Below are 68,819 nucleotides of genomic sequence, written 5' to 3' on the forward strand. Positions count from 1 at the left end.
GGCTACGTCTGGCTCGTGATGAAAGTATTATACACTCGGATCCTCTTCCATTAAACTATAATGCTCCGGGAAGGCTTTATGAGTGAATACGGTCTGTGTGTGTGTGTGTGTGTGTGTGTGTGTGTGTGTGTGTGTGTCTGTCTGTCTGTCTGTCTGTGTGTGTGTGTGTGTGTGTGTGTGTGTGTGTGTGTGTGTGTGTGTGTGTGTGAGGAGTGGAATTAATTTCCCTAGAGAAGATGTTCAAATGAGAATTTTGACACATTGTTGTAGACGGGATATACGAATGTAGCTGGAGGCATTAAGTTTAAGAGAGGATGTTGGAATATATTTGCACTGGCGGGTTTTATGTCCCTGTGACTGTAAAGTCTCTCTCTCTCTCTCTCTCTCTCTCTCTCTCTCTCTCTCTCTCTCTCTCTCTCTCTCTCTCTCTCTCTCTCTCTCTCTCTCTCTCTCATATCCCTGACATTCCCACACACACACACACACACATTCCTTCCCGGGTCTTTCCTCCATATCCTGGGACATTAGACGCCAGCCACCAGGAAATTCAAGGTTTCCAACAATCAATTTGCTTCTGCCAAGCAATATGTCTCCCACACGCATATATATATAAAGTCAACTCTAGAGAAAGATAGAAATAGAATCCCAGATATTTCTTCTTTTTTCTTCCCCCTGGAGTTGCTTATATTCACACGCGGGAGGAGAGGTCATGAGAACGGAGAGTGTGCTTAAGGTCTCGATCCTACGAAGTTTATTTCTCCGTCTCCCCTTGAGGGAGAACCTCATGCATCCATCCCTCACGTGGTTATCATCTTCTCATTGTCTGTTGCACAGTAGGAGAAGGAGGTGTTGACGTTACCTCTGCACGTCTGTAGGGTTAAGGGGAAGTTTTCTCTCGCTCTTGCAAAGTTGTTCCAAAAGTTTTTTTTTTACTCGAGGTGAATGTAAGGTAAGACATGGTGGTGTGGGGTGAGGGGCAGAGCGAGGTGGTAGTAGTAGTAGTGGTGGTGGTGGTGGTGGTGTGTGGTATGGAGTGTGGTGGGGGGTTTATATAGGAGACAAAGGAGTGAGGGGAAGTGGAAGGTCCACTGTGTACTCCACCCACACACCCACCTGCCTCTGCTACTCCACCCTCATCACGACCCTCAGCGGGGATGTTCCTCGTATTCTCTACTAATCTTTCTTTACGTGGTAAAGACGATACAGACGAGCAAGGATCGGAGCTACCTTGGAGGCGTATTCCTCCAGCGCGTGGGGCGGTATGCCACTCATCCATACAACCTTCTTCACCAGGAGCTGAGGAAAGTCGCGATTGACGTTCCAGATGGAGAAGATAGAACGGGGCTTAGGGTCGCTGCACACACGTTCAGTTTTACACTCAGGCCGGTAGTCCACAGTTAAACCTGAGTGCGTGTATGGAAAATTAACGGCGTAGTTTTATATGTACAGACCAAAATGTTGGCCTGTGTGGTATCTGTCAGTGACACACGGTCATGTTTAATTGTGTAGTTTTGTCCTGTATAGTTAAAACTGAGTGAGTAACTGAGGTCGCTGGATGGTGGATGAGAAAAAAAACTGGAATCATCCACAGCGGAGAAAGAAATGTTAAATTTCCAGAATTGTTTTTGGTTAAGTATTGGCAGTGGTGTAGCGCAGGCAGGCGCTGAAGTGAGGTGGCGAAATTTACATAAGGAATAATGTAATCACAAGCTGACATATGAATAAATAGGAGAGATTTATAGTTCAAGAAATTGGGGAAGAAATTTTACATTTGGTATTAATTCGTTCAATCCAAGGATCGATGCTTCAGATCGACATATACGGGGCTCACAAAGCCTTAACAGAGTTGCTCACTTTCCTCACTGGTGTCTTTCCGTCCCGCTTGTATACAAATTTGTTGAAAAGTGAATCTCACTTCAAGTGGTGACCCTTAACTCGTAGTAAATCGGTACAATCTATCGATCTATATCCAAAGTTACGAGTTATAGTTATATGTCTATTTATCTATTTATTGTATCACAAAACATCAGGTGTTTATGAGTCACTTCGAATGCGAAAATCCAAATCATGATTATGAGGTCTGGGTAAGCGAACAGCAGAGAGCAAATAGTAGAGGGTGAACAGCAGAGGCTGAACACCAAAAGTTCAACAACAGATATTCAACAGCAGAAGCTTAAAGGAGGTTCGACAACAACAGAGGCTCAACCGAGGCTGAGTAACAGCTGACTCTCAACAGGAGAGGATCAATAACTGTGATTCAAAGTTTAGCAAATTCTGTCCAAAATAAAGTTTGGGAAAAGTAGGCAAATGTGTTTTTAACGCACGCACACACACACACACACACACACACACACACACACACACACACGCAGGTTCCCTTGGTGTAATGGTTAGAGTCGTTGACCATGGTTTACGTACGGGTTCGCTCGGGTTCGAATCTTGGGCGCGACAGTTGGCCCACAGCCAACCCAGCTATTCATCCTCCACACGGGGATAGTCAATAAATGGGGACTTAGGCTAGGGTACGACAGTGTGTGTGTTTATACACATAAGAGTAAAGATATGGTATATATAGATAAGGTCAAGAGACGGGGCGACACCAGTGTAAAACTCTATTCCCGTTATACACAGACAGAAATCACACACACACACACACACACACACACACACACACACACACCATCATAAAACAGAGTCTTGAGACTGATGCAGACAGCGTGGCTGAAGACTATCTCACTCCTTTTTGATTAATATCTTCAGCTCTGAGAGGCAGGCACGGTAACCAACACCGGGTATTCATTCCCATATTCTTTTCTTAACGTCATTACACCATCTGTCATGAAAGCTGAAATAGATCGTATTTTCTAGTACTTTAGGAATGTACATCTATTTCTCAGTACTCAAGAAGCGTATCACTGCTCTCTAGTACTCCAGAAGTGAGCAAATGTTTTTGTACGCATTCCCCATTAAACCATAAGTGTTCAACAGTTTTCCACTACTTCAGAGATGTACATAAGTTCTCCATTACTCTTGAAGTGTACATCTTTTTTCTAGTACTTCAAAAAGTGTACATCTTTTTTCGAGTACTCCAAAAATTTGTACACCTGTTCTCCAGTACTCCAAGACGTATGTATATATCTATTAGTCCCAGGAGAGAAGGTATAAACATGGTGCTTTCCAACCTTTTCCTCCAATCCTCTCTTTGTGTCTTCATCTCTTTCATCCTCTTGTTCTCACTCTATCATCCTCTTCTTTCTCTCCGTCCTGGGCACCAGGAGCCAGTGTACAATACCCGTGGCGTCCATCTGGCGGTAATGCTCCAGTGTGGGAGGCTGTCAAAGGAGTTTTTTAATACTTCGTCTCCTAGGACATGGGCGCTCCTACTATGTCCATCTTTCTTATATGATACTTTAAGATTTTTTGGTATATATATATATATATATATATATATATATATATATATATATATATATATATATATATATTTGGTAAACATGTTTACCAAATGGCGTCGTAGCTTCGTCTCTTCGATGTATATCATTTGACTGTTATATTTCTCTCTTTTGTCTCCCCTGATGATGTGATTATTACACGAAAGTGCACTTGGGAACTTTTCGTGTATCATTTTCCCCGTGGACTCATAGGAATATACATATATATATATATATATATATATATTATCCCTGGGGATAGGGGAGAAAGAATACTTCCCACGTATTCCCTGCGTGTCGTAGAAGGCGACTAAAAGGGAAGGGAGCGGGGGGCTGGAAATCCTCCCCTCTCGTTTTTTTTTTTTATTTTTTTTTTTTTTTTTTTTTTTCCAAAAGAAGGAACAGAGAAGGGGGCCAGGTGAGGATATTCCCTCAAAGGCCCAGTCCTCTGTTCTTAGCGCTACCTCGCTAATGCGGGAAATGGCGAATAGTATGAAAAAAAAAAAAAAAAAAAAAAATATATATATATATATATATATATATATATATATATATATATATATATATATATATATATATATAAACGCCCTTACACATACATACACATACATATACATACATATACATATATACACATGTTCACATTCATCCTTGCTGCCGTCTGTTTAACGGACAGATGGGGGGGGGTGAGGGGGGGTGTCCGTTAATGACGACTGTCCGTTAAATCCGGATGTTATATCATGATGTACAGTATACCTCGTACACTGTACAGTAACAGTCATATCTTACGGTCAGGAAAATACACTTGACATGAACAACGTTAATTATTGTAAATAAAGTAATTCAAAGTATAATTACTTCCCGGTTGTGTTTGATGGATGAGTTTATGATGACATGATTAACACAGGATGACCAACTAGGTCTTTAATTTCCGAGTCTGAGGATCAATGATGCTCTCATGACCTCTCTTTACTAGTGGTTATCTCAATTATGTCTAGTTTTTGCGCAACACTCAAATTCACTCACTTTCTCTTCACAGGATTATCCTTAGGGGGTTCTGGTTGCTATGTTCTCTTTTCTTTGTGTGCTAATGATGCTAATGCAGAGAGAGAGAGAGAGAGAGAGAGAGAGAGAGCGAGAGAGAGAGAGAGAGAGAACACGTGTGAGTTAGTTCTAAAGAGACCAAAGCCTCAGAGAAGAGGATCAAGGTGAATCATGGTAAAGGGAGTTCTCTTCCAATGACTGTCTGAATTGTCATCGTCTCCCACAACTGGCCTTTTTTATGTTAATAAATTAATAAAATGTCTCAATAAGAATGGATTAAATCACACCTAAGGTTCCTCTAGTTCCTTGAAGATAGAAGATGAGAAGATAATGCGACTTGTTTCCCCTCGCTGTAGACGGGCATGCAGAGGTGCTGAAATAGGAAGTTGGGGAGCCATGCAGAGGTGCTGAAGTAGGAAGTTGGAAAGCCGTGCAGAGGTGCTGAAATAGGAAGTTGGGGAGCCATGCAGAGGTGCTGAAGTAGGGAGTTGGAAAGCCGTGCAGAGGTGCTGAAATAGGGAGTTGGAGAGCCATGCAGAGGTGCTGAAGTAGGAAGTTGGAAAGCCGTGCAGAGGTGCTGAAATAGGAAGTTGGGGAGTCATGCAGAGGTGCTGAAATAGGGAGTTGGAGAGCCATGCAGAGGTGCTGAAGTAGGAAGTTGGTTGTTTTCTCGTTTTTGTTTGTTCCGATAACCAGGTGGTCATAGTAACTGTAGAAAGTGAGTGAAATTCTGCCTTCAAGATTACTGCGTTTCTGAACCAATGGAAACTAAGAGAACTTGGGGTTCGAGGGTCTGATACTGGATGATATACAACAGAACAGCAGCAGGAGGTGAACAGAAAGGTGCAGAAGCTGGAGAAGACTAATGGCATACAGATTAGATGTTTGCTTTAGAGAATTTCTTTAAAAAAAAAAAAAATACTTAGAGAAGGAGAGGGATTCGGTGATGTCATTTAGGGATCAGAGCAAAGTTTGAATTTGGCTGATAGAAACAAAGGAAATTAAAAGCCAAACACAGTCATCTTCCATTCAAACGTTGGTACATTATACAGCTGCCTCTTGTTGATATATAATGAGTGAGTGTGACCACATTATATTAATTCAGTTGATCATATGTGACAGCGTGTTTCACAGACCCTCAAGCTCCCCTGAAACACACACACACTCTCTCTCTCTCTCTCTCTCTCTCTCTCTCTCTCTCTCTCTCTCTCTCTCTCTCTCTCTCTCTCTCCACCCCCAGTTTAAGAACCACTGCCGTAGACTTTCTGTTGTGTTAGTGATATTGAAAAGAATATCATCCTATGACTGACACATGAATGATGCTTCCTACATCATGACAACCAACACATGATACGTATAATGAGAAGAGAAAATAGATAATGTATGATAAGTTTTCTTTTTTGAGATTCATGTAAATCATTATTGATTGTTCATGCAAATTATCTCGTGAGAAATGACTCAACCTCTGCTGGCTCACTGAGGGGCGTTTTTCACCCCCTTGAGTAGTTTTGTAGCTCAGACCCTAAATTCTTTCTGGTCATTACAGGGACAGATCATGCAATTTCCCTGGACGCCGAAAACGTAGTTCCTGTGTGTATGTGTGTGTGTTGCCCCACAGTCGCACACGTACACTCGGCGTGTCTCCCTCCGTTATCTTGGTGTGTCCACCATGCACCAGGGACGCTTTATCTCGAACTTTATTTGATAGTTTTACATTTTGCTTGATTAAAAGAATGAGGAAACTGATTCTAAAGCAGATGGCGGCACCTGGGTCTTAATACGCAGCCCAGCAAAACTGCAACACATCAGCTCCAGACTTGCTGGAAGATGTCTGCCAGTGTTGTTTGTTTACGTGTAAATCGTTTTCACACTCATGGTCGGCAAGAAAATGTTCTCAGTCTTTAGATTATTTCTTAACATTTACTTTAAAGATCGTTCATCACTGCCCTTTATTAGTTTATTTCTTGTTTATTTTATGAATCTTGTTTGTTTAGGTATATTAACTTTCTAGAATATTGTCTGTATGTTTTCCAAATGTTCAATTCTTTCTGTGTTTCACACATACCATTACGATGGCATTTTTCATATCAAACCTTCGCTGTTTATTGATGATGTTACAAGACTTCTTCCCAGCGTTTTCTACGACGGTGGAGGTAACATCAAGGCTGTCCCATGGGAGGTGTGCCTGGGAGATCAGCGTTTCAAGCTTCCAAACAACAAAACTTTAGCAGTAAGTTTCTCGTTAGTTTCAGGAACATGTGTTTGGCGCATCCGAAAGTAATATTCGCTCGTGCTCATCAGTGCTGACTCTCTCAGTTAACCTGTGGAATATTAAGTATTTGGTGTTTTAAGCTGTGATAGGCCATGCCAGCCGACAGCTTGTGACATGGTTGAAGTTCCCCACAAGTGTCCATATCTGGCCACATGGTCCTCTCTGACGGGTCTAATAAGCCTGTCATTGGTGTTCATATGTAGGGGTCAAGTCTCTCATTGACGGGTCAGGGGTGTTCATATCGAAGGTCATGTCCCTTATTGACGGGTCAGGGGTGTTCATATCGAAGGTCATGTCCCTCATTGACGGGTCAGGGGTGTTCATATCGAAGGTCATGTCCCTTATTGACGGGTCAGGGGTGTTCATTCGAAGGTCATGTCCCTCATTGACGGGTCGAGGATGTCCATATCTAGGGGTCATGTCCCTCACTGACGTGCTTAACCTAACAGGAACCTGGTTTCCAGATGGTTTGTCTTAAGCAGAGAACTGATTCATGATGGTTTTAGGTCGACGCCAGTTTCCACCACCGACAGCCAGCTACTCTCGAAAACAAAATGACAGTGACATCGTCTCTAATTCACCAGTTTCATTTTTCATATCTTTTTTCTTTTTTACTATTGCCTTCATCCTTTCTCTGATCATCTTTCTTACAGAGTCTTTGATCGTATCCTTAATTCATCTCCTTTTTACTTATAGGATTGACTTTTGATAACTCAGAATCTAACCTTCCATAGCTCGACTTTACGACCCTCGTATGACATACGACCTTTGGTTATGATCTCTTGATGGTCGTAGGAGGTAAATCACTCATGGAGCGAGTTCACTGAGGGAGGTATAGCGGTCTTTTAACTCCCAACCGACCACTTGCTCTTTCAGCTGTTCCGAGGAAGTTCTGTGCGGTCCTCTGAGGCTGCTAAGGCACGTGAGCCAAATTGTTGTTCAGTTCGTCTTAAGTCCTGATATAGAGATTCTATTCTGGGCAACCTTCTCTGCTACATCTATAGGTCTATGAATATCTCCACGGTACTCTCGCCTCCTCCACTCTAATGTTCTAAGAGACGCCCACTAAACATTCTGAGTTGAACACAAAGATCTCGTACTGGTTCAGCAGACTTACTTTTGTCAAAAGATATTTGGTGAAATATGATAATGTTTCTCGGAGTCTGAAGGTACACCCAAGAGCACAAAGAAACACAAACACAGGCATCAAAAGACGTTTACATAGAGAAATGCTCTGTTGGCGTAGTCGGGTCAACGCTCATTGTGAAGAACAGTAAACCATTATGACTTTGCTTTAGTCTGAAATGATCAAAAAAACAACACATATCCAGGAACTCTACTCTCCAGGCAATTTGAGATTCCATTATATCGACGTGAGTTCAGGTTAGACGTTGGCGAAGAAGGGCAACTCTTGACGGTGAGCTGAGAGAATCTCTCAGTATAGAAATCTACGAATGAGGACAGTTCTTCTCGCTGTGAGCTGAGAGAACCTCTCTGTAGAGAAGTCTACGAATGAGGACAGCTCTTCGCTGTGAGCTGAGAGAACCTCTCACGTATAGAAGTCTACGAATGAGGACAGCTCTTCGCTGTGAGCTGAGAGAAGCTCTGCTCAGGTATCTAAGAAACATCGGGGCAAGTTTTCCTGAGGTACTTCAGAGGTCAATGAAGGTCTTGAAGTTCTGTAGGAGGAGTAGGAGTAGTAGGAGTAGGAGGAAGAGTCGACTGCTTATTGGCAATAATGAATGTTGGTAGAGTTCGATACCTGCTCCCCAGATCATCCCAGAGGAGGGACTTGAGAGAGACTTATGGGAAATATTAAATTAGCATAAAAAGTACTGTGTGTGTGTGTGTGTGTGTGTGTGTGTGTGTGTGTGTGTGTGTGTGTGTGTGTGTGTGTTGTTCTCTTTAAGCGGTTATATGTCTCATGTTTCGCTACCTTCGCTAACGCGGGAAATGGCGAATATATATGTATGTACGTATGAATCCCTCATGTTTGATAAGATGTGCCAATATTTGTCGCTGTGAGTACGAGTGGAATAACGGATGACCAACAATTAGATCGGAGGAGTTTTCTGTTGAAGTAACGCAAGTCCCAAGTACAGAAATATGCTAAAACTTTCCTTAACTTTGAATAGTTACAAAGCTACGGAAACACACATGCACGCATATGCGTATACACACAAACACATACGCATAAATAAGCACGCATATTTACGCACCACACACACACACACACACACACACACAGAAGGGTGCCATCAGGTCCATCCAGATCGAGGTCATCATGAACGTATTATAAGAACAGTTATAGAACACGTGTGACACGCGTACCAGCAGTGTGGCCAGTGTGTTGTCCTCGCGACACATCTCATTCTCTGAAACCCCTGAATTATGAATCGATCCTGAAGCTGCCTGGAGGCCATAGCGTAACTCGGATGAATGAGATACAAAGTTTACAGTCATACTACAGTCATCTTATTTGTGATATCGTAATGAATGTTGACATGAATCACAAAAGAGCATCAGATGATTGTGATCACCAATTCTTATGGCATTTGTACACCGAGTATGGTAGGATTTATAGACACGTTCGGATTAACCATGTCGGATTAACCATGTCGGATTAACCATGTCGGATTAATCATGTCGGATTGATCATGTCGGATTAACCATGTCGGATTAATCATGTCGGATTAATCATGTCGGATTGATCATGTCGGATTAATCATGTCGGATTGATCATGTCGGATTGATCATGTCGGATTGATCATGTCGAGTATAGAGACACTCTACCTTGTGGCGCAATGATCCACACGCCAAAGGGTCGGTAGGGAACTCTCTCTCTCTCTCTCTCTCTCTCTCTCTCTCTCTCTCTCTCTCTCTCTCTCTCTCTCTCTCTCTCTCTCTCTCTCGCTCCTCCTCCAGGATGTAACACTCGAGTATCGAGATTGCTTCCTGGAGTTTGATGCTCCTTATGTGTTGGCTCTCGGCAGGGAGATGGAGAATGATGAGTGGGGGAAGGGGCTGATGGGGGGTAAGATCTGAAGAGGGGGATGAGGTTAAGGATTGATAGAGAAGAGTAAGAGAGAGAGAGAGAGAGAGAGAGAGAGAGAGAGAGAGAGAGAGAGAGAGAGAGAGAAGGTGAGGCTCTCACAGTCCGTGATAGCGAGCGGAACGTTCTTCTGGGCATCTCCGACCCGCTAGGCCTACCTACCCTCACTTGTACTTTCGAAGGTCTGAGGCACTTGTTCTCCACGTGATCTCTTGTCGTCATTACCCTCTATCGTGATGCACACGACCCGGGTGGTGGTGTTCACGAACTTCGTAAAGCCATCCAGAAAGCCATCAATATACCCTGGGACAAAGTAGAATAGAAAATAGGCATCTTGGCATGATATCTTCGAAAGGGACTTCAGTACCTACTCAACATCTGCAGTTGCTGTGATAAGGAGAGGATGTTTTCCCCGAAGGTTTCACAGAGGCCAGAGTAACAATGATACTAAAACCAGGAATGTTAGAGACAGACCCAGGCAGTAACCGACCCATATCCCTCTTAAAACTACAGAGGAAACTTTTTCTGAAAGAACAATAAACCAAAGGTTAAAGAGGACACCTTGAAGAACAACAGCTTTTTATAACTCTTATCAGTGCGGCTTCCGGAGGGGCAAAAAGTACAACCTCAGCGATTGTGGCAAAAAAAAAAAATTCCTTATCTCCGAACGACACGGAACGAATGAATTGTCGTCATACAAGGAAACATAAGAAAAGCCTTCGAGAAAATGTGAACGAACGGCTACGTTATAAACAGCCATATCTGAGATCACAGGAAGACTTCTGTACAACTTTGTCAACCAATACACTGCAGAAATCACTAGTCACTCTGCGACGTCATCCAGATTCCCTCTAACAAGCGGGGTTCCCCAGGGCTGCCTGCGTCCTATCATGAACGAAGGTTATAACTCACACAGCTGACATTGCCCCACACCAGTTGGTGCCACGAACCGTCGACGCCACAACGATGGTAGCTTCGGTGAACTCACTTCCTGAACCTACCTTATTTTCTGCAGTCAGAGGGAAAGTAGATGAAACAAATTCGAAAAAGACTGGAAAATAGAACAAACATAAACAAAATTATTTTGTAACGTTTGGATGAATAAAACCCAAGGGTGAATCAGAGAGATTAACATTACTGCTAGCAAGAAGGAATACATAACCCTGGGTCATACACCATCATTAAGACACATCATAACAACAACAGATCCGTACAAGGTAAATCTCCCTTCATCTGTCTGTACAGATTCTGGCACCTTCCACAGAACCAAAACATACACCAAGTCAAGACCATGATAGAACCTTTCCTAACCTACTCACCTGCACCAACGTTCCTCACCTCCAGGTCACACATGCTGAAGTTACGGAGGATACAAAATAAGATTCTGTAATTCGTCACAGATGTAAACTACACTACATTGATAATACCGTCGAACTGCACGAGTGATTAAATATCAAACCAGTCAGTTCATAATAAGAGAAACAGCCCAAAAGTATGGCAGAGACTTGAAGACAACGATGATACAAAGTACAGACAAACCCGAGATCTGGACAACAGTACAGACATGGAATACCCTTGGTTCCCTTGAAGCCTCAAAGCACTCAGGGAGGCTCCAGTCATCCATCGATGTACACAAAGAATAATGTTTAGTTTAGCGTAGTGAATAAGGTACAAAAAGAAAAAACACACTTCCAGGATATCCCCCACATGCATCAAAATACTTGCACAACACAAGTGAACACACTTCGGTGTTCTCTTCCATTCCAAACCATCTCTTCCCCTGTCCCACCTCTTCTTCTCCTCCTCCGTTACCCACCCTATCAAAAAAAAAAAAGAGGAGAAAAACGAAAGAGACGGTAAAAGGAGGCGACCTACTCTGCCCTACAGGAAGCTGTGTTATGAATGACCCTCTCTCCATAGCTCCCGGACAGGAGACACCTTCGATCTCGTGGAATATTTGTCTCAAAATGTGCGACCCCTGTGGAAATCTGCTTCTCTCTCTCTCTCTCTCTCTCTCTCTCTCTCTCTCTCTCTCTCTCTCTCTCTCTCTCTCTCTCTCTCTCTCTCTCTCTCTCTCTCTCTCTCTCACACACACACACACACACACCAGCTATCTTTGCTCTTCTTGCTACAGCTGCTACGTTGTTGAACCGAGACTGCTTTTATTCTTAAGGTATCATCTCATTTGAGTAATTACTGCATAGTAATCATGCAAAGCAGCTGACAGCTTAACCATCTCTATTTTCATGAAATTGAGACCTGTGGACACAAGTTCGTCAAACTCTCTCACGCCTCACTTACGCATTAAAGTCTCATTTACTCATTAAATTCTCATTTACTCATTAAAATCACATCCATTCATTAAAGTCTCCCTCTCCCAAGACCTCCGGTTTCGTGAGTTGTAGAGAAATGTATATCATGATTCTGTAGTATTAGTTTCGTTCAGTTGTATTTTGTGTAAGAATGATCGAACTTGTTCAAATGCTACGTGTATGCTAAATCTATAGGCATTGTATATTCTATATTGAGTGCAAGTTCGAGGGAGGTGTATATATATCCCCAAGAACTGCTTCTGAACTGTGTCGAGAACTTATGATTTCTCTTTCCATCACAGGCCATAGATGAGAACCCTCTCGCCAGCCTATGGGATTAGGTTGGAATAAGATGACAGAGGACATGGTTAATGCAGACAGCGTAACGTAAATTTTAGAAATTGTATGATAGCAGAGAATGTTCAAGAGATGACGCCCTACGAGTGTAAGACTCGCTCTCTGTATGGTACAAATGGGTAGTTACATATGTGAACCTTTTGGAACGATGCAATTTCCTTAGTGAATCACCTCTCCACACACACACACAACTCTCATGTACCCCTTCAAAGAGCACATTTGTTACTCTTTATCTTAAAATGTTTCTTATGAGTAAAAAGAGGATACCAGTGGAAGAAATGCGTACAGCAACAGACCATTGGTTTCTCACGAGCGAAACATTAATGGCTATGTTATGATGTACATGATGTCATTTATGACAATCGAATGTTCTTCTGTTGATATATTTGATTGTATGGTCTCGTTGACGCCATAAACCAGTGAAGCAAGAAAACTGGTGTAGTTTACAGTGTCCACTGTTAGTTAAGACGTCACTGCCACACTCCTGGCCTCGAATGTCACTGCCACACTCCTGGCCTCGCATTTCACTGCCTCACTACTCGTGGCCTCGAATGTCGCTGCCACACTCCTGGCCTCGCATTTCACTGCCTCACTACTCGAGTCCTCGAACGTCACTGCCATGTTCTTGGGCCTCGAGTGGCACATGGTTCGAATTTACATTATTCTCAACGCCTGTGCGATGATGGTCTTGTGTCATATACACTTCAGTGACGCCCGTAACGAGCGATTATTCAATGAATATCTGTAGATACAAGCAAAACGAACGGTATAAATCAGTTGAACGTGAAAGAATGATCATACGACCCACTGGAAAGAAAACGGGGAGGAGACTACTGATCACTGAATTTTTGTCAGCTCTTTGTCACCTTTTGAGAATTATCACTGTATTCATATATTCTGCATTTGTACACACACACACACACACACACACACACACTGGATGAAAGACTACCTTATACATTCTGAGGCCAACACATACTGAAGGAAATGTTGAAATCTATATCCTTCTGACGGTGAATTAGGGAATATGATTTTCCTTGAGTCACCCTCTCATCATCGCTATAGATCCCCCTCCTCCATCTTCTCCCTTTCGTGATAGCCTGTGCGGGTTTCATGCAATTTATGTATTTTCTGTAATTTCTATGTTTTCGGTGTTTCTTCGTATATCCCCCAGCTGACCTAGCCCAGCAGCCTGGGGTTCCCCTGTTAGACACAGTGCCAATAATACTTATCCGGGTTTAAGCAGATCCCTTGCATTACCGAAATGGTCGCATTTTAGAAGCAGCGAATCAAGGGATATTGATTGGTTGGGATTAGCATATCGGAGGGGCTGGCGTCTTGTGGGCAATTATCTTCTAGTAATAACTAGGGGAGGGAGTGAGGCATTCCCTGGTGATGATGGTGGTGGTGGTAATTGGTGGAGGGAGTATAAGGCTGCTGGTGTTGGAGGAGGTATAAGCCTCCTGTTTGCAGAGGAAGGTTAAAGTATGCTGCTGGTGAAGGAAGTTTGATGCTGCTGTTGTTGGAGGAAATGTTGATGGAGGAAGAATAAAGCAACAAAATTGGTTATGTACCAGTCTGCTGTTGGGGGAGGAAGTATAAGACTGCTTTTGGAGGAGGAAGTGTAAGGCTACTGTTGGTGGAGGAAGTATAAGACTGCTGTTGGTGGAGGAAGTATAAGTTATTACCAGTGGCAGAGAAAGTATCAGGCCGCCGCTGGTGGAGAGAAGGAGGATTGGGGGAGGAAGTGTCAGGCTGTCAGTTGTATAGGGTGATGAAGGATCAGATTACAAGTGATGGAGGGAGGGGAGGGAAAGGGGAGTAGGCGTAGGTGTAGATGGGGTGAGGGGATGGAGCTCGGGCTACAGGAAGGGAAGGGTAGAAAAGAATGCCGCTTGAAGTGAGACATACAGTGAAAGAAACTGAGAGAGGATTTTCTGATCACAAGGAACAGTGTGTATATATATATATATATATATATATATATATATATATATATATATATATATATATATATATATATATTTTTTTTTTTCATACTATTCGCCATTTCCCGCGATAGCGAGGTAGCGTTAAGAACAGAGGACTGGGCCTTTGAGGGAATATCCTCACCTGGCCCTCTTCTCTGTTCCTTCTTTTGGAAAATTAAAAAAAAAAACGAGAGGGGAGGATTTCCAGCCCCCCGCTCCCTTCCCTTTTAGTCGCCTTCTACGACACGCAGGGACTACGTGGGAAGTATTCTTTCTCCCCTATCCCCAGGGAATATATATATATATATATATATATATATATATATATATATATATATATATATATATATATATATATACATATATATATACATATATATATATATATATATATATATATATATATATATATATATATATATATATATATGTGTGTGTGTGTGTGTGTGTGGCATTCAGAGATCCGGAGAAGGCATGTGATAGGGTTGATAGAGATGCTTTGTAGAAGGTATTAAGAATATATGGTGTGAGAGGTAAGCTGCTAGAAGCAGAGTTTTTATCAAGGATGTAAGGCATGTGTACAAGTAGTAAGAGAAGAGAGTGACTGGTTCCCTGTGAAGATCAGTCTGCTTCAGGGATGTGTAATGTATCCATGGTTGTTAAATTTGTTTATGGATGGGGTGGTTAGGGAGGTAAATGCAAGAGTTTTGGAGAGAGGGGCGAATGTGGAGTCTGTTGGGGATGAGAGGGCCTGGGAAGTGAGTCAGTTGTTGTTCGCCGATGATACAACTCTGGTGGCTGATTAGAGTGAGAAACTGCAGAAGTTGGTGACTGAGTCTGGAAAAGTGTGTGAAAGGAGAAAGTTGAGAGTAAATGTTAATGAAAACAAGATTCTTAGGTTCAGCAGGATTGAGGGACAAGTTAGGTGGGATGTAAGTTTGAATGGAGAAAAGTTAGAGGAAGTGAATTGCTTTATATATCTGTGAGTGGACTTTGCAACAAATGGAACCGTGGAAGCGGAAGTCATAAATAGGATAGGGGAGGGGACGAAGGTTCTGGGAGTGACGAAGAATGTGTGGAAAGAGAGAACGTTATCTAGGAGGGCAAAAATGGGTATGTTTGAAGGTATAGTTGTATCACCAATATTATATGGTTGCGAGGCATGATAGGGTTGTACGGCGGAGGGTGGATGTGTTGGAAATGAAATGTTCAAGGACAATATGTGGTGTGAGGTGGTTTGATCGAGTAAGTAATGAAAGGTAAGAGAGATGAGTAATGATAAAGAGTGTGGTTGAGAGAGCAAGAGGGTGTGTTGAAACTGTTTGGCCATATGAAGAGAATTAGTGAGGAAAAATTAACAAAGAGGACATATGTGTCAGAGGTGGAAGGAACAAGGAGAAGTGGGAGACCAAATTGGAGGTGGAAGGATGGAGTGAAAAAGATGTTGAGCGATCAGGACCTGAACATACAGGGAGATGAAAGGCGTGCAAGGAATGGAGTGAATCGGAGCTTTGTGGTATACTGGGGTCGACGTGCTGTCAATGGACTGAATCAGGGAAAGTGAAAAATCCAGAGTAAACCATGGAAAGGCTTGTGGGGCCTGGATGTGGAAAGTGAGCTGTGGTTTCAGTGCATTACACAGGACAGGTAGAGACTGAGTGTGAACGAATGTGGCCTTTCTTCGTCTGTTTCCTGGCGATACCTCGCTAACGCAGGGGGTGGCGATGCTGTTCCCTGTAGGGCGGGGTGGCCCCGGGAATGGATGATAGCGAGCAAGATGAATTATCATATATATATATATATATATATATATATATATATATATATATATTCTTTCTTTCAAACTATTCGCCATTTCCCGCATTAGCAAGGTAGCGTTAAGAACAGAGGACTGGGCCTCTGAAGGAATATCCTCACCTGGCCCCCTTCTGTGTTCCTTCTTTTGGAAAATTAAGCATATATGTGTATATGAGTGGATGGGTCTTTCTTCGTCTGCTTCCTGGCGCTATCTCGCTAACGCGGCAAACAATGATCGAGTATCATAATAGAAATAATATAATGATATCTTTAAAGAAAATTCCTTTTCTAATTCACTCCAAAACACTGAACATTCATCTCTCTTCTGATCCATCTTCCCAAAAAGAAATACTCTTTTCAATTTACTCCAGAATATTGAACATACGTTTTTCCTTTTTAATCAGTTTGAAAAAAAATATACGAACTACCAACCAGCGAGAGCACTGGACGGCCTGACAGCCTTACGACACTGCTGAGGTGTAATCAGGGAGGAATGTGCCAACATGACCTGAGTCATGGGCTCGGGTCACACGAGGTCGCCTGCTGTCAAGCGGTCAGGGGTCGCGACTGATTTCCTCGAGCGTAATTCATTCGCCAATGATGAACACTCCAGGTGATTGGGTTGTTAAGGCCTTCACTGAAGTCTGGGAGATGGTTTCACCTGACATGGAATGGTGACGATGAGTTGCTTTGGACGTATTCATCATCATGATGATGATGAGTCATCTCGGGAATATTCATGATGATGAATCATCTTGGGGAATATTCATGATGATGAATCATCTTGGGGAATATTCATCATGATGAGTCATCTTGGGAATATTCATCATGATGAGTCGCCTCGGGAATATTCATGATGAGTCGCCTCGGGAATATTCATGATGATGAATCATCTTGGGGAATATTCATCATGATGAGTCGCCTCGGGAATATTCATGATGAGTCGCCTCGGGAATATTCATGATGATGAATTACCTCGGGGATGCTCATCATAATGAACCACCACGGGAATATTCATCACAATGAATCATCTCGGGAATATTCATCATGATGAGTCACCTCGGGAATATCCATGATGAATCATCTAGGAAATATTCAGCATGAATCATCTTAGGGAGTATTCATCATGATGAATTACATCAGAGGTAATTCATCATGATGAATCATGATGAATTACCTCGGAAGTACTCAACATGATGAATCACTTCGAGATATTTACAAATATGAATCACCTCGGATGTATTAGTCTTACTGAGTCATCTCGGAAGGATTCATCTTGTTGAATCACCTCGGGTGTATTGATCTTAAAGATTCAACTTGGAAATATATATCATGATGAGTTACCTCGGGAATATTCATCGTAGAATTACCTCGGGAATATTCATCATGCTGAATCAAATCGGAATATTCATCATATTGAATAACCTTGGGAATATTCATCATACTGAATCAAATCGGAATATTCATCATATTGAATAACCTTGGAAATATTCATCATACTGAATCAAATCGGAATATTCATCATATTGAATAACCTTGGGAATATTCATCATACTGAATTAAATCGGAATATTCATCATATTGAATCACCTTGGAAATATTCATCATACTGAATCAAATCGGAATATTCATCATATTGAATCACCTTGGGAATATTCATCATACTGAATCAAATCGGAATATTCATCATATTGAATAACCTTGGGAATATTCATCATACTGAATCAAATCGGAATATTCATCATATTGAATAACCTTGGGAATATTCATCATATTGAATCAAATCGGAATATTCATCATATTGAATAACCTTGGGAATATTCATCATCCTGAATCACCTCGGGAATATTCATCATCCTGAATCACCTCGGGAATATTCATCATATAGAATCACTTCGGGAATATTCATCACGCTGAATCACCTCGGGAATATTCATACACTGGTGTGTGTCTGTTGATTATCAACAACCCAAGTGCCAAATCTTTTGAAGCGAAAAAGAAAAAATGGAATCCTTTTCGAAAACATCGTTCAAAGTCACATCAGCCACTGAGCACGTAGTGTAACCTGGATATAATACCTCGTTTCCGTGTTACGATGAAGAGAAATAAGATACACTGACAACCCAGGCCACCAGGAGCGCCCGTGAGCCCCTCTTCTCTCTTGGGCAATCAGACATAATGACACGGAGGAACACAGTGTTAATCCACCACGTCTCAACGACTCCCTTCCTCATATCTGTTGATATATATATATATATATATATATATATATATATATATATATATATATATATATATATATATATATATAACCCTGGGGATAGGGGAGAAAGAATACTTCCCATGTATTCCCTGCGTGTCGTAGAAGGCGACTAAAAGGGGAGGGAGCGGGGGGCTGGAAATCCTCCCCTCTCGTTTTTTTTTTTAATTTTCCAAAAGAAGGAACAGAGGGGGCCAGGTGAGGATATTCCAAAAAAGGCCCAGTCCTCTGTTCTTAACGCTACCTCGCTAACGCGGGAAATGGCGAACAGTTTAAAAGAAAGAAATATATATATATATATATATATATATATATATATATATATATATATATACATATATATCCCTGGGTATATGGGAGAAAGAATGCTTCCCACGTATTCCCTGCGTGTCGTAGAAGGCGACTAAAAGGGAAGAGAGCGGGGGGCTGGAAAATCCTCCACTCTCGTTTTTGATTTTCCAAAAGCAGAACAGAGAAGGGGGCCAAGTGAGGATAATCCCTCAAAGGCTCAATCCTCTGTTCTTAACGCTACCTCGCTGACGCGGGAAATGGCGAATAGAATGAAAAAAAAAAAGATATATATATAGAGATAGATAGATAGATTTAACTCCCCATGAGTAAGCACTTTCAGATACGCTAGGCTAAGTATATCAATCCTCCAGACATCACGAAACTCCTGTATTCCTAACTTGTACTCGTGAACGCTCTGCATCCACCTGCTTCATCTGACAATGTTTACTTATATTCCTACCAAGGTTTCCGTCTCCTCCAAGAACCTGTACTGAACTTGCAACTTGGATCAACATCACATCACTGGTTGGCCCGAACAGAAAATTATGTATATTCTTATCACATCAACAGAATCCATGTACAGTATACATACATACATAGAAAATGTCTTTTGACTCAAAGGGTCAGGCAGAGGGACTATTCCTATAACGTTTCTATTCATACGGTTTGTTGTCTATCGTCTTGACATTGAGAGAAACCTGGGTATTCTGGCTGGGTATGATACAGCGTTCAAGGGCTAAGGGAGGATAGAAGGGTTTGACAGTGTTCAGGGAGTAAAGCCCGGGGTTCAGTGAGAAGACAAGAGCGAAAGGAGTCACATTTCTAGCGTGGAATGAACTAGACTCTTTTGATTGGTTACAAGGAAGTAATTTCAAAACTGCTGTGGCGGCATATAGTGAAAACACACTGTGGAAGGTTGATGAATGTCATTACGTGTGGACCAGTTGAAAGACAGACAGACAGGTTAATACAATGATGAATTTTGCAGGCTGACGGAGTCATCTGGTCTACTTCATTGGTTACGAGGGTATGAATGTTTGTGAAACTTAGGAAAAGAAAACCTGCAAATGGCCTTAGTTACAATATACATTTTCTTAACTCACAGGGCCCGTGAATAACCACCATATATGACTCCTTGAGCTGATGATCAACTTTACTTTTAATCAGTTAATGCGCCTTTCTCTTTGTGGTCTGACAGTTGATTCTAATCAGTAACCACTGACAGTTCTCCTTCTCGATGAAGCAGTCGCTAGTTAACGGTACGCCGATCATTATGATGACCTAATGACCCAGTCATCCCTTGGGGTCACTAGAGGTCGCGTCAGCCCATGAATTAATCACTCTTCCGTTTCGTCCCTCAAGTGAGCGGAGTTAATTAGTTCACAGATAATCACTTGACTAAAAGTTACGAGAGCGCCTCCACCAACAGCCGAGTCTCCAGTTATTGATTTCATCGTAAATGATGCAGTTATGGGAAGCCTATCAAATGACTTTCTTTCCTTATACGGAAGGACTAAAGAGGGGAAGCTTAGGGACGGTGAACGACCAGCAGACTTGCTAACGAAATGCTCGGCTGCTGATCATGTTCTCACGTTTAAATGGGATGCTTTAGCAATTCTCCACTCGTATCGAAGAGAGTGGATGGTAAGAGGAACAACCACATGCAGCTCGGATTCAGCCGACATAGCTCGGGTTGTGAATACCTCGAGAATTCCTCATGTTATAATCTCATGAGCTGGCTGGTTCTTGAAGAGGTGTCTTATTTCCTCATGCCAGGCTCTCTCGAGTCATCCTTTCAGAGGACGAAATCTCTCCTTGGCTGAAGCTATGGTTTGTTACAATTGGTCAGGAGAGAACCAGTAACAATGCAGGATATATAAAGTTTGCCTGGAGGGGCTTAATAAAGAGGAAGACGTGGAAAGAATACAGACGAAGAAAGGACACATCCGCTCTCATCCATTCGCCAGCTGTCATGAGCAATGCATCAAAACCACAGCTACCTATCCACAACCGGGCCCCACAGACCATTTCCATGGGTTATTTCAGACGCAATACATGCCCTTGTTCAGCCAATGACAGCAAATCGACCCCGGTATACAACATCGTTGCAATTCACGTTATTCCTTGCACGCCTCTCACCCTCCTGTATGTTCAGGCCCCGATCACTCAAAATCTTTTTCACTCCCTTCCATTTCCAATTTAGTCTCCCGCTTCTCCTTGTTCCCTTCAACCTTGACACATACATCCTCTCTGTCAACCTTTTCTCACTCACTCTCTCCATATATCCAAACCATTTCAGCACACCTTTTTCTGCTCTTTCAACCACACTCTTTTTATTACCGCACATCTCTCTTACCCTTTCATTACTTACTTGATCAAACCACCTCACATCACTTAACGTCCTTAAACATCTTATTTCAAACGTATTCACTCTCCTCCGTACAACCCTATGTATAGCCCATGCCTCCCAACCATATGATATTGTTGGGACTACTATTCCTTCAAATATACCCATTTTGGCCCTATCAGATAACGTTCTTTCATTCCACACATTCTTCAGCCCTCCCGGAACTTTTGCCCTCTCCCCCACCCATGATTCCACACCGTCTATTCTTGAGAGCTTCCACAAGGCATCTCTATCAACCCTATCGTATGCTCTCTCCAGATCAATAAATGAGACATAAGTAGTTCTCACATACAGTCTTTAAAGCAAACACCTGATCCACACATCCTCTACCACTTTTGAAACCACACTGCTCTTCCCGTCTGATGCTCTGTACATTCCTTCACCTTCTCAATCAATAACCTCCCGTGCTAGCTTATCAGGTATACTCAGCACACTTATACTGCTGTAGTTTGAGCGCTCATCTTTATCCCCTTTGTCTTTATACAGTGGCACCATACATGCCTCCGCCAATCCTCAGGTACCTTCAACAACAATACCATCTACTCCAGTTGCTTTGCTATATTTCGTCTTACGCAGGGCTTTCACCACCTCTACTTTCTTCATCAAATCACACTCTTCGACTCTCACTTCGCATACCACCCCGACTCAAACACCATACATCTGCCACTCTATCATCAAATACATTAAACAGTCCTTCGCAATACTCATTCCATCTCCTCCTCACTTCATCACTACCTGTTAACACTTCTCCTTTTCCCCCTTTAACTGATGTTCCGACTTGTTCTCTTGTCTTTCACACATGATGTACCTCCTCCTGAATCATCTTATTCTAAGGTTTACTGATACTCTCATTTCAGCTTCCATTGGCCCTTTTTTTTCAAACCTTGCATCTTTCTCTTGACCTCCTTCTTCTTTATCTTATACGTCTCTGTCATATTCACTCCCTTCCTCTTAAGTACCCCTTATACGCCTTTCACTAGCAACTTTACTTCTTCATTCCACCACTCATTACCCTTTCTAATCTCCCCACCTCCCACCATTCGCATGCTACATACATCTTTAGTACATGCCATCACTGCTTCCCTAAAAGCATCCCATTCCTCACCCACTCCCCTAACTTCATTAGCTCTCACCTTTTGCCATTCTGCACCCAATCTCTCCTGGTATTCCTTCACACAAGTCTCTTTTCGGAACTCACTCACTCTCACCACTCTCTTCTTACCGACATTGTTCCTCTTTTTATGAGAACCTCTTCAAATCTTCACCCTCGCCTCCATGAAACAGTGATCAGACATAGCACCAGCTGCCCCCCTCAGCATGTATATATATATATATATATATATATATATATATATATATATATATATATATATATATATATAATAGCTCATCCTGCTTAGGGGTGAGGCAAAAAATGACACGCTTGCACCCAGCCGTGGCTGGAACGACTCTGATAAACTAGCTATGCACATCTCTGTAATTAAATTAATCTTTTTCTCCGCTCGACAAAAAAAGAAAAAAAAAATGGAAAAAAGAAAAGGAAAAAAAATATGCTAAATATAAATAATCAGTGGCGTGCACATATTGGTACTGGATGTCCTCGGTATTTTTTTTTTCCCCTTGTAAAATCAAATCAGTTAGAGGTTTTCAGCGGTGGTTTTTAAGGCCGGGGAAAAATTTGCATATTCATGAAAGCATATGAAGGATTAATTCTAATATCCCCGGTGCATCCTGGTTGGACCCAGCTATATAATGCGTACCTGTTCCACTAGTGTGCATATGTGTATGTGTATGTGTGTGTGTGTGTGTGTGTGTCTGTCTGTCTGTCTGTCTCTCTGTGACTGTATCTGTGCTCCTTGGCGACTGCAAGTATGAACGCTTGGGAACGCAAAATGCGTTTGACGACTGTTTTATGAGAGAGAGAGAGAGAGAGAGAGAGAGAGAGAGAGAGAGAGAGAGAGAGAGAGAGAGAGAGAGAGAGATGTAAACATGAATCACTACCATCTCCTCCCATACTGTAATGTATCCCAGTTTTCACCGAATGCGTTCACAGTGAGGGCACCACAGCCACGCCCCCTGCCGCGCGGCAAACAGATCTTATCTCCCTGCCAAATTAAACGGGACCCGGAATCACAGGACTCCCTTCCCCTTTCCAGAGGGGTCGGGCGGCCCGCCCCACGACACAGATGGAAATGGCGACTCCGGGGGCGGGAGGAGGAAGGTATCGCTCGGGTGAGCCGTGATATCAAAGGATCTCTCTCAATGACGTATTGTATGGGAGGATTTGTCCAGCCGTCGGTGACTGGTCCTGCCGTGGCCGCTGTCGATCATGGGAATTAATTATTCATGTATTCATGACGATTGTGACTTGCCCCGCACTTCGCATCTCACAAGAGTACGTCACCATATCATCTGCCTCAGATGCCTCTAGGTTCGATCCATTCCAGGTCACTTTCGCCTGCAAATTCTTCTCCTTCCGTTTTTTTTTTCTCTCTCATCCTCCTCTCTCTCTCTCTCTCTCTCTCTCTCTCTCTCTCTCTCTCTCTCTCTCTCTCTCTCTCTCCCTACATTTCTCTCCAATTTTGCCCATCCATCATTCCTCCATTCCCTGACATCCTACGCTCCCTGTCTCCCCTCCTCGCACCAGATTGTTTCTCTGCTGAAGGAACGAGACAATCATAGCTGCAGCAGCCTCTCAGCAGATCGAAGCACCAGTTCCCTCCTAGCTCTTACCTGATGTCTATCCCGAATTTTCGCTGACCACCATCGCTTCTCATTATCATGTGAAGCAATGTGACAGTATTTCCTAACTAGTTTATGTAAAGAGACCCGTCCTAACCATCCATCCTAACCATCCGTCCTAACCATCAGTAACACATTGTTGTCTGTACACGTCGAACAGTATCTGTGGCAGGTGGTGGGGGAAGAAGCTGAGGATCATCTATGAGTTACTTCGCTGCTGGCCAAGTAAACGAAGCCGAGGACATCACTCGGTCGCGGCTCCTCATTAGCCGATGGCTTAAAGCCTGAGAGTGGTGTTACCTGGTCCTGAGCTGGCTCTACTGAGGCTTGAATGATCCTGCAAGGACTTCGTCTCGTCCTACTGAGTCTCTGAATAATCCATCCGGCCCTCCAGGTCCTGAGGACCTATTGGGGGAGTCAGGTCCTCACATAGCGTATTAGGGCCTCTCCTGGTTCTGAATGGTGCCTCTGGCGTAAACCTGCCCTGATCAGCCCTACTAGTGCGCTAAGTGGATCAAGTAGAGTCACACGGTCCTACCTGGCTGGCCCTAATGGGCTTTAACTGGTCCTGAATGGCTTTCGATCTCCCTTGTGATCTCGTCTGGTCTTGGTGGGTTTTCAGTAACCAGTATGATCACTGCTAGACCGTAGTCGACCTTGGTACTATTCAACTTTGGCTGTGGACGGTGCTACGCTATTCTGACTAGCACTGGTTGGCCCTACTTTACTACCTTGACTAGCCCAAATAAGTCAGAGATGGGGCCAGTCTTTGACTAGCCCAGTTGGGGCGACCTGATGCCGAGTTACCTTGACTAGACCTGTCTAATGCTCCCAACATTTGGTTAATTCAGAATTACCCTAAATTATCCTTGCTGTTAGAAATTAGCGCTTATCCAGCTTAAGGGCAATTGCTTGTTTTAATAGCAGGTAATGATTGGGCCTAGATGGTACCATGTGATGCTAATACCAACCACCTAGTCACATCTACATGTCTATAGGGATCCCAGGTTGGTGCTACTCGACGTCAGATTTTCGAGACCTAGGTTGCTCTGACTGGTCTTGGCTGAGTGTGACAACCCTTTAACTAAATCATGTAACACTGACGATCCTGTCTTGGGCTTGACTTGGCTGGGGTTGGCTTGTTTTGACTAACTCCGGATTCTGACCATTCAAGTCAACCTGTTTTCCTTAAAGCTAAGTTTCTCTTGTCATAATAATTCTCTCATCGATGAGATTAATCTATGTCATGATATGTTTCCCTTTAATTTTGTGTAACTACTCACTAACCTCCGTACTTGATCTCTCTCTTTACCTCGTAACTCTGCTTCTTTTTCACCGCCTGTTTGATCAAGTTGCTATTCTACAAGTCTTACTTTTTCTTCTCTCACTGATAAGCTTTGCTCCTATTTCTCACGCATTTACTTATTAATTTCCTATCATAAAACTTGTTCTCTCTCTTATCACACACACACACACACACACACACACACACACACACACACGCCACCATCAACCACACCAAGAAGTCAGCTGGGTGTTCATGAGAGGCGACAGACCAACGGAACGAAGAATAGAGTATAGTCGGAAGACAGAACAAGGGAGGATTTAAGAGAGGTTTGAGGACAGAGCAGCTCCGCCTGTGTACCCCAGTAAAGTAACAGATGCTGAGCTGTGAGAATGTCAAACTGAAGATAATGTACGCAAAGGCAGATGGACTAATAAGAGATGGTAAGAAAGCTAAAGCTTGTGGATCGATTTCGGGAAAAACAAACCTCATATTGTTGGAACGAAGGAAACAAAGTATCGACTGAAGAGATAAGAATTAACCTGTTACGTTCGGAATACGTGATAACCAGGAAGGAAAGAGAATACGAAAGAGGCGGAGGAATGGGCCGTTTGATAAGGCACAACCTTAAGTGTTAGGAAGTATTAGGAATGACACATTCAGACATCATGTGTCATGGCCAGATAACCACAGAAAGGAATTGCTCAGTGGCGTGATGAATCTATTGTCGTCAACAGTGAAGTTCTTCAGTCGCTGGAAAGAACGAACCACCAGAGGCCACAAATGAAACTATACAAGAAACTTGCCAGGACTATGCAAAGAAGTAACCTCATACTATAAGAACTGTGGATGAAAATAATGAAGTGAGTGATGATACTCTCGATGTAGACAGGATACTTAAGTTTTGAATTGTGAAACAGAAGAGAAAATTAAGAAAATGAGACCCCTTATGTATAGAACTCCCTCCTCTCACCGTACAGCTAATACACATTCACCGAAGCACAGACATGTAAAACAGATATAAACATACAAAAAAAGGTCTTTCATACCCCCTGTAGCGTATTATATAAACCAAAACCTCACAAATACACATATAAAAAGGTCTTTTCCTACCCTGTAGAGTATGAATAAACCACAACCTCACAAATACGTACGTCAATATGATATTAACTAAAATCCCAAGCAGCTTATGGTGTTTAATTCTAGGTATAATGAGATAGGATTGAGTAAAGATATAGGTAAACTGGATATTGTGAGCCAGGGCTGTGTATAGCTACCGATACATTTCGGGTGGAGTGAGGCAGGCCTTTGTGCAGATACAGGTAAGCTTGGGGTACAACAGTGAGACAATCCTTGGTATAGAGTACAGATATGTTTTATTGGTTATAGTAGATCATCTTACATCAGGTATAAGAAGGAAGACATGTTCTTATATACACAATTCCCAGGATCTTCCGTGGTGTTCAGCTTTTTCTTTCTATACTTCTCTTGCTGCATATATTACAACAGCGTTCAAAACACAGTCGAGTTAGCTGGTATTATTCCAAGGGGATTATCAGCTTATTTTCGTTCTCTTTCTCAGTCTTGTCTCTATAATGTATTCAAGGCTTATTATTCTGATACTTATCGATATCGGTTATCCAGACGGGTAGATATTTTCAGCACTTACACCTGTTAATGGCTAGTCTTTCCTTAATATACAACCAACACTCTTTTGCAATCTTTTTCTTACCTAACCGCCTTTCCCAGCTCAAGGTAGCGTCAGGAACAAACAATGAGTGGCCTCACTTGCATTGAAGCCTGTCTCCGGCTATCAAGTATTATGCCTCGAAAACAGTCCCCCAACATCCACAGTCAGACTCGATAGACAATTCCATGGTTGATCTTCACCGGTTCATCTACCGTGGTTTATCTATCAGACAGCACGTTGCCCCTCACATACTACTTCGATAACAGTCATTCTGTACAAAGCGCACGTCTCTCGTTCCCCTAAATGTTCAGGTCCTGATATTCCAAATCCTCCTTCACTCCATCCAATTCCTTGATCCCCTTCCTCCCTTACCCTCCTCCCTCCACTTCTGACACATACATCCTCTTACTCAGCGTCTCCTTCGTACATCCTTACCAAATGACCGAACCATTTCAGCACATTCTGTTTAGACCTTTCAGTAAGACTAGGCTTACTACCACGCCACTCTCTGAAAATGTCATGTTGCACACGAATACCCAGGCTTACGCTACATTATCATCCTCAAGCATTCCATTAAACATGCCACGAAATATTTGAATTCTCTTAATTACTTTCCACCATGATGTCATGACACGACCCGCTCCTTCTGAACAATGCATATCTCCTATAATTACATAATTATTGTAATGAACTTACAGAATTGTGACCTCATTCTCAAGTCGCTTTCAAAAAAAAAATTACTGCAAACATTCTTCTTTTGGAGACCCAAATTACGGCCGTAAAGAGAATTCTTAGAAGAATATTCTATTTTCCTCTTTATAGGACAAACTGGATTGAGTTTGACAATGTACACTTCTTTATTACAGAAGCTCGCAACACACTCGTCTGTCTGTAGCAGCAACACACATAACTTGCTACCTACAACACTTCCATCCCTGGCCGCAACACACTCGTCTATCTTCAGCCATGACACATGCAACAGCCAAAGGTCGCAACACACTCGTCTGTCAATCACTGACTTCAGCCCCGATCACATCCCGCTACATACTCGACCGTCAAACTCCAGCGACACTACGCAACAACACTTTTCCATCAGTCGTGGGTATATATATATATATATATATATATATATATATATATATATATATATATATATATAACTTGTCACATCATCACATTATAATGTATGATGATATACAAACATGGCTGCTGACTCTCTGTATTCTAGTCAACGTAATATTTCCCAACAGTGTCACTGTGTCTTGATAACCAGAAACGAGGATGAAAGTTCATACGTTCGCCTAACTAATGTAAAAAAAAAATCGATATACACTTCCTATGTACATAAGTCGTCAGAATGTGCTTATTAGCCAGCCATTGCGTATCTGAGCAAATTCTGACTTAAAATCTCACTCCATTGAGGAGGAGGATGCATTGGCAGGGCACACATCATCACCCACCTGCACCCTCCACCTTGCTGGTTAGCACTGGTCTATCCTCCACAGTTTGTGTACAACGTCCACCTCAAACTTGCACTCTGTAACTCGATCTTCAGACGGGGAACATGAAGTCCAGTATGATGTACCAGATCATTAGCTACTTGAAGTTATGGTAACTCCAGGTGATACATGATAAAGAAATTGATATTTCCTTAATAGCTAGCTAGGCCACAGGTAAGAACACCTTTCACCTCACACGATAACACTCACCAGAAGAACCAATTAGAACCTCGCTTATCTCTCTCCAATCTTCTCTAAACACAATCCCAAGCTGTTGGTCGTACAAGAATAAGCACTTTTTGAACATATGAGAATAATGCTAAACACGCAAAGTTGTAATTAAGTTTTGATGAATATAAAGCTCAAACTTCCACGAGTTTCCACGCAAGTTACTCTGTCTGGTGGAATGATGGTTTATTAGGTTTGGAACAGTGTAAATAAATGCAAATGTGACACACTGACTCTTCGTTGAGGTTCAAGACCTGAAGTTCCTCAGATGTGGGTTAGTTGAGGTTACGAGGCACTCACTTTGTGTGTCTGTTTCACGTCTCTCTATGAGTGGATTCCTGCCACTCTGATCCAGGTCAAGGCGTCTTTGTGACCAGTTCTGAGGACACTGTAACCCAGAGGAGTCATCGTTTTATATTTGTCTCTGGCTCTCTTACTGAAACACTTAACAGTCACAACTCCGTGTCTAGTTCTAGTTCTGACGTTACCGAAACACTGCTTCATACCCACCTCCACTTCTGAGGTTGCTGAAACACTCTGCTTCATATTTTCTATCCAGTTCTGAGGTCATTGGGACACACTGCTTCATATTTTCTTCCAGTTCTGAAGTCACTGGGAGACACTGCTACATATTTTCTTCCAGCTCTGAAGTCACCGAAATACATTGCTTCGTATCCTCCCCCAGTTCTGAGGCCACGGAAACAAGCTGATTCATATCCTCCACCAGCTTTAAAGTTACTGAAACGCTGTTTCATATCCACCTCCAGCTCTGAGGTTCGTTGAAACCTCAATCAGAGTCACAGTCTCTCATCTTCCTCAACAGATGTAAACGTTCTTGTTGTCGCTGCTACACTTCGCTGTCTCATCGACACCAGCACTCCATACCGACTTCGCTGTCCGTCACAACACCATCTGGGATAACAGACCCACCATCCTGCCACCGCCGTCACAGTCCCCCGCGTCACATCATGTGCGTCACAGCAGCAGCAGGACAACAGCCAGCAGGAGCAGGAGCAGGAGCAAAGAAGATCGTGGGGAGGAACCTGCTGGGGAGAGAAGAGAGACACACACACGACCCATAAATTACTCCCTGATGAGCAACTGCTACGCAACGGTAAACAAGGACGAACCTGAGGTAACCCACCTCCTGCGTCACCCTGGAGGAACAGAAATGTCATTAAAGCCTCAGAGAGAGAGAGAGAGAGAGAGAGAGAGAGAGAGAGAGAGAGAGAGAGAGAGAGAGAGAGAGCGAAGCGTAGCTCTGAGACGGAGGGGAGGAGGACCTGACGTTCAGCCCCTTCAACTCCTATGGGTTCCTGGGATGGAGAAAAGTGCTATTAGAGGCTCACTATTGAAGCCATTTAAGGATTTATGTCCGTGAAAATGTGTTTGTGTGGTGGCTCTTATGGCTATATGATCCTTGCTAATACCACTAAAACCCGCAGGGGTTTAAACGAAGAGGACATGAATCAGATTCGCTGAAGACCCTAACTGTCTCGTTGTCCTCACTAAATTTACATACGAGACGTTTCTTACAACACAGCAAGAGTTAGTCAAGGTCTGTTTTTATAACGCCCCTTTCTAAAGAGATATGAAAACACTATTCTTGGTTTCGCAGATTCGTTTTCTTTTCTCTTCATCGGAAATTTATTACAAAACTTACACCCTGCTGTCTTTATGTGAGGTTATAAATAAACAAACTGTGTGGGTTATGAATAATACAGGGCACATTTTGCAATCTTCTCTCCGAGTACGGCAGAGATCCACGAGCCTTTCTTATATCTTACCCATACAGTTTATTTATAAGTTCATTACATGTCTTTGTTTAGCATACGTTAAGAAGACAAGATTATATTCTTTTTTTTTTCATTTGATGATGAGTGATTATAACCAGAGGAAGAAAAGTATTTGATAGGAAAGTCATTTTTCTATAAAAGTGTGTGTGTGTGTGTGTGTGTGTGTGAGAGAGAGAGAGAGAGAGAGAGAGAGAGAGAGAGAGAGAGAGAGAGAGAGAGAGAGAGAGAGATTTTTTAATCCACTAACAGCAGCACTTTTAACCTTTTTCTTCGCCTCTGAGATTTACATGGCACTTAGGAAGAGGCTGTAAATAATCCACCTCTATAGATACCGTACATCCCTCTTACGCTATGTAGCGGTCTACACACACACAGTTATGTAAGACTCTCGCTGACGAGAGGAAGTAGAGAATACAGAGAAACATCTGTTTTACGCGAGAACAATAGCCAAAATACACACACACACACACACACACACACACACACACACACACACACAAGCAAACACACATACTCACACACACACACAAGCAAACACACATACACACACACACACACACAAGCAAACACACATACACACACACACACACAAGCAAACACACATACACACACACACACACACAAGCAAACACACATACACACACACACACAAGCAAACACATACACACACACATGCGAACACACACACACTCACACACACACACACACACACACGCACACGTAATAGACAGGTGGGTAGACAGGAAGACAGACAGAGAGATATTTGGATGGATTCCCTTGATACACCGACCCACAGCATCAAAGTCGTCCTTCCTCACCCGAAGAGAACCAGCCGAACCCAGCTGGTTGTGGGTGGTCGGCGTGGATGAGGGTGAGGTTGGCTGTCTTGTGGTAGATGGTGGAGAGCCGGACGTCGCATCCCAACGTCAGGGCCCCACGCCTGAACGACGACGCCGTCACCACCGTCTCCAGCTCCTGAAGGTGAGGGGACACACGAAGGTGGTTGAAGTGATGGTAGGGAACCAGTGTATCGAGCTCCGCCTACGGGAGATGAACTATTTTGATAAGGCTGTAAGGTGTCGACACACCAGCGGTTCATTCATACTGCCTTCACAAACTGGAGTCTGAGTATTGTCGTGATGGTTCGTCACCGAACTCACGGGGACGCGAGACAATGCTTGTAGCATATTTGCAAAATTGGCCTACCGTTTTATGTGTCCCTCATATCCTACCATTATGTGTGACCTTGGTCTGCTCACATATACTGTGGTTTGGGTCACACATCCTGCAGTTTGGTCACACATCCTGTGGTTAGGTCACACATACATGGTCTGGTCACACATACGTGGTCTGGTCACACTTACATGGTATGGTCACACATGTGCTCTGGTCACACATGTGATGTTCTGATCACTCTTACTGTGTTTTGGTCACACGTACGTGGTATGGTCACACATGTGATGTTTTGATCATTCATACTGTGGCCTGGTCACATCATGAAGTGGTCTGGTCGCACATACATGTGCTTGGTCACATGCTACGGTTGTTTGGTCACATATACGATGGTCTGGTGGCATCGTGGACTGGTAACACATACGGTGGTTTAGTCACACATTATAGTCTTAAGCACATTATTATCACTGTTGCAAAAATGACCACATTTAACACGCATCTGCTCAGATACGATATCCCGTACACGTATCACTTCTTATCCCCATAGCTCATTTTTCTCATCATCATCCCTCCACATCTTTCTCTTCACCATCCCTCCTCTCTCTCTCTCTCTCTCTCTCTCTCTCTCTCTCTCTCTCTCTCTCTCTCTCGACGTGACCTCGCCCGTCACTCACCGAGACCTGGGTGCTGCGGCCGCGTTGGTCTGTCTGCAGGGAGCGGTGGACGTGCGCGTGTGGAGGCGGCTCCGCAGCGTTGAGGGTCCAGGCGATGTGGGCGGGTGGGTCGGACTGGCCCACCACACAGCGCGCCCCTACCACGTCCCCAGGCCTCACCCTGGGTCCCGTCAGCACGCTCTTCACCTCGGGACCCCACCTGGGCACCTCTGGAGGGCACAGAGGAGGAGTGCAAGGCGTGAGAAGTGCGAAGGCCAATTCAGCGAGGCTTAACAGTCAGCTGTACACCAGATGATATAGATGGAAGCTCAGAATTGTGCTTTTAGGTAAGAGAGAGAGAGAGAGAGAGAGAGAGAGAGAGACTCTAATCTCTCTCTCTCTCTCTCTCTCCCCCCGTCTGTCTACGTCGTCCACGACGCACTCACCGACCACAGTCATGTTGACGGCGTGGTCGTCCGTCTCGAAGTATGGTTTGTCGCCCATGACCTCACAACGGAAGGTGCCGGAGGTGGCTCGCGTCACGCCCGTCAGCCTCACCATGGGCCCCGAGCTGCCCACCTCCTGCAGGAAGACCACACCACTATGTCAGTACTACTGCAGAAGACGCTGAAGGCTGATTAGCGCCTGTATCCTCGGCAAATTCATAGTGCACCCCATGCTCATCGTGTGAGCGGTAGCGCAAATAGATTATAGATGTCACAATAGAACATAGTCACACCCCAGCAGGTTAATATAATCTATCAAAGTAACCAAGATAAAACAACTAGGGAAGTAATTAAACTATCCGTGGCAACAGTAATTACCGGCCCAAGTGCGATAATAGTATGGCGAAAAAGTCAGTTTTTAGGGTAGATGCTCAATTGTTTATTCGAACATTTTTTTATGCAATCTGTTACCATTGGTCTGGATCACAATGGCAGCACTACCTGCCCTCCAGTGGCAGAGAACCGTCAGTATAGATGGCCTGGACCATGTTATTATCAGTCTGGAGTTTCTGTATAAGCTCTAGACCACTGGTTTTGTCATGGTGTTGGAGGTGAGTAATTAGTTTCTCAGGTGGATACGTAGGAGTGATGAGGTCAAAGGTAACTACCTGCCAGGAGGTCAGGAAATACTGCCGCTGAAGATGACACTGTTAACCTCAATAAGCCTGGCCCCGAGTTACCCTGTTGTGTTTGGTTATCATTTGTGTGTTACGGGGGAGAGAGCGTGACATCTTAACCTTGTGTATATGTACCATGTCTTTATTCCTATGTATGTACATGCACACACACACACGCCCTAGCTTAGGTGAAGTGTGTGTGTGTGTGTGTGTGTGTGTCTGTGGCTGTGTAAGTGTGCAGGTCAGATGGTATACAAAGGAATGAAGAGGAATTCAAACAGCAACGCACCACTTTAAGTGGAGGAGATATGACAATCACTGATCAGCGTAGTAAGAGGAGTAATATGTAGTATGAGAAATTGAAAATTTGCATGTAGCTAAAGAGGTGCAAATAGTGTCAGTCGTGGAGTTGAAGCGAAATATATATCAAGTCTATTCTTAAACGTAACTATGGCAGTAGTTTCAACCACTGTAATTGGTAATTAATTCAGTATGGTAACAATCGTGTTGAAGAAAAAGTATTTCGCCTCGTTCGGGGTAAAACGTTTGCCTACGAGTTTGAGTCTATTACTACGAGTGAAATGTAGGTCGTTAGATCAAAGATATCGAAACCTTTGATGATTTTCAATGTCTGTATCAGATCACACCTTAACGCTCCTCATTTCTAAACTAAACGTATTTAATTCGTTTGATCGACTCTCATCCGATTTGTTTCTCAGCACGAAAGTCATCTTGGTAGCTCGTTTCTGCACTCTCTCTCCAATTCTGTTTATGTCTTTCCTCGAGTAGGATGACAATACTGAACACAATAGTCAAGACAGGGATGCATGAGTGACTTGTAGAGGGTAAGGGTAATTTCCCTTGGCTTTAAGTTCGATAGCCCTAGCTACAGATTCCAAGAATTGTGTTGTCCTTTTCAACTGCTTTTGTGCTCTGTTGACTTAGATTTCGAAGTTTAGATCACCAGAGATTATTACACCCAAGTCTTTTTCCTCATTTACCTTTTGCAGTTCAACAGAATTCACATTGTGGTTTGCATTTTCATAACTGACATCTTAAACTTTGTGTTTACTGATATCAAAATTCATTTGCCATCTATGAGCCCAGTCCCTCACTTTGTCTGTGTCCGTTTGAAGCTGCAGACGTTTCAATTTCTGTTGAAGATTTATTTCCCATCTCAGCATCCTTTGAGATTTTCGATACCTTACCGTGCAGCTCATTCATTATCATTATGATTAATACATATGAGAAAAAAAGAGCCGGTCCAAAGACTGATCCTTGTGGTACACCACTTGTTACGTTTAACCATCTGGGGCTTGACCAATAATCACAAACCTTTGTTCACGGTCAGTTAACTATTTTCCTAACCACCAAAATACAACCCCATTTATAGTAAGTGACTTGACTTAAGTTAGTTGCTTCGATGTGGATCTTTATAGAATGCTTTTTGAGAATCCAAGTAGATGACGTCAACTGCTTGACTATCATCATATACGTGGATTATACCATTAAAGAAATCAAGCAGATTACCATACTGAAAATCATTCTTTAACTGGTGGTCCTCTGATTGGTTGACAATCTTATCCTGAATGATGGTTTCCATAACCTTACCAACCACATACGTTAAGGTGATTGGAAGATAATTTTTGGTCAATGATTTATCACCTTTTGGAAAATGGGTGTTCAATTAAAAAGCTTCCGTTCCTCTGGAATTTTCCCTGAAGCAAGTGACTCATTGAAGACAGAAATCCAGGGTTTAGCTATCGTATTTTTATCCTGTTTCATCGTCTTCCGATAAAACTTATCTAAGCCTGATGTTTTGTTTATCTTTATTTCATTTAGTGCGGATACTGTATCTTCAATTCTTATATCCGTATGTTGCAAAATGTTTTCCTCCATTAGAATTGGAAATGGATTCGGGACATGAATTGTATCTTCAATTGTAAATACACGAGAGAAAATCATTTAAAATCTTGCCTTATCTTTGTTGTCATGAACAAAATCATCATCTTCTGTTATTAATAAACCACTTAACTGGACAATGATTCTTTTACTTTTAACATACCCATAAAGTTTGTGGTTTCTTTTGTTATTTTCAGCAATATACGCTTTATACTGACGTTCACTTTGCCATATAATTCACTTTAGTTTCTCTATAACAACTTAGATGATTTGCTCTATCAGGCTGGTTGTTTGTCTCTTTGAGGTTCTTATGTGCTGCTTTCTGAGACAACAGACACTTCTTTCTGTCCTCGTTCCACCATTTTGGCTTCGCACTTGAGAAAGACGGTCTACCACGCGTTGGCACAAATGTTCCCTCCACTGCTTTGAACGTTTTACTGAAGCTCACCAAGTTATGTCCATATCGCTTTCATTGATGATATCATCCCAAGTCTGCACATCAACAGCGTTGCGAAGATCTCTGTAGTCATTAAGTCTAAAATTTGGCATTTTTTCGCGACTCTTATGTTGACCAGCATTACAGACAATGTTGAAAGTTAACTCAAAAGTAATTCGCCAGTGATCACTTGTCCCACACTTTTCACCGACTTCACCATCGTTAACGACATCCTAATTTGTAAGCAGAACTAAATCCGATATATTTTCGTCGCGCTTGGATAATAGTACGTTAAAATCTCTTTCTAGGATTGAATCCTTTTCATTGCTTAATTTCTGCTGTCTGATCATATAGTCTTTCGTCTACCTCTGGTGTCTGTGCTGTAGGCCTATAAACTAATCCTCCTGTTATTTTCTTTCGAAATTTATCTTTGATTTTTACAAAAATTAAGTCGATTGAAGATACATACTCATGGTGGAAACTCAACCACATTAAAACGTATTTTCAGCGTTAGTTACACATGGAAGAAGGGAACACATTCACATGAATGTACGGCAGAAGGAACCCAGGAAGGAAGGAACATACTTACATGAACGTGTATGTACGGCAGAAGGAACCCAGGAAGGAAGGAACATACTCACATGAACGTGTATGTACGGCAGAAGGAACCCAGGAAGGAAGGAACATACTCACATGAACATGTATGTACGGCAGAAGGAACCCAGGGGAGTGAGGAACATACTCACATGAACGTGTATGTACGGCAGAAGGAACCCAGGGGAGTGAGGAAGATACTCACGTCGATGTGTATGTGAGGGAGCTGGTAGACCCGGACAGGCGGGTCCCTCTTGGGGATGTACTCGTAGAACTGGTTGACGCCCCGGTACCACTTGACCGAGTAGAGCGGGTCGGGTCGGTCGTGTGTGTGTTCGTAGTTACACACCAGCTGCACCGCCGACCCAGACACCACCACCGGCGGCACCAGCACCCCAGACACCCGCAGACCCCAACAGCCTGTAGGAGGACACCACGAACTGTCGGTCAGCTGAGTTGTAGGGGATCACAAGGGACAGTCAGCTTAGCTGTAGGGGGACACCAGGAACTGTCGGTCAGCTGAGCTGTAGGGGATCACAAGGGACAGTCAGCTTAGCTGTAGGAGGACACTACGAACTATCGGTCAGCTGAGCTGCAGATCACAAGGGACAGTCAGCTTAGCTGTAGGGGGACACCACGAACTGTCGGTCAGCTGAGCTGTAGATCACAAGGGACAGTCAGCTTAGCTGTAGGGGGACACCACGAACTGTCGGTCAGCTGAGCTGTAAGGGAAAACTTGGGACAATTAGCTCAGCCATAGGGGAACACAAGGAACACTCAGCTTTGCTGGAGTGGAACACTAGGAACAGCTAACTTAGCTGTAGAGAGACACCAGCAAGAGTCAGCTTAGCTGTGTGGGAACGCCAGGAACAGTCAGCTTAGCTGTGTGGAAACGCCAGGGACAGTCAGCTCCTTAGTTGTATAGGGTAGTTAAAGACAATCAGGCTCTTCAACTACAGAGCACACCAGGTACAATTAGGCTCCTCAGCGACGGTCGAGCCTCTTATATACCTACTGACGAAACGCCAGAAGGATGGAGGATCCCCGCCTACAGGATGAAGAACCACACAGACACACCAAGTTTACGACACCCAAGTAAATGGGATCTACTATGTCTTCGAACACTATAGGGAAAGTTAGCAACACAAGAAATATATTTAGATGGAAAGTTCTGAGGGAATTTATTTGGACCATCTATCTTTGAACATTTTTTTTTTTTCTTATCTCACCAATGTCCTCTATCTGTTCCCATGATATTGGCGATAAATCCCATATAATCACTAGTTACGAAGTAGATAATTCTTAGATTTCTTAGTGTAATTGTTCTTCACTAATATAGTGGTTTAAATATCGTTCATGTGCGACTTTTATATCATATGGATCTAGAGAGAACATGCCATCACAGTTCACATCCATTATACCTTGAAGTGAGAAAGCTGCTACACTCACCAACCCTGACTACCAGACTCATCCTTAGCCACCAGACTCGCCCTTACTCTCCTTACTCACCCTAGACTACCGTACTGACCACTGACCCTTACCTGTTTTGCTCACTCTATTAGACTACCACTCACCCTTGGCGAAGATTCCGAGAAGAAGCAGGAGTCGCGAGGCCACAGCCGACGCTTGACCCAGCCTCATCCTGCGACAGACAGCGACAGGACACCACCGTCCACGCCCTCTGGGTATCCTGCACACCCTTCAGGTACCGTCCACGCCCCCTGGGTATCCTGCAGATCCTGGCTTCAAGGCACCAACTAAGTTTCCTTCAGTACCTGTAGACCAGCGTTTGCGGCACCGACCACGCCTTCGTCTGCACACCTCCTGCAGAGCAGGGCTTGAGGCACCACCCACGCCTCCCTCACCTCCAGAGGCCCCAATCTTGAGGTACCGCCCACACCTCCGTCTGCAACGACTCCACGTTTCCCTTCTCCTTCTGCTGGAGTTTAGAGAGAAATATATGACCCCCCTGAGCATATCCAGAGTTTTTTTTTTTCTGTAGGGATGATATACTGTGGAGCGATATATGAACGACATCAACATTCAGATGATATTTCAGAACATGGTAGGAGAAAAAAAAAAGATGATGTATCTGAAAACATGAGAGGAATATAAAGATGAGGACTACCCGAGTAAGACTCCGTGACATCTTCCTCCCTATGAAATAACTTAAAAATTTTATAAAGAGACGCAGAGTGATCACCCAGCCAACGTCATGGCTGAGAAAGTTTGAGATGTATTAGTCATTCCTCATATGTTACGGATACATGAGATGATGTCACCTGACGCTGACATACGTAATAGAACAACAGATATTCAATGACCTTATCATAATAAAGATACTTTCCATATTTCTTTTCTTCTGTGTCTGTTTATCAAGTGGAGTTTCCTCACCTGATCCAACTCGAGATACCACAAATAACGCATCAGGACAGCAGTCTTCGGTAAAGCATGAAGGATCTGAACACATTCTCAGAGAACAGATCCCTTCACCACTTGACCTAGTCCATCAAGGGTTGATGAATAATATATACACATATATATATATAACGTGTGTGTGTGTGTGTCTTATTGTAACAGTATAACCTTTGCTTTACGTTATCTGATCCTTTTTCACAACCTGAAGCTCGCTGGATTGTCTCACTTGTTTTCTATCATTACAATTGACTCGTGCTAAGCCTCAGTAGCTTACGTGTACGTTTTCTGGGGTTCAATTGAGGCAGTTTGTACGTAGCAGACGTTAAAGACTTTGAGTGATGTGCAGCACCTTTACCTTCCCTATAACGCAACGCTGACAAGTCTACCAAAGGAAAATCTACGTATATCAGACATGTAACATTTTTACATACGCTTTATCGAAAATTATGTAAATCCTGACGTACGAAACATTCGCATAAATATCGCTTTTCAGTTAGCAGAATAAATTTTACTCTACATGCAATAAATTGGTTGTATATTAACACCATCCGTAAATTGGATGACCCTATTTGACCAAACTTTTTTTTCCCCCCGTGTCAGTTTAAACGAAAATGAAATATCCATATATGCCAGACAGAGGTGACAGAGGCTAACGTAAATGTATCGGTAAATGAATTTATTTTGTAAATATTGCGTACATTCTCTCTCTCTCTCTCTCTCTCTCTCTCTCTCTCTCTCTCTCTCTCTCTCTCTCTCTCTCTCTCTCTCCGATGAATCATGAATTTCAAATCTCACAGTGCGGGACGTGTTCAATGTTGTAACCACAACGTTGATGGTTGGGGCAACCAAATGAGTCTCTCAGGTGATGATCTCATAATACAAAGAACTGGCTGCACGTCTTCAACTCCCAATATATACCAAGTCTTGAGTCACAGATGGTAATGTCCGGCTGGCTATATAGACAGAAAACTTAGCCACTGAGAAAACTGGTCGTTGCTTAATTTGTGTTGTCAGTCATCGGTATTTTTGGTACAGGTTTGTGAAAGTTTTTGTGAAACGATTTAAAGGTGTGTGTGTGTTTATCATGTCTCTTTTTATGTGAATATTTTCATAAGGGCTATTCTGAATCTCATTTTTCATCTTTCATGATATTCATTATTTCGGAACTATTTCTTCTTTATAAGAGCGAGAACTACCAATATATATTTTTTTTAATGCTTCTGAATGTAATTAAGGACACATAAGGTCTAGGATCCTTCGGGATGTTGTATTGACTCTTTGGGATCTTTCAGTATATCTTATGGATTGTCTGGGATCCCTTGGGATGTACTGATATAGAGAAGTAGGTAATTCTTATTTCAACTTTTCACCTTTTCTCATTCGTCTGATTTTCGTGATATTCTGTATGAACTACTTCTGATAGAAGTGCTGACTTAAGCTGCAGAAGACCCACAAAAGGATTCCTGGGGTTGCATGATCAATTATATATATATATATATATATATATATATATATATATATATATATATATATATATATATATATATATATGACTAGAGTGCATAGAACGCACAATTTTCACAAAACACATAATGCCCTCCAACAGCAAGGATTCGAACTAGGACATTTTGCATGGTAGCTGGAAAAGCCAACCACTCGGCTATGATCGACCCTGACAGGGAAATGAAATGACTATTCGATTACTAGTAATCAAGTACCCCTCGTCTCACATCCATGAGCAACGTTGTATATCAACTGACTGTTATATTTCTTTCTTGTATTTCCCCTGATGATGTGGTTATAACACGAAAGTGCACTTGGGAACTTATCGTGTTTCGTTTCATTTCCTCGTAGACTTGCAGGAAAATATATATATATATATATATATATATATATATATATATATATATATATATATATATATATATATATATATACATATATATATATAATCGCCCCGTAAAATATCTAACCCCATTACACTTGGTGTTAGACAGGTTTAGCATTCAACCCGTACTTAATGAAAAGTTTCAGGTCTGAACATGGGCCAATAATTTATTCAACATTCTGATACGTTTTTTATTATTAAAACGATTTTGACCCGGCAGTAACCTTGTATGTTCAGTTGATTACTATCTATCGAACGTATGTATATATATATATATGTTTCACGGAAATACATTTCAGTATTCTTTTCATAGATGAACATAGATTTGAAAACGAATATTAACTTTCCATTCAGTTAGACACTTAATTCTAGAAGGTTGAAAGGCAAAGCTAACATGATGATTTTATGGTAACTTCCGTAATTCGTCTGACACTTTTGTCATGTCCCTAACATCAACGTCTCATGACCTGTCCATGAAAAGCAGACTCACGAGGTAATGTACTGTGACTATACAAGGGTTCCTCTTATCAACTCATGGCTTTTCCATGACTAATGTGGGTATACTGTGAATCTACCAAGATTCTACCATACCTCCGTGTTGGTCTACTAAGAATCTGCCCTTCCGCCCCAAAAACTAGTTTCATGTTTCAGTCCTTCATGTCTAAGTCCTCCCTTCGTTCGTGGAAGGCGATCCATCCATTGTTTTAAACCGTTACTATACCCACGTCATCCCTTGAAAGTGATCCTGCTATTGACTTCAATGCCCTAATCCTCTTCCTCGTCCCTTGAAAGTGATCCTGCTATTGACTTCAATGCTCTAATCCTCTTCTTCGTTTCTTGAAAACGATCCTGCTGTTGACTTCAGTCCTAATCCTCTTCTTCGTCCCTTGAAAACGATCTTGCTACTAACTTCAACCCTCTTTTTCATGACTGGAAAGCGATCTTGCCATTGACCCGACCGTGCTGTTTCATTCTTGGCAAAAACGTCACTAACTCATCAAAGGAACGACTTACAACAAGACAACATCATTCTGAACAGCACGACTATCCTACGAAGGTGATATTGTTTTGGACACTAACGCACTCTCTGCCTGGCTGGGGTGGGGACAGGTTTGCCTTTTACAGGGAAGTAATGGGAGGGAGGGAGTGAGGGAGATAGAGAAAGAGGGTGCATATTCATCATGGGCACAGCGTCCAGTCTCTGAGTGAGGCACGGAGGGTCGGCTGGCTCTGGTCGGTCTATGAATGAGGGATGCTCGACTTATTTGAAACGTGCAACATATCGGGTGACGTACGACAAAATCCCTCAGATGTATTTTGAATTCAGCGTTAAGGATTTTACGTCGAAATCTTTCACGTTATACGATGATAGAAATATGCCATTTACAGACATATTTCTATCATTTACACACTTTTTTTTATAAATGTGTCATTTACATATTTCCTTAATTGTTGTATGAATATTTGACAGAGGGGACGAAATTGTGGATTTGAATATTGTAAATATTACTTGGGATCACCATTTTAGCGCCTTCATCAACGCACATAAATCTAATGTTCTTACCATCAATGTGCGTCGTCCACTTTATGTAAGAAAAATGCAGGTGGAGAAGCTGCTTTTTCATGCATGCAACACAGCAGCTGCAACGAACATGGGTCTTCACCAGTTCTTTTATATGTTGCAATCTAGCGATAAAAAATCCGTGTACTGCCAACCGCCCCAGGACACCCTCGAGCCATAACCTCTCCCCAGTACTTCTGCCTCCCCTCTCCCCAGTACTTCTGCCTCTCCTCTCCCCAGTACTTCTGCCTCCCCTCTCCCCAGTACTTCTGCCTCCCCTCTCCCCAGTACTTCTGCCTCCCCTCTCCCCAGTACTTCTGCCTCCCCTCTCCCCAGTACTTCTGCCTCCCCTCTCCCCAGTACTTCTGCCTCCCCTCTCCCCAGTACTTCTGCCTCCCCTCTCCCCAGTACTTCTGCCTCCCCTCTCCCCAGTACTTCTGCCTCCCCTCTCCCCAGTACTTCTGCCTCCCCTCTCCCCAGTACTTCTGCCTCCCCTCTCCCCAGTACTTCTGCCTCCCCTCTCCCCAGTACTTCTGCCTCCCCTCTCCCCAGTACTTCTGCCTCCCCTCTCCCCCAGATGGAACAATTCCCCGACAAATCTCTCCCTTCCAGCCAGTGATTACCTTCTCCCGCGCCTCCCCTAGTGACTAGCTGAACCTCAATTTACTACTCTTGACGAACAGCTTTTGCCTCCTGGAAATAAAAAGGTAATAATGATATCCATCTCTCCTCCATGAACAACCTTCCTCCATCTTTGTTTCAACAACAACCTTCCTCCATCTTTATGAACAACCTTCCTCCATCTTTGTTTCAACAACAACCTTCCTCCATCTTTATGAACAACCTTCCTCCATCTTTGTTTCATCAACAACATTCCTCCATCTTTATGAACAACTTTCCTCCATCTTTGTTTCATCAACAACATTCCTCCATCTTTATGAACAACCTTCCTCCATCTTTGTTTCATCAACAACATTCCTCCATCTTTATGAACAACCTTCCTCCATCTTTGTTTCATCAACAACATTCCTCCAGCTATGCTTCGTAATACAACCTCCTCAACCTTTCCATCTAATTCTCATGCTATGACCTCCATTGTCTGTATCTTATGCTATAACCTTCTCCTGTGCCTCATGCTACATCTCTCTCTCTCTCTCTCTCTCTCTCTCTCTCTCTCTCTCTCTCTCTCTCTCTCTCTCTCTCTCTCTCTCTCATGCTACAGTCTCGTCCAACTATTCCTCATGCAAAAAAAAAAAAGAAAAAATCATGCTACAACCTCCTACGTCTCTCTCCCACTACAATCTTCGTGTATCTCCGACTGATGCACCAGCCCTGTAAGATTCTCTCTCTCTCTCTCTCTCTCTCTCTCTCTCTCTCTGGAGAAATCTCACAAGGAATCATGGTTGTGTCTCCGAGTAACAGTCTCTCTGGAGATCTAAAAGGTACTCTGGAAGAAATGAGAGACGTTGCACTTCCCTCTAATTCTTTCTGGAAGAGTTGGACTCGATGTGGACGAGATTTGAAGGAACTTTGATCATATTTCCCGAAGGAGATCACAGCGTTGGTATCTTGCCCATGAATCCGAGTTAGATACCATCCTAGATACCTTAAAAATGATGGGAGAACATGAAAAAAGAAAAACAAAGCTGAATAATGAAAGTTTTGAACAGACTGCAACCAAGGAAAGTCTAACACACACACACACATACACACACACACACACACACACACACACACACACACATACAGCACATATTCTTGATCCCAGCTGGTCACACGGGACATTGCATCTGGGCTGTGTATAAATGAGAAACAGAACCTTGCCCGGTATGGAACAAAACAACAACAACAAAAGAAGTTTATAGGTTCCTCAGAAACCCTTCCCTTCCTGTGTGTCTATTTCCAAAGGACGGAATAAAAGAAGGAGCCAACAGGGAGTGCATATCCTCTTCAATGGCTCAGACTGAGGTGTCTGATTGTGTGTGGATGTAACCAAGATGAGAAGATAGGAAAGAGCGGAGAGATAGTTAGTATGTTTGAGGAAATAAACATGGAAGTTCTGGTTCTTAAAGAAACAAAGCTCTGTGGTAAAGGGGAAGAATGGCTTGAAAATGTCTTAGGAGTAAAGTGAGGGATTAGCAAGAGGACAAGAGCTAAGGAAGGAGTAGCACTACCCTAAACGCAGGAGTTGTAAGTGTGTGAAAGAGTGTAAGGAAGTACATTCTAGACTGATGTGGGTGAAATATAAGTTAATGGAGAGAAATGAGTGATAAGTAGTACTTATGCACCTGATGAAAAGAAAGATCGTGAGAGACAAGTGCTTTCGGAGGAGCTGAGTGAGTGTCAACAGCTTTGATGTAAGAGACCGGGTATTAGTGATAGGTGACTCGACTACGAAGTTGAGTAATGTGGAAGTTGTGGGTATAATTGCGAAGTATGGGGTGTTCCGTATTATGAACGGAAATGGTGAAAAGCTTGCAGAGTTGTGCTGAAAAAGGACTGGTGATTGGGAATACCTGGTTTAAAAAGAGGGATATACACAAGTATACGTATATGAGCAGGAGAGATCGTCAGCGTGCGTTAATGAATTAGATATTGATTAACATACGTGTAATAAAGAGACTTTTGGATGGAGATGTGCAGATAGGAATAGCTGGAGGGATGTCTGATCATTATATGAATAAGTAATTGCACTTCAGGGGGAATACAGACAACTTTCTTTATTGAAACTTTACAATACACAAGATGTTACATGGAGGAAAATCAGCCTCAACAGATGTAAACTATTCACAGAGTTTCAGACCCCAACACCAAGACACAGGCTGGAACACCTTGTTACCGTCACCGTGTTATGCTGGTACGACGGCAGCAGGGTGTACAATCCTGCGTGCTGGTGCTGGGGTTTGAAACTCTATGAATTGTTTACACATGATGAGGTGGATTTCCTTCACGAAACATATTGTGTTAAGTTTCAATAAAGAATACTATATGAACTCCTGGTGAAGTGCGATTACCCCTTCATATTATCAACATTTCATAAATATATATACTTTAATACCCTGTTTGTTAATGCTAATGTGACAAGCTGCACAAGTACCGAGCAGCGCACACGATTTGGTGATAAGGAGAGCAGATAAGTAAAGCACCTGTGTTCTAAACAGGGAAGAATACTACCACAAGTTTAATTCCATCCTGGTTGACAGCACCAAATTTCGCCACACTAATTCCGATCCTGCTAAAGCTCTGAAAAAAAGAATGTGAACACATTTATCTCAGCTGCTAATACTGGGGCAGAACAACAACACATCTGCCTCATTACAGGAGCAGGAGAGCCAGGGTTACGTATATGGCAGTGTGAAGATATGTAAAACTGGCAATCCACTCCCCTTCCATAATTCCCCAGCTCACTACACCCGCAAACAGGTTAGCTAAACAGAACAACAGGATAATTTCTCCCTACACTCTTGCCATGTCCTCTTTAAGATCAAGTAACGAATCTATTGACATTCTCCATTAGCGCTTAACCAGATGGAGTCTTGGCATCACTAGATGTAGGAACTTTATTTCCTGATGTTTCAGTAGAACCAACTATTGAGATGATACTTAACAACCACCCATCAAGACCAGCACCAAAGACTCCCAGTACCAAAGCAGAAAGCCTCATGCGTCCTTATACCATTGAAGCTCCATTCCGCAGCACTGATGGTAAGCTGTATCATCAGGTTGAGGTAAGCTCAATGGGCTTTCCATGGGGCCCAACTCTCGCTCACTTCTACATGTGTCGTGTAGAAAACTGAGCTCTGTAAGACAGCGCCAACCTTACGACTACATGCTGCTGATATGTTGATGACCAATATGTCGTCATAAGGAACGAAGGACATCTCGAGGAACTACCGAAGGCTGTGGAGGAGGAGTCTGTCCTGAGATTCACTTTTGGAGTGTGTGTGTGGGGTCCACAAGATCCCCTTTCTCGATGTACACCTCCGGGTTCATGATGGGGAATACCAGACTAGTGTTCACAGTTAGTGTACCGATTTGGGCAGGTGTCTGAACGCTGTAAGTAAGTGCCCCGAGGGAACAAATCAAGCATTACTGAATCCTTCCTCAGTCGTGCTTTCAAGAACTGTTCATCATGGGACCTTCCACCTTCATTTTAACAAAGTCGAACAAATTTCATCAAATATAGGTTTTTCTCATAATCATTGGTCAAGAGACAAGTGTGTTCGTCCAAACTCGACTCGTTAACCACAGCCAACAACAACCTGCAACTATTCATCGAGTGTTGTACATTAAACACATGTCACCTGCTCATCGGACTGACGAACGTATCCTGGAGGAGGTAACAGACAGGAACATTACCTCAGTATCACCTGAAGATCGTCTCGGTATCAACATTCACTACATGGATATAAAACCAGTCATTACGTTACGTAAAACAACCTCACAAGAATATAACCCATTAAGTCAACCAATGTAGTTTACAAGTACTCCTGCCCTGTTGAAGCGTTGTAAACTTTAAAAGAACTTGAACTACATAGATATGACTACTACATCACTGAGCAGTCGATTAACACTTCATCTTCCAAACGGTGGCCCTTAAACTACATAGGCAGCGGCAACAGAAGATGACTCTCTTTCGTCAGCATCTTACTGAAGAAGACGATAATACTGAAGCATTGCCATGACCTTACAAGACTACAGATAACAGAAACCCTATCAATAAAAGATTATAATCCTTTCATATATCATCAGCGTACAAGGCAAGCTCATTCTAAATTTACTTCCACAAGACTTTCCCAGGTGCGGACACCTCAGGCAAACCCCTTGACCGTTGACCTAAAGAGTTTAACCCCCCTACCGATCACACTATCACGCATGAACTCCTAGGGAACACGGTCCAACAATCAACACATTACCTACGTCACCGCTCTCATTTATAACACTATAAGATGATTCATTCCTGTTTTGTTCTTTATATTGTGTTGTATCATCTATACTCATTATGAGTATAGATGATATGGGCAATGTTCGTGTGCCCGAAATATCTCGTGTATTTCCAGAATAAAGTGAAAATGGTTATAAGACATTTAATTCACACTTTTGAAGAAACAAACGTGTAGTGAGAAAAGTGGAAAAACCAACAGAAAGCAAATGAGTGTTAAATATGCAAACAACATTGTTTCAGAAAATATTATGCCTGCTAGCACGAATATATATATATATATATATATATATATATATATATATATATATATATATATATATATATATATATATAATCATTGGCAAGTAAATAAGTGGCTTATACCGTCGTATAACTAAATGCCTGCGATGGTCAAATACCAGAATCGTACAATCCAAGACTCTGGCGCCGTAACACGCAGCAACGAAGATATGAGTTTCGGATCAATAGTGATAGGCAACAGTAATACGGCAAGTTTGGCGGGAACTTTTATGGAGGTCTTCGCTGGCATCTCGATTGCTTCTGTGATTTCCAGAACTTTTATTACTCATGGCTAATGCAGCCGTCAGATGGCAGGGAATTATTTCCCGGGTGTATCTCCGGGTGAGGAAGATAGATAGATAGATAGAAAGATAGATAGATAGATAGACAGATAGATAGATAGATAGATAGATAGATAGAGAGAGAGAGAGAGAGAGAGAGAGAGAGAGAGAGAGAGAGAGAGAGAGAGAGAGAGAGACCCCGAGTTCGGGGAAGGATCCGTCGCCCACCCACAAAGGCCCATGCAAGACCCAGGACCTAAGGGAGGGGTCCCTCGACCATCACCCAGGTCTGCCAGGGTGTGGAACCTTGAGGTGGCATCAGCCCTCCGTCGTCACACGCAGGGTTGCCCTGGACAGAGAGACAGACAGACATAAGACATGTTAGTCTCTATCTTGGACTCTTTACTAACCCAAGTCTGGAAGACTTGATTCTTTCCTTCTCCACGTTCCTAAATTAGAGTTTACCAAAGGTATACAAATGGATTCACACAGCAGTAGATTACTGGGGGGTCCTTACGAGGTTGTTAGTGATAGTGGAGGAAATTAGTGTGGTAAGAATAGAAAAGCTTCGTAAATGACTTGAAGAGAAATTACCTGTAAACTTTGTGTCATCAAGGGAGCTCAAATAACGTCTGTCGTAAAGTTGTTGCGAAGGTATCTATTCTTGAACGTATGTATGGCGTTGTCTTCATCTGCTGTAGCTGGTAAACTACTCCATCTGTTAACGATCATTGGTGTAAAACAGTACTTGGCCTCCTACAAAGCTTAACGCTTGCTTGCCCGCCTGATTTATATCCATTACTGCAAGTGAGATCAGACGAATCTACCCTCATGTACCAGCTGAAATCGAGATTATCAGAGCTTTTTGATAATTTTGTAACACTTGTATTAAACAACCTCTTCAACTTCTTTTTTTCTAAGTCGTGCAACCGGTTCTCATGGGAAATGTTCCCCAGTCCCGGATATTTTTTTTCGGTATCTCGCCACGTATTTTCTCCATTATGTCTACGTCTTTAGTCAAGCAGGGTGAACAAAACTGCACATAATGTTCAAGCTGGGAGACGTAGATTCATTCCAAAACCCAATCCTTTGATTCCAAAGAATTTTGTTCGCCCTTTTCTAACTGCCTGTGTGCACTGCTTCTCTGTCCCTTCAGTCACCAGAGATCATTATGCCAATCTTTGTCCTCATTCACCCATGATTTATAGAGTAGCCTTCTTCTGTGTAGGGAGACCGCACTAGATCATTCCTAAAGGGCGTGTGATGCAGATATGGCTGAAAAACAAAAACTAAAAAGACAAAAAAAAAAAAAAAAGGAAGATGTTCTTTCCCTGACTGAGAATTAGTGCCTCCCCTGCAGCTCAGCTCTGCGATAAGTTCAATATTTCTTCCTCCAAGCTGACGTAAAGAGCAATTGCCCTGCACAACTTCCAGCGACTTTGGCCCATGATAATTTGGCCCGTGATGCTGGAGCAAGGGAAGACGAGGAGGGAGGTGGGTAGGTGGGTGGAGAGGATTAGGCCCCGTTATCATCTTGAAGCGAAGTTGGTCGTCTCTTTGGAGGAAGGGAAGTTAGTGCATGGCCGAGATACGGTCATCCGGACTACACAATGGAATGGTAGGGTCGCTCGGACGAATATGGTGTCTTGAATCATGGTGTATATGATAAGGTAACCATTGTATATACATATATATATATATATATATATATATATATATATATATATATATATATATATATATATATATATATATATATCATCCCTGGGGAAAAGGAGGAAGAATACTGTCCACGTATTCCCTGCGTGTCGTAGAATGCGACAAAGAAAGGCGAGAGCGGGTGGATGGAAGTCCTCCCTTCCTGTGTTTCTTACAAAAAAAGAAGGAACAGAACAAAGAGCCAAGTGAGGAATGTTCTCTTTATGGTTATAAAATCTGGTCTTGACGCTACCTCGCTCACGCAGAAAATTCGAGCAAGCATGAAATATATATATATACATGACAGCTAGAGACTGAGTGTGAACGAATGGGGCCTTTGGTGTCTTTTCCTAGTGCTACCTCGCACACATGAGGGGGTAGGGGGTTAGTATTATATATATATATATATATATATATATATATATATATATATATATATATATATATATATATATATATATACACCTAGAAAAATTCGTTGGGGGTAGAGAGTGGGGTTACTAGCGCAAAGCAAATTGTAGTTAACATTGGTGTTTCTAATCAAAATCACTGATCAAGTCAAGCGTGTTCCCTCTAAACTCGACTAGTTAATCACAACCATCAACATCGTGGAACTGTTCATCCGGTGTTCTAGTTGTCTGGAAAAGATAAAGCTACCTGTGCCTACCGGACTGAAAGAGACAACATACTACGGTCAGCCAATGTAGTTTACAAGTACTCCTGTCCAGGTAAAGGTTGTAAACTTCAAATCAATGTAAACTACACCGGTATGACTGCTACATTACCCAGTCGACGCTTAGCACTTCATCTTCACAACGGTGGCCCTAAACTACATATACAACAGCAACATAACATGAATCTCAGTCGTCAGCATCTGACTGAAAACATGATGATACTGAAACACTGACACGACCTTACACGACTGAAAACATGATGATACTGAAACACTGACACGACCTTACACGACTGAAAACATGATGATACTGAAACACTGACACGACCTTACACGACTGAAAACATGATGATATCAGAACATTAACACGACCTTACACGACTGAAAACATGATGATACTGAAACACTGACACGACCTTACACGACTGAAAACATGATGATATCAGAACATTAACACGACCCTACACGACTGAAAACATGATGATATCAGAACATTAACACGACCTTACACGACTGAAAACATGATGATACTGAAACATTGCCCCGACCTTACACGACTGAAAACATGATGATATCAGAACATTAACACGACCCTACACGACTATAGGTAACCAAAGACATGTACATAAGAGAATACAATCCCTTCATAGATCATCAGAAAACAAAAACCTATAACTATACACTTATTCTTTCCCTTACCCCGACTGACCCCACTCTGTCCTTCCATCGGTCTGGTCCAGGAAAGGCCACAGGCAAACCCACCCCCCTCCTCCTCCCCCCCTCCCCAACCCAAGCAGTTTGACCTCTACCGACCACAACGTCACACACCCTCCCCCCCACCCCTTCCCTACAACCAGTTTGACCTCTACCGACCACAACGAACGTCACACATGAACTCCAAGGTAACACTGGTCCACTAACCACCCAAAATCATCTACGTCATCGCGCTCGTTTGTTCCACTTCAAGATGAGATTCATTCCTGTTTTGTTCTTCCCCAGGGCGAGATAATCGATCAAGATGTGGTGGTGGACAGCCACTGTGGTAACGGTTATTAAAGTGAACGGTGACTCTAGTGAACTGTGCTAAATAACAAATGCACTGGTGATACTGTCTCTCATGAACAATGGCTGTGGCGGACAGTGGGTTATAGAAAGTGACTGTCGAACAGTGACCGTGATATATATATATATATATATATATATATATATATATATATATATATATATATATATATATATATATATATATTTATTTATTTATTTATTTATTATACTTTGCCGCTGTCTCCCGCGTTAGCGAGGTAGCGCAAGGAAACAGACAAAAGAATGGCCCAACCCACCTGCATACATATGTATATACATGCACGGCCACACACAGCACATATACATGCCTATTCATCTCAACGTATATATATATATATATATATATATATATATATATATATATATATATATATATATATATATATATATATACATATATATATATATATACACACACAGACATATATATATACACATGTACATAATTCATACTGTCTGCCCTTATCCATTCCCATCGCCACACAGCCACAAATGAAATGACAACCCCCTCCCCCCGCATGTGCGCGAGGTAGCGCTAGGAAAAGTCAACAAAGGCCACATTCATTCACACTCAGTCTCTAGCTGTCATTTATAATGCACCGAAACCACAGCTCCCTTTTCACATCCAGGTCCCACAAAACTTTCCATGGTTTACCCCAGATGCTTCACATGCCCTGGTTCAATCCATTGACATCATGTCGACCCCAGTATACCACATTGTTCCAATTCACTCAATTCCTTGCACACCTTTCACCCTCCTACATGTTCAGGCCCCAATCACTCAAAATCTTTTTCACTCAATCCTCCCACCTCCAATTTGGTCTCTCACTTCTCCTCGTTCTCTCCACCTCTGACACATATCCTCTTGGTAAATCTTTCCTCACTCATTCTCTCCATGAAAGCAAACCATTCCAAAACACCTTCTTCTGCTCTCTCAACCACACTCTTTTTATAACCACACATCTCTCTTACCCTTTCATTACTTACCTGATCAAACCACCTCACACCATATACAGTCCTCAAACATCTCATTTCCAGCACATCCACCCTCCTCTGCACAACTCTATTTATAGCCCACGCTTCGCAATCATATATATATATATATATATATATATATATATATATATATATATATATATATATATATATATTCCTGATGAGAGCTCATGGCTACACATGCCATATTTCTTCAAGTATAAAAATTCTTTCCACTTATCTAGTCCCACAGTAATCCTTGAATTAATCCCTGTTTTGCATATTTTCTGCATATTTGATAAAGTAATTTAGACATTACATACCAAAAATGTTTTTTATAATGTCATATAATTATTTTTTTTCTCTCAGCAAGCAGAATAACTTTGAAAATCTTTATTCATTTATTTGAGCGTGCAATGCAAATTGACTCTTGCCTTCGTAGGCAAGTTGCTAATCATTTCTTTTCAAACGAAGGAAAACAATACATTATCTTAATTGTCTCCTGTGCTGTATATGATATCTTAGACGATAGATTATATTGGAAATTGGCTAGCGAATATCTTAATATCATTTAGATGTTCTGATCGGTTAGTGCTCTGGACTACATCTTACCCAATCTCTAACGTATCAATTAACTGCACTAGTTTTCTTAATGTACTTATGTCTTAGATTGGCATCATGATATATAAGCAGTGTCTTTCAGAGAGTTAGAGACAATGGCACCAGAAGGAAATGATGATATGACTGCTAATTTTAAATCTTTGGCTTCATATCAAAAACAGGGATTTTCATATGGAATACACAGTTTCTGAATACACTGTTTGACTTAGATGAGGGAATTAGATTACGTGGTGGTGTCATGCTCTTTATTAAAGCTCATCTCAATCCTATTATGAAAAATGTTGGAGCCCTTGACAATTTCGACTTCTCATTTGTTGAAATTAACCGTCAGCTTTGTATGAAAATAACAACAGGAATAGTGTATACCATAAACCCCTCAGCACAGACATACACCCTGATGATCGATTTTATGATCAATGGCAGAAATATGAAATGACATAACAGGAAATTGTAATATACATGACTCACTCATGCATTTGAATCATCCATCACTGATACCCGATCTCTGGCATCAACACTGCTGACACACTCACTCAGCTGCTCCTATAACACTTGTTTCTCTGTATCTTTCTTTTCATGGTCGAGCGCATAAGCACTTATAATCACTCATGTCTCGTAATCCACTTTCATTTTCTTACCCCCACGTCTGGAACTCACTTCCTTACACTCTTTCACACACTCCCACAACTCCCGCTTCAGATGCAGTTATACCCCTTCCTTAGCTCCTGCCCTCACATCAATCACTAACTTTACCCTTATTAAATGAATATATGTATTTCCTATTCGTGATTACCCCAGGACCATTTTCTAAGATTCCTGGTGTTACCCAGGACTAATCTAAAAGCTCCTGCAGCTAAAGAGTACGCTACTTCCAGTGAAAAAGAAATGTAGACTCCTTTGGAGTGAGAAGCTCATTAACGAGAATATACCCTTAGCGATACAGCCTTACCAAAAGTAACTTTTCACTTGCTGTGTAACATTATCAAGCAGGCAGAGTTCGGTAACATACCTCACACACACACACACACACACACACACATACACACACACACACATATATATATATATATATATATATATATATATATATATATATATATATATATATATATGGAGGTGAAATCGTAATTCAGTAGTTCAGATAATTTCATTTAACAAAATTTTTCTATACATGCAACACTACATGTTTCACAGAGACAGTCCGCCTCATCAGGTGCAAACAGTTCATAAAGTTTTCAGATCCCAACACCACCACACAGGTTCCGTCTTGCTAGTACCATGCCGAAATAAAAAATACATTGGCCTGACCGTTAAAGGGAAAGTGGGTTGTGCCTTGTGGTTAAGAAGAGGTTATGTGAAGGAGGTAGGCCTGGGTAACGAGATGTGTGTTCAACTGCTTATCTTATGTTCTCGTTTTTTGATTATTCTTTCATATCAATTTGGTTGATAGTAGGTGATGGACTTTAAAGTTACGTGGGGACGAATCAAAGTCCTTAGTATTAGCGATTAAGATTGATTCAATGACGTTACGGGTAGCAGAATCGGAACAGGGGTACAATGTTTCCGGTAACACTTATTTTCCAATGGTGTCTTAGCTACGTCTTTTCCTTGTATATCTAATGAGTGTTCCAAGTCTTCTATCTTATTCTTGTATCTCCACTGACGATGTGATCATTACACGAAAGTACACTCGAGATCTTATCGTGTTTCATTCTCCTAGTATATATATATATATATATATATATATATATATATATATATATATATATATATATATATATATATATATAATATGTAATCTTATGAAATGATTGGTTCGCATAGATGAAGAGATATCCATGTTTATATGGCAAGCATACTCGGCCTTTCAAAGTCTTCATAAAAGAATCCAGTTCCCATGAGAACCTTTGTGTTACCCGTGGCCTCTGCTGCATCAATGGACCATCGTATCCCGCCTCAAGGATGTCTGGTTGACAGTCGAGGCAACGCTGAAGTGATCTTGGATATGTACCGAACACAATGATTGCAATACATAGAAAACATTTTTTTCTTTTTTCTTTCTTTTGAAAACTTACCAACATTTTGACAGACACTGACCACCAGAATGAAACACTTGGGTACTACGATTTAACGTATGTTGGCTTCTTGCAGTAGACTTTTAAGGTATATTAACCATAGTGTTATATTAGTATATATTGATACTCTATATCTTTACTGGAATCTTTATTAGTTTATTTCTGTTCATGTTTACCAATTATTGTTCAAGGTGTCTGGTATATGTATTTCTCTTCCAAAGTAGATTCATTATTTCGCTCGGGTTTTCTCCTACGTATCAAATCTCGACACTAAAATGTCGAGTGGAAAGTTCTTTTAATCCGCTACTGCAGGATTCCTGGCGGCTCCACCCTTAATCCTATTTAGTGCCGGAGCTTCATGGCGGATTACTCTTATCAATAAAGTTAAAGTATATAACAAATTACTTTTAACTTTCTTCCTACAGAGTTAGAGTTTTAAGAAGTTGAAACTGCACGAATTCATGATACTGGCTCGAGAGTTTACGTTATCTTTATCAGTAAATTATCTGTTGTAAATTGACGTCAGCCTTACGCCGAAGGAGGGTGGATGGCATAACCCTTCTCTCAATACCAATTTTCTGTCACTCTTTGTCTTACGTAACCAAATTCTCAGACAAATTCCTCTATAGGTTCTAAAGGGGTTTCCATCCTCTTTCCTTTGGTATGGTGTAGCTTAGCCCAACGAGTGATACTTTCCATAGACTAACTGACTGACAACGGAGCCCTTTGGGTTGAGTTCTGGGATCTTTGACCATCCTGTCGTTCTATTTTTCCCCTAACTCACTACCCTACTCCCAGGGACCCTCCAGGACACCGCTTCTAGGGTCTCTAACTCTCAAACACGTCCTTCCAGTCACCACTCCTATTAACCCTTCAAATAAAACTCCTCCAAAGTCTCCAACTACCAAATCCCATCCTTCCAGTCACCACTGCTAAAAACACTCCAAGAAAACTCCTCTAAAGTCTTCAAACACCAAACCTTGTCCTTCCAGTCACCACTTTTAATGATCTCCCGATGGAATTTTCAAAGTCTTCAACTTCCAAACCTCATCCTTCCAGTCACCACTCACACGAACTCTAACTAATCTTCCCTTAAGTCCTCAACTCCTAAAGCCAGTCCTTCCAGACAACCCTTCAATGAAATCTTTTTCCAGAGACTTCGACTCCAACAAAGCCCCTCCCTCCCGAAATTTTCAGCTCAGATCCCGCATTCCTCCAGTCGACTGTCACGCAAGATATTCATATCTGCACCTGGGTAAATTCTAGACTCAAGGAATTCAGATATTCATAAGGAACTGACTTTGATCATTCATTGGCACCTGGAGTTCTGAGACATTCTTACACCCGAGTATTTGGAATATTAATCCGAGGTCCTTGTCCGGTCATGGATGATTATCTACGTCCATTCTTCCTGGAAACTCAGAGGGAAAAAAGAAATCTCATTTCATAACAGTATCTCGTGGATTCCTAGGGTCCGTTTCTCTAATCTAGAAGATACTAGAGGGAAGTTTTCTACTGATGACCTGAGTTAATTCAGAATTTTAATCGAAAGGGGTTCTTAGGTCATTCTGAGGGTGTTAGATACGTCATCTAACCATCTAAGAACGACGGCAGGATCCTTGAACACAACGGTAGGATCCTTGAACACGACGGTACAACCGCTGAACACGAAGGTAGATGTCCGTGAACAAAGACAGTACAACCCTCAGTTGTAGGTGCTTGTCTTCTGACCTGATTCTTACGGGCCAAGTCATAGGCTTTGCTCGAGGATCAAACAGTCCTTTTCAAGGGTTGAATCCTTGTGTTCAAGGGTCGTGCCCTCGTGATCGGTCATATTTAGTGCACAAGGATCGTACCTTCGTGCTCAGTGGTAGAACTTATGTGCACACGGGCCGTACCTTCGTGGTTAGTGGTCGTACTTATGAGCTCAAGGGTCTTAGGTACGTGTTCGGTAGCATACATGCGCGCTCAAGGGTCGTACCTGCGTGCTCGAGGGTCGTGCCTACGTGCTCGAGGGTCGTACCTACGTGCTCGAAGGTCGTACCTATGTGCTCGAGGGTCGTACCTCTGTGCTCGAGGGTCGTACCTGCGTGCTCGAGGGTCGTACGTACGTGCTCGAGGGTCGCACCTACGTGCTCGATGGTCGTACCTACGTGCTCGAGGGTCGTACCTACGTGCTCGAGGGTCGCACCTACGTGCTCGAGGGTCGTACCTACTTGCTTGAGGGTCGTACCTGCGTGCTCGAGGGTCGTGCCTACGTGCTCGAGGGTCGTGCCTACGTGCTCGAGGGTCGCACCTACGTGCTCGAGGGTCGTACCTACGTGCTCGAGGGTCGTACCTACGTGCTCGAGGGTCGCACCTACGTGCTCGAGGGTCGTACCTACGTGCTCGAGGGTCGTACCTACGTGCTCGAGGGTCGCACCTACGTGCTCGAGGGTCGTACCTACTTGCTTGAGGGTCGTACCTGCGTGCTCGAGGGTCGTGCCTACGTGCTCGAGGGTCGTGCCTACGTGCTCGAGGGTCGCACCTACGTGCTCGAGGGTCGTACCTACGTGCTCGAGGGTCGCACCTACGTGCTCGAGGGTCGTACCTACGTGCTCGAGGGTCGTACCTACGTGCTCGAGGGTCGTACCTACGTGCTCGAGGGTCGTACCTCGTTCTCAAAGGGTTAGAATCATCATGAGTTGATAAGTTACGTAATATTTCAAAACGAATGATGGTTTTCCTTAATGTTTCACTCATGACTGTGGAGTGTGATATGCATGAGCTTCATAACGACATTAAGATGTTTCAGTCATATCATCTTATCAGTCAGATGCAGTGTAGCTCACCACTGGGGTAACCACTGAGGGTGTAGAGTAATTTACAACTGAAGGTATAGTGTAGCTCACCACTGGGGTTACCAACGAAGGTGTAGAGTAATTTACCACTGAAGGTATAGTGTAGCTTACCACTGACGACATTGTATACCTTACCACTGAAACACAGTGTACCTTAACACTTATTAAAGGTTTTCTACTTGGTAAACCATAACATCATCATAAAGAAAGCCGTGTCTGGTCTCGTAGCTGGCAGACTTCTTGACTGGACGACACCAAGCCGTCCCCTTTAAGGAAGCCACATCGACATCACAACCCCTACTGTGCGGTGTACCACAAGGTACCAGATTGGGGCCACTGTGCTTCCTCATCCTTATCATTGACTACCCTGAAGGCATCATAAACCACCGCTGGATGTACGAAGACGACTCGACTTTTGGCATCACTATCAACAACAGCTCTCCTGACATCAGTGTCCTTCAGCACATCATCAACAACCTACAGGAGTGAACTACGGCCAACGACGTCACCATCAAGACTGTGATGATGCACATCAACCTGGCTGCAGACAACATCCTGTCCCCTGACATCAAACTACACTGTGACATCATCCTCCGGGTAGTCAGAGGCTTCAGACTTCTTGGTGTCAAAAGAGACGACGGTTTAAACTGGAAGAGTCATGTCATCACCATCATTCCATCTTCCTCATACCGTCTGTACCTTCTCCACCGCCTGAAATCACTAGGTGTCCCACCACTTGAGCTCAGGAATGTCTGCACCATCTTCATTTATCCTCAGCTCGCTTACGCCTTCCCGGCTTGGTCCTTCTCACTAACAGCTACACAGAGCGACCAGCTTGAAAGAGTGCAGAAAAGGGCATATAGAATCATCCTGGGCCCATCTTACACCACCTACCCAGAGACCCCCTCATCTTGCTGAACCTGGCCAGCGTCTCCGACCAACACCCGGCAGCTCACATGACAGTTTGGCAATATATTGCTGACACCTTCCCGTCGCAGAGACCTCCTGCCTACCTTCCTACGTACCGCCAACACGGCCAGCCGTTCCGTTACCGCAATCGAGTTGTTCCAATCGGCTCGCGTATTGACAGATATACGAACATTCCTCCATCTATGATTCTGAACTACGTGAACACTCCATGAACAAGTGCATAGATATGCAGGTGACCGGCTCAATTTTCTGTTAGTTAGACACTGTGGCATGCCCACTCCTGTATCACTGTAACTTTCATCACTTAAACGTTCAAGTCAAGCTCATAGTGTATACACCATACCACTGACTCTGTGGCCATCTCTGTATCTCTTCCACACTGGCTCTCTAAGTCCACCTCATCCATGTGCTCCACCACAGTGCGGATGTATCCAGCTCAACCTAATCTTAAGCCCTTGTGTGATCAGTGAGCTAGTAACTATCATGGCCTGCCAGTTCTGTAATATCTGAAATACCTTAGCCATGTATTTTCAAGCCAAATGGCTGCTTGCATCCAATAAACCGTTATTTATTTATTTCACTTATATCCGCACACACCAGCCTAAGCCAAGTACCCGTTTATCGACCAGCCCCAACGGGAGGGCGAACACCTGGGTTGGGTGTGGGCCAAGTGCTCAACCCAGGATATGAACCCATGCGAGTCCGACTCTAGGTTGGTTTGTGCTCACTAATGGTCAACAACGCAAACCATTACGCCACTGAGGCCCAAAGGAGGTCGTAGTATCTAATGGGTATTGGTTGTCTATAACTGTTCTGTATACTTCCTCTGTAAATTAGCTGTTCACATGAGCTCTGTGTGTGTGTGTGTGTGTGTGTATATATATATATATATATATATATATATATATATATATATATATATATATATATATATATATATATATATATATACATATATATATATACTATGTCTTTAGTCCTGTGCGTGTATACACACACAGGTACCCATTTCATCAACTAACCCCTTGCAGAGGAGAGGATGATCAGCTGGGTCGACTGTGGACCGGCTGTCGCGACTTGGAATCGTACGCATGTGGGTTTGGTGCCAGGTGGCCCGTGCATGCGTCACGGTTTGTAACGCTAACCCCAGTACACCGTAGGTACGTGTGTGTGTGTGTGTGTGTGTGTGTGTGCGTGTGTGTGTGTGTGTGTGTGCCAATTCATTATATGAACAATTATCTACGAGAAAAAGAACTACATTTAGGCACTGAGTAAGTCGTTAGTTAGTACAAGAGGCCTCATTAGTGGAAGACCTTACCTTAGAGCAACAGACCAGACTCTTCCTTCACAAAGACCAGCAGGTGTCGTATCTACTGGCAGGGTGGATGATGGTCCATCCTCCACGTTTTTTTTCTTTTTTTTCCTCAGCGTCGCATAAGTGACCTCCTTATCTTGCTAGTCTCTCACATGGATCAATTGTTCAAGTCCCGTGACGTGCATGTCTAACACCCGAGCGACAGGTCCAACATCATTATCATCTGCAGCAGCATCGGAAGGCTGGCACCAGTCCCCACCTGACGTAGGTTGTGGTCTTAACTTCTGTCTCTCTTATTATCCCGCCGTCACTTGTACATGAGCATTTTTCCTGCGAACCACCTTATGGCCTAGATAATGGTTGTTGTCCTCAGTGGTAGGTCTGTGTGGCCGGGAGGATGGTTGTTGTCCTCAGTGGTTGTCTGTCTGGCCTGTAGAATGGTTGTTATACTCAGTGGTTGTCTGTCTGGCATGTAGAATGTTTGTTGCTTTCAGTAGTTGTCTATCTTAAACTGGAGAATGGTTGTTATCCTCAGCGGTTGACTGTGTTGTCTGTCTGGGAGGGAGAATGGTAGTTGTCCTCAGTGGGAGTCTATCTGGCCATGAAAATGGTTGTTGTCCTCAGCGGTTGTGTATCTGGCATGGAGAACGGTTGATGTCCTCAGTGATTGTCTATTTGACCATGAAAATAGTTGTTATCTTTCAGTGGTTGTCTACGTGGCCGGGAGGATGGTTGTTGTCCTCAGTGGTGTCACATGGCCCCCCCAGTCTTCACTCAGGGGCGGGAGCAGCAGCGCGGCAGCGAGGGACTCTTGCCACACCGCCACCTCCGGCGGCTAGACCAACACTGAGTCCCCACCCTCATCCCTACCTCTCCCTCCACCACCAACACCACCACCACCACCACTCTCATCCTCCTCCCCTCCACCTTACTTAGATCACCACCAACCTCCTGCCCTCCTAAAGGACCTCCAATGCTGTCACCTTCACTAATATAACCACTGCTCCCACCTCCACTGCTCCCACCTACACTGCTCCCACCTCCACTGCTCCTACCTCCACTGCTACCACCTCCACTGCTCCCACCTACACTGCTACCACCTCCACTGCTCCCAACCCCACTGCTACCAAATCCAGTCAAGGATGCCAGTTACAGTCCCTTGTTGCTAGTAACAAGACTCCAGCGTTGTAAACAACTACGTGAACACAAAACCCATTCCGTCGGATATGCATCCGAACTACGTCTACGAACGCGAACGACCCAATGGAGTTCTTGGATTCACGGGACTGAACGTAGTACATAACGTACAGTACCATCTGTCTCTTCTGCCGTCTACCAGTCGCCAGAAGCAAATCTGTAGCATTATAAGTCCCTACACCAGACGACGAAGGTAACGCTAGCAATAAAGCACGACGCGACAAACGCAGCGTTAACAAATCCTGAGCAACAGGTGTTGATCCTGCAACCCTGGAGGTTCAGATCAGGTACCAAGACTTGGTATGATTCGCCTGATTCTATGATGTAGTGCTACTCGTATTTGACTCAACTCTTTACGCTGTGAACATTACAGAATTGCGTTGTCAGATTACATTTCCTGACATCTGGCAATGGATGAGGCTCTGGTCTAAAAAAGACATCAGGCATGAAATTACATTTTTTAAGGATCCCCTTTTGTGGTATTTACGTTTCCAGAACTGCTTTGTTTACCAGTAAAGGTTTTTTGACTTGATGAAATTTATTGTCACTGCGTTTGTGATATAGTCCTTGAAACAAGATTAGTGAAGCCACACGCGAACATAAATCCCCAGTTAGCTTTGTTTTGATGTCTTTATGAGTTTACAGAGTCGCCAGTGCAGACCCTGGGAACAGAGACGAGCATGGAGAAACCAAAGCGGCATCAGAGCCTTCTTCACTCAGCTCCTGCGATATACCGACGAAACGAATTTGAATGATTACATAGTTAATCATCCTTAATGATGCTGTGGATACTGAAAACGTTAAAAGCTTTAACCAGGTATAGACCATATTCATGAGGTCCTCTACTATATATATATATATATATATATATATATATATATATATATATATATATATATATATATATATATATATTCTCTCTCCATAAGTCATGTCCATGGCCCTTCCGTTCGTCGTAAACGTGGCTCTGACAACAAACTGTGAAGCTGTTTGTTCCCCAGACATCTAATGGGCGTTGGTGGAGATAAAAGTAAGATAAGAGAGGAAATCGAAGGAATAGATAAAAGAAATAGGATGAAAGAAGAGGGATAGAGAAATATGATGACAGCCAGAAGAAAAGTGGTATATTTAGGGGAGGGAAAAAAAAAGGAGAGAGAGGAGAAGAACATAAAAGGGAGGAATGATCCAGCCAAAGAACCACGGAACGAAATTTGAGAGGCGAGTGATCAGGGGAGACTACTCATCTGCTGCGGAAATTAGCGTCAGATCCTGGACCATAACGTAGCGGCTGCCACCGGCCGGGGGCCGTTGGACCAGACCAGGGGAGGCGAGGGGAGAGGGAGGAAGTGGTGGTGGTGGTGGTGGTCGGTGGGAGTGAAATATCTCTCCCCAAATACAGACGACCGGCAAAATAACGACTCCGGAGACCATTACCACCCGGCCGGATCGTCACGAGGCGTGTTGAGCGCGACGGGATGATATAGTGAAGTGGCGGAGCGCTGACCTCATTTCTACGGGACATTCCTGACCTGTGGGGTTCATACACGCGTTACATACGTCCTCTCCTGGATGGGTGTATCGGGCGGTGATGTCAGACGAGCGTACCAGAAGTGTTAGCTTCCACTCATCCTCCAGGCTGATGAAGCTTCGCTCCCTACCTCCCTCGCTCCCTCCCTCCCTGCCTGCCTCCCTCCCTCGCTGCCTGCCTCCCTCCCTCTCATCACTATGTATGTCAGCACAGATTACATCTCTGGTCGTCCATAATGGCACCCACATTTGCCTCTTGTCTTCGCCATCCTTCGCATTTTTACGTTTCCGTAACGCTTCGAACTCCAGCACACCTCACTGCACCTCCAGTACAGAGGCAGTACAACCCATGCCACACACACACACACACACACACACACACACACACGGAACAACAGACATACCACTAAACCGTTATCTTCCCCTCACCACACATCAGCCACGACAGACACCATCACCACCACACATCAGCCGGAACAGATCCCACCACAGGAGGCTGTCGACAGCAGCCGCCGTGGGAAGTACGATCGTCCAGAGCCGGGAGTGCTCAAAGCGGCGTCTGGAATCACCTTATGCTTCCCCCATGACATGGTTGTTGGCTTCATTAAAGCTAAGCAAATCGCGCTAGTCTTAGCGTCTCTCTGCATACGCAGTAGTACACCTACGTTATCCATTGTCACTCACCGCTTATACATGTTCTTCCCTTTCTTTCTCTTGCCTTGTTCTCATTTCGTACAACACAATACAGTCATGGAAGAACCCAACAAGTTTATGACACCCTCCCTCCCTCCCACCAAGTTCCTGGCATCGTAGGGTGCGAAGAATCACCAGAATCACCAGCCTCCCTCCGTCTGCCTCTACTGCTAAGAAGATTGAGGAGGTGGCTCCTCAACCGATAGAGGTTCGGCCCTCTCTCCCCCTCAAGACCCGGCCACTTTTTCCATTCATCCAGCCACGACCTGTAGTCCCTCTGTTAACCATTCTTCAGGTGACCAACATCTATCTTTGTACCGGTCCTCATGTCTTGCTTATCTGCGAGACTCAACTGTAATATCTTAACTCACGATTCTACTTCCAAGGAGAGGGGACTGTGCTTTCTTAGAGCAGCACCAAGATGTCTGTTGCAACCCTCGCGGACCTTGGATCTCTTCTCTATGAGGGTCATTTGGCTACTTGTTTACGTCCCAACTGCCACTGTCATCCCATTAACACTTACCCGCTCTCTTCACACCACCGACTCTACTACTACCACGTCAAGGCCACAACAAGACTTTGATGTGCTTTCATCACAAAGGTGATGCCTTTTCCTTAGAGATGTTACTACCAGGCGCCACAGAAAATAGTCAAAACTCTCTCATGCCGATGGTGTGTGTGTGTATGTGTGTCCGTGTGTGTCTGTGTGTGCGTGTCGGGAGGGAAGGAACCCCTCATGTGTTCTATTCTTAACGATCTGGAGCAAAGTATCAGCCTTCCTCCCTACATCCCAGAACGCCAAGACCCCTCTCCCAACACCCATTTTCTTGCCCCCACTTGCTTCATCTGATCACATTCTTAGTAACATTCTTTTCCTGCTCGTACCTCCTCCTCAGACTAACCCCACAAAAACACCAGCCCTGGCACCTTAACTACTATTTCTGAATGGACTAAACGACTAAATTTTCTAATGATTTTCACCTTGGAAACAATCCTGCCTCTCCCGAGCGATTCTTCTGTCCCTGACGTGTGTACTGTATATATGAGGTCATTGTAGCTGGAATGGAGGCATTGATACATCCCCTTCTCCTCTAGTGACGTCTCTTCTTATGATCACTAGTTGGGTCAACCCTGCCCTGAGGCTGTTCGGGCAAGGGACCTAGCATAACGGCCCTGGAACAGACCTCTCCTCCTCCGATTTGCATTTGCATTTTCGCCTGGAATCATGATATATGTAGGCCCTGTCGTTCATGTGTCGAAGGAAGTGTGACAACCTTCCTCCCTTCTTTCAGTGTTAATTCTTTCTGCTTTCGGCCAAAAGTCCCTCTGACAACCTCTGCCGCATTACTTTTTATTCCCTTTCCTTTCCCGTGAGGCTACAACCAACTCTGCTGATGATAGAGTAACTTATCCTGCTTCTCCTTTATCCTCTGACTCGTGCATGGACGGATCCGGATCTAACATATCCTCACTCCCTGACGAGCCTCCTACTAATCCTCCTTATAGTCTCCTTTCGTTCAGATCAAGATACTCTTCCCTTCTCTAGAAACAAGCAAGGCTCACGTGATGGACCAGATGGCATGCCTTCTCATGTGCTTAGGGCGTGTGCCTCTGAGCTTGATTTCATGTTTGGACGTCTGTTTCCCTTCTGCTGAAAAGTCTCAACTTTTGCTTCTCGGAAACAAACATTGTGAAAGTGTAACCTAAATAAGGGTGCCCATTTTGCCCCTTACAATTACTGCCTTATTCCTCTATATCCTACTGTTTCCGAAGCCTTCGAATCTCTCTTTTCAACTCTCATCGCTCTAAGCACTGTGAATTCCTCAGTCATATCTCAGCTCATCAGTGTGGCATTCTCAAGGTAAGATCCGTTGGTGATATTTTCCTCGGTCTTAGTAATGTCTTGTATTACACTCTCAAAAGCTTGGGGAATCCTAAGTTGTAACCTGAGTGTATCAAAAACTCCTGACGGAGTGTGGCATCGAGGTCTGAGCTCCAAGTTCCTCTCCTTTGGCTTCCCATCCTCACTTGGATCTCTCTTACGTAGCTTCCTCTCTGGTCGGTCCATCCCTGTGATATTTGATGGATCAACCTCCCCCTCTTTCTCTGCAAAAAGCGGCGTCCCTCAGTGCTCTCTCTTGTCTCCAAAGTATTTATTCCCTTTTCCCTTAACAGTTTTATTTTCTTCAACAAATGACGAAATGCTCTTACCTTAAACTTGAAAATTGTATACCTCCGTCCCTTCAAGTCCGGTTCATCTATTCTTGTTCTCTCTCAACGTTACTTCTCATCTCGTCCCTCTTATCTATATGAATCTAGACTTGAGAGTAATTTCCCAGTGGAGTAGCCTCAACCTAGTTATGTTCAGCGTCTCAAAACCCAAATTCAGCACCTCCAAAACCCCAGTTTCTTACCATTTCTCATTCTGAAACCTTAAATCCTCTCATAACTTTTCCATCTAGCTCGATAGCTCTGTAATTCCTCACTCAAATAAATAAACATACTTGGTGTCGCCGTAACATTTAATCTCCATTAAAAAGGCCACAAATATATATGTCTACCACAAACTCCCATTCATATTCAGAAATTTCTGTTTTTTATTTTATGTTAACCGAGACGTCACTGGCAGGTAAATGTCCTAATAAAAGCCAATATATATATATATATATATATATATATATATATTTTTTTTTTTTTTTTTTTCATACTTTGTCGCTGTCTCCCGCGTTTGCGAGGTAGCGCAAGGAAACAGACGAAAGAAATGGCCCCACCCCCCCCCCCCCCATACACATGTACATACGTCCACACACGCAAATATACATACCTACACAGCCTTCCATGGTTTACCCCAGACGCTTCACATGCCTTGATTCAATCCACTGACAGCACGTCAACCCCTGTATACCACATCGCTCCAATTCACTCTATTCCTTGCCCTCCTTTCACCCTCCTGCATGTTCAGGCCCCGATCACACAAAATCTTTTTCACTCCATCTTTCCACCTCCAATTTGGTCTCCCTCTTCTCCTCGTTCCCTCCACCTCCGACACATATATCCTCTTGGTCAATCTTTCCTCACTCATTCTCTCCATGTGCCCAAACCATTTCAAAACACCCTCTTCTGCTCTCTCAACCACGCTCTTTTTATTTCCACACATCTCTCTTACCCTTACGTTACTTACTCGATCAAACCACCTCACACCACACATTGTCCTCAAACATCTCATTTCCAGCACATCCATCCTCCTGCGCACATCTCTATCCATAGCCCACGCCTCGCAACCATACAACATTGTTGGAACCACTATTCCTTCAAACATACCCATTTTTGCTTTCCGAGATAATGTTCTCGACTTCCACACATTCTTCAAGGCTCCCAAAATTTTCGCCCCCTCCCCCACCCTATGATCCACTTCCGCTTCCATGGTTCCATCCGCTGACAGATCCACTCCCAGATATCTAAAACACTTCACTTCCTCCAGTTTTTCTCCATTCAAACTCACCTCCCAATTGACTTGACCCTCACCCCTACTGTACCTAATAACCTTGCTCTTATTCACATTTACTCTTAACTTTCTTCTTCCACACACTTTACCAAACTCAGTCACCAGCTTCTGCAGTTTCTCACATGAATCAGCCACCAGCGCTGTATCATCAGCGAACAACAACTGACTCACTTCCCAAGCTCTCTCATCCCCAACAGACTTCATACTTGCCCCTCTTTCCAGGACTCTTGCATTTACCTCCCTAACAACCCCATCCATAAACAAATTAAACAACCATGGAGACATCACACAACCCTGCCGCAAACCTACATTCACTGAGAACCAATCACTTTCCTCTCTTCCTACACGTACACATGCCTTACATCCTCGATAAAAACTTTTCACTGCTTCTAACAACTTGCCTCCCACACCATATATTCTTAATACCTTCCACAGAGCATCTCTATCAACTCTATCATATGCCTTCTCCAGATCCATAAATGCTACATACAAATCCATTTGCTTTTCTAAGTATTTCTCACATACATTCTTCAAAGCAAACACCTGATCCACACATCCTCTACCACTTCTGAAACCGCACTGCTCTTCCCCAATCTGATGCTCTGTACATGCCTTCACCCTCTCAATCAATACCCTCCCATATAATTTACCAGGAATACTCAACAAACTTATACCTCTGTAATTTGAGCACTCACTCTTATCCCCTTTGCCTTTGTACAATGGCACTATGTACGCATTCCGCCAATCCTCAGGCACCTCACCATGAGTCATACATACATTAAATAACCTTACCAACCAGTCAACAATACAGTCACCCCCCTTTTTAATAAATTCCACTGCAATACCATCCAAACCTGCTGTTGGAGGGTATTACGTGTTCTATGAAAGTGCGCATTTATATGCACTGTATTTTTTCTGTGTATATATATATATATATATATATATATATATATATATATATATATATATATATATATATATATATGTATATATATATATATATATATATTTATATATATATACATATATATATATATATATATATATATATATATATATATATATATATATATATATATATATATTTATATATATATACATATATATATATATATATATATATATATATATATATATATATATATATATATATATATATTTATATATATATACATATATATATATATATATATATATATATATATATATATATATATATATATATATATATATATACACAGAAAAAATACAGTGCATATAAATGCGCACTTTCATAGAACACGTAATACCCTCCAACAGCAAGGACTTCAACCTGGGACCTTTGCGTGGTAGCTGAAAATGTTAATCGCTCCGCTATGATCACAGTCGAGCGGTTAACGTTCCCAGCTACCACGCAAAGGTCCCCGGATCGAGTCCTTGCTGTTGGAGGGTATTATGTAATATATATATATATATATATATATATATATATATATATACCAGCCTACGCCTGGTACCTATTTGTCAACCTGGCCCGATGGGAGAATGAACTGCTGGGTAGACCATGAGCCGACTACCCGTCTCTTAGATTCGAAACAGGCGAGCCCATGAGTGATTCATAGTCAGCATACTAACCACTACTCCACGGAAGCTCTTCTGAGCAGTTGTTCCAGTTCTACAATGGACCGCACCTGTCATTGTACAGAGTACTACTCTCACATAAAAAGAGGTTCTAGCTCTACACACGTATTTGAAAAACATTGAATCCAATCCCTTTTGACTGATCATCTCTTCAAATTTGAGTACAGAATTCGACCAGCTTGACCGTAAACCACAGAGTTGGTTCTCTCTCTCTCTCTCTTCTCTCTCTCTCTCTCTCTCTCTCTCTCTCTCTCTCTCTCTCTCTCTCTCTCTCTCCTGTAGGTATTTCTGTGGCTTCTGCTCACCAGAGGTTGGTGTTTTGAGTTTTCAGCACCACTAGCTAGACCAACTCGACGAGTCGCTGCTTCTTATTACTCCGTG

General features: G+C 42.9%; 1 protein-coding gene across 3 annotated transcripts; it reads right to left on the reverse strand.

Annotated features, from left to right (window-relative positions):
- Positions 1 to 26,589: 26,589 nt before the first annotated feature.
- LOC139750271 (uncharacterized) lies at positions 26,590 to 60,741 on the reverse strand. 3 transcript variants are annotated; one of them, XM_071664848.1, is made up of 7 exons: positions 59,900 to 60,741; positions 37,889 to 38,250; positions 36,520 to 36,734; positions 32,706 to 32,841; positions 32,281 to 32,489; positions 31,252 to 31,408; positions 26,590 to 29,683 (listed from the first exon to the last, which is right to left on the reverse strand). In XM_071664848.1, the coding sequence occupies exons 2-7, from the start codon at positions 37,953 to 37,955 to the stop codon at positions 29,613 to 29,615; spliced, it is 855 nt and encodes a 284-aa protein (XP_071520949.1). In that variant the 5' UTR covers positions 37,956 to 38,250; positions 59,900 to 60,741; the 3' UTR covers positions 26,590 to 29,612. The 3 variants fall into 3 exon arrangements, with proteins under 3 accessions (XP_071520949.1, XP_071520950.1, XP_071520948.1); XM_071664849.1 differs by having other exon boundaries at positions 26,590 to 29,680; positions 37,889 to 38,253; XM_071664847.1 differs by having other exon boundaries at positions 37,889 to 38,253.
- Positions 60,742 to 68,819: the final 8,078 nt, after the last annotated feature.

This window comes from Panulirus ornatus, chromosome 9 (assembly GCF_036320965.1).
Source record: "Panulirus ornatus isolate Po-2019 chromosome 9, ASM3632096v1, whole genome shotgun sequence".
Lineage (NCBI taxonomy): Eukaryota > Metazoa > Arthropoda > Malacostraca > Decapoda > Palinuridae > Panulirus > Panulirus ornatus.

Excerpts from the sequence above, each read along its gene's own strand:
- LOC139750271 (XM_071664848.1), bottom strand. The coding sequence starts at position 37,955 with ATGAGGCTGGGTCAAGCGTCGGCTGTGGCCTCGCGACTCCTGCTTCTT. Across the intron at positions 36,735-37,888 it reads TCTCGGAATCTTCGCCAAGG|GCTGTTGGGGTCTGCGGGTG; the intron begins GTGAGTGGTAGT and ends GTCCTCCTACAG. Across the intron at positions 29,684-31,251 it reads GTTCGGCTGGTTCTCTTCGG|CAGGTTCCTCCCCACGATCT; the intron begins GTGAGGAAGGAC and ends TTCTCTCCCCAG.